Here is a 65,037-nt window from a genome sequence, read left to right as displayed (position 1 = left end):
TTTAAAAAATTATTTAAAACTAATAAATTTAATCAAGTGCAGGGTAATAGAAGGAAAAGAAAGATAAGATGCTACCACTGCAATGAAAAGGGCACGTGAAAGACAATAACCCTAAATTGAAGAGCAAGGACCACTACAAAAAATCTTGCAAATAATGACGGAATCCTCGACTGAATATAATTTAGTCAGTAATTACCGACTGATTTTAATTCAATCAGTATTTTTTGACTGAATTTCTTTCAGTCGATTCCCGACTGAATAACTATTTCAGTCGAGAATTACAAACTGAATAACAATATCAGTCGGGAATCGCCGACTAAAATAAATTCAGTCTGGAATCCCCGACTGAAATAGTTATTCAGTCGGCAAATCGACCCTTTGGATTAATAGGTTTAGGAGTTTAGGGATTGACATGTTTCGATTAATAGATTACCAACGGAATATGAATGTCGTCGGTAACTACCGACGGAATAATAATTCCGTCAGGAATACGACTTTGGGTTTACGGGTTTGGGCGGTGTTATAGTTTACCGATGGAATATAAATTCTATTGGTAGTTACTGAGGAAAGATAAATTCTGTCGGTAGTTACTGACGGAAGATAAATTCTGTCAGTACTTACCAACGGAATTTATCTTCCGTCGGTAACCGCGATTAGAAATTAGGGCACGCGATCTCCCTCTTCTCTCCCCGCGAACTTTCTCGGCGATCTCCTCTTCACATCCAGCAGCCTCATGTCCTCTCCCATTCTCGGTGATCAGCAACCGGTGACTCAAGTATGCTCCTCACCTCCTCCCTTGTCTCTTTCGTTTCACGCGCACGGCGATTGTCACAGGGCTTGCTCGCGGCCAACCAACCGTCGCAGAGGCCTGCTCGCGGCAGGTCGGCCGCCCCAGGCGCCTGCTCGTGGCAGCTCTGCCGTCGCAGGCGCCTGCTCGCGGCTGGCCGCAGGGGCCTGCTCCCAGCCCCCGCAGGGTTCTGCTCGTGGCCAACCGGCCACTGCAGGTGCCTGCTCACGGATGGCTGCAGGGGGTTGCTTGCGATTTGTTGGTTGCTACTCGGAAAACCTATAGGTTCCACTATACAAAAATTTTGTACAAAGGTCTGAACCTTTTCCTAGCTACCATGTGTTCTTTTAAATTAAATTTTGGATCGCCTGCGGAACTTAACACGTTTGATCCAAAACTTAATCTATTTGTTCTTTTAGGTTTTGACTTGGATCTCCTGCGGAACTTAACACGTTCGACCCAAGTCTCCTTAAGTTATTAATTCCATTAAATATTAATTTCCATAAAAGGTTCCCAGTACTGACGTGGCGAGGCACATGACCTTCTTGGATATGGGAGCAACCACCACCGACTAGACAAAATCTTTAATAGAAAGCTAATATTTAATTTCCTAAAATAACTTTAGGTTAACCAAAAAGAACAATCAAATCACAAGGAAAAGAAAGAAACAAAAGAACACAACTTCGAAAAACATATTCGAAATTCTAGAACGTAAGCCTCTTGTATTTGGTATTATTTCCATAAATAACTAGCATGATGCGGAAAAGGAAAAACTACTAGTTATACCTTCTAGAAAGACCTCTTGATCTTCTACCGTATTCCTCTTCTAACCTCGAACGTTGTGTGGGCAACGATCTTCCGAGACGAGAAACCACCAATCACCTTCTTCTCCTCCTAGCTAGGTTCGGCCAACAAAGAGGAAGCTTCACCAAGGAAGAAAATCAAAACACTAACCAAGCTCCAAGAGATGCTAGCTTTTTCTCCTTCTTCTTCTTCTTCTTCTTCTCCGAGTAGTATCCGGCCACCACAAGAGCTCCAAGGGAGAGGGAGAGGTTCGGCCACCACAAGAAGAAGAGAGGGAAGGGTGTTGGCCGGCCACACCAAAGAATAAGAGAGGAAGAGAAATAATAAGGGTTATCCCATGAAGGCACCCTCACCCCTTCTTTTATATTCCTTGGCCTAGGCAAATTAGGAAATTTAATTACAATAAAATTTCCTCAATTTCCTTGACATGATTTAATTTAGAAAAATAAAATAAAATTTTCAAATCAAACTTCAATGGCCGGCCACATCATTGGAGAACAAATTGGACAAGTTTTAATCAACAATTAAAACTTCCTAATTTGTTCCGAAATTTAAAAATAAAATTTCTCTTTAAAATCTCTTCATGGTTGATAAAAGGAAATTTCTATAATTTTAATTTTATCAACATGTGAATAATTTTAAAGAAAAATAATACATCTCTCCAATCTACAAATAAGGAAAGAGATCTAATCTCTTTCTTTAATCTTTTGTAGATCTTTTACAAGAGAGATATTTTATTTTTAATTCTCTTTAAATTATATCTTCCACATAATAATAAAATTAAAATTTAATTTGGCCGGCCCTACTAGTTTGGGTTCAAGCTAGGGCCGGCCACCCAATATACCTAGGCCGGCCCTAGCTTGTTCCCAAGCTAGCTTGGCCGGCCCCTATTGGTGGGTATAGAAGGTGGGTATAGGTGGGTATAGAACTCTATAAATAAGAGGCTACGATAGGGACCGAGAGGAGGAATTGTTTTGGTCTCCCGATAAAATTAAGCATCCCGTGTTCGCCCGAACACACAACTTAATTTTATCAATGATAATTCATTCCACTAGAGAACTATCATTGAACTACCGCACCAATCCCAAATTACATTTTGGGCTCCTTCTTATTATGAGTGTGTTAGTCTCCCTGTGTTTAAGATATCGAATGTCCACTAATTAAGTGAGTTACTGACAACTCATTTAATTAATGTCTAAGTCCAAGAATAGTACCACTCAACCTTATCGTCATGTCGGACTAAGTCCACCTGCAGGGTTTAACATGACAATCCTTATGAGCTCCTCTTGGGGACATTATCAACCTAGTATCTCTAGGACACAGTTTCCTTCTATAATCAACAACACACACTATAAGTGATATCATTTCCCAATTTATCGGGCTTATTGATTCATCGAACTAAATCTCACCCATTGATAAATTAAAGAAATAAATATCAAATATATGTGCTTGTTATTATATTAGGATTAAGAGCACACACTTCCATAATAACCGAGGTCTTTGTTCCTTTATAAAGTCAGTATAAAAGAAACGACCTCAAATGGTCCTACTCAATACACTCTGAGTGTACTAGTGTAATTATATAGTCAAGATAAACTAATACCTAATTACACTACGACCTTCTAATGGTTTGTTCCTTTCCATTCTGGTCGTGAGCTTACTGTTTATAATTTATAAGGTACTGATAACATCATCTTCTGTATGTGACACCACATACTATGTTATCTACAATACAAATTAAATGAACAACTATAAACAAATGTAGATAATTAGACCAAATGTGATTCTTTATTCATAATGAATGTTTACAAAGCTTAGGCTTTCAGTATACACTCCAACAATCTCCCACTTATACTAATAACTAAGCTGCCATATCTTCTACCATACATCTGATTCCCATTCCCTCCACATGCCGATCGAAAGCTTTCGCCGGAAGGGCCTTAGTGAAAGGATCTGCCAGGTTATCCGCTGATGCAATCTTGGCGATGACAACTTCTCCTCGCTTCACGATATCTCGTATCAGGTGGTACTTGCGCTCTATATGTTTACTTGCCTTATGAGCTCGTGGTTCCTTCGAGTTTGCAAGCATCGCTATTATCACAATAAATTGTGATGATTTTGGGCAAACCGGAATCACATCTAAGTCCATTAGAAAGTTCCCGAGCCATACTGCTTCTTTAGCCCTCGGAGGCTTCACATACTCAACTTCCATGGTTGAGTCCGAAACGCTTCTTAACACTCCTCCATGAAATGGCTCCACCTCCTAAAGTAAACACATAGCCGATGTAGACTTACTGTTATCCCTATCGATTGGAAATCCATGTAACCCACAGGGAGCAGATCATCCGCTTGGTAAACTAGCATATAATCTCTAGTCCTTCTCGGTACTTTAATATATGCTTTACATGATCCAACGTCCTTGTCCAGGTTACTCGATGTCTGCGACCATGCCAGCAAAGCGGATATCGGTCTCGTCATAGCATTGCATACATTAGGCTTCCTACAGAAGCATAAGGAACTGCTTTCATGTCCTCTATCTCTTTTGATGTCTTTGGAGACATCTCTTTAGATAAAGCTACTCCATGTCTAAAAGGTAAGAAACCTTTCTTGGAATCCTGCATGCTAAAACGAGCAAGGATTGTATCTATATATGAAGCTTGGGATAGACACAACATTCTTTTCTTACGATCCCTTATAACTTTGATCCCAAGAATGTGTGCACATTCTCCTAAGTCCTTCATATCAAATTGTTTGGACAACCATACCCTTACGTCTGATAATACCTTGACATTGTTGCCAATTAACAAAATATCATCTACGTATAGTACAAGAAATACCACCACGTTTCCGTTACACTTCTTATATACACAAGACTCATCCGGACTTTGAATAAATCCATATGACTGGATTACTTCATTAAACCGGATGTTCCAAGACCTTGAAGCTTGCTTCAGTCCATAAATGGACCGATTGAGCTTGCACACTAGATGCTCTTTGCCTTTTTCAATGAACCCTTCTGGTTGCTTCATATGGATGTTCTCTTCAAGACTTCCATTAAGGAAAGATATCTTGACATTTGCCAAATCTCATAATCCATATGAGCAGCAATGGATAAGAGTATCCGGATAGACTTAAGCATGGCTACCGGTGAAAAGGTCTCCTCATAATCGATTCCCTCTTTTTGAGTGTACCCTTTTGCAACAAGCCTAGCTTTGAAGGTTTCTACCTTCCCGTCTGTCCCTCTTTTCCTTTTGTAGATCCACTTGCATCCAACAGCTTTTACACCATCAGGTGGTTCTACAAGCTCCCAGACCTTATTAGAGTACATAGACTCTATTTCAGAATTCATTGCCTTTTGCCAAGATGCTGCATCTATATCTTGGAGTGCTTCGTCATATGACCGGGGATCAGGTTCATGTTTACCCGGGATCAAGTCCGAAGACTCTCCCAAAAACATGAATCTTTCAGGCTGCCTCACAACCCTCCCACTACGACGAGGCACTGTTTGTGGTTGTGTATCATGTGTGACACGTGTTACAGTCTCTTGTGGTACTTCATCTTGTACTGTTGGTACTAAAGTAGACGTGTCCTCTCTTAGTTCTTCTAAAACAACTTTACTATTGGGCTTGTGATCCATTATATAGTCTTCTTCTAAAAACTGGGCATTGGTGCTAACAATGACCTTCTGGTCTTTAGGACTATAAAATAAACCACCTTTCGTTCCTTTTGGATATCCTACAAACACACGAACTTCTGTACGGGATTCTAACTTATCAGCATCTGGTTTCAGCACATGTGCTGGACTACCCCAAATCCGAATATGTCTTAGACTGGGTTTTCGCCCATTCCACAATTCTATGGGAGTAGAAAAAACTGATTTAGAAGGTACTAAGTTCAGTACATACACCGCTATTTCCAGAGCATATCCCCAAAACGAATTTGGTAATTCTGAATAACTCATCATCGATCTAACCATCTCCATAAGAGTCCTATTCCTTCGTTCTGCTACACCATTCTGTTGGGGTGTTCCAGGTGCAGACAATTGGGATTGAATCCCAGCTTCTGATAAGTAATTCCTAAACTCTCCTAAGAGGTATTCGCCACCACGATCAGATCGTAGTGTCTTGATACTTTTACCTAATCATTTTTTCACATCAGCCTTGTATTCTTTGAACTTATCAAAGCACTTGGACTTGCGGCGCATTAGGTAAATATATCCGTATCTTGAATAATCGTCTATGAAAGAGACAAAATATTCAAAACCTCCTCTTGCCTGGACAGACATAGGACCACACAAATCAGAGTGAACCAATTCTAACACTTCTTTGGCTCTATACCCCTTGGCCTTAAAAGGCCTCTTGGTCATTTTACCTTCCAAGCAAGATTCACAAGTTGGAAAATTTTCCAACTCTAATGAACCCAAAAGTCCATCGGCTATAAGCCTCTGAATCCTACTTAAGTTAATATGACCAAGCCTTAGATGCCAAAGATATGCTTGGTTCATTTCTGAAGGTTCTTTTCTCTTATTTGAGTTAGAAGATGAATTATAAATTTCCATGTTTTGCTTTGTGGAAGAAATTGGATTTAAAGTATACAAATTACCAACTAATGCACCAGAACAGATAATCACTTTATTTCTTTTAATAACTACATCGTTACTGAAAGAAACTGAATATCCATCTAAAAACAGTTTAGAAACTGAAATTAAATTCTTTCTAAAACTGGGTACATAAAGACAATTTCTTAAAACCAAAATTTTATTTCTACTAAAAGATAAGTAGACATCTCCCACTGCAACAGCTGTCACCTTAGTAGCATTGCCCATGTAGACGGTAATCTCCCCTTCAGATAGTCGTCGGGTTTCCTGGAACCCCTGCAAGGAATTGCAGACATGATCAGTGGCTTCCGTATCTACACACCAGGTGCTGGTAGATAACATCGCTAAACATGTTTCAACAACTAGAGCATGAGATATACCTTTGTTTTGGTTCTTACGAGGACAGTCCGCCTTCCAATGCCTTGACTATTTGCAGATGAAGCACTTGCCCTTCGGCTTCTTCACTCCAGCTGAGATTTATTCACTTTCTTTGTTGAACCGACTTGTTTCTTCTTCTTCTTTCCTCTCGGTTTAGAAGTAGAACCATTTTCAGCATAGTGAATTTGAGAATTGTGACGAAATAATCCTTCTGCTGCTTGAAGTTCCCCTAATGAATAAATCCTTTTATTCATATTATAGTTCAGGCGGAACTGCTCAAAACTTCTAGGTAGCGTTTGGAGGATCATATCGATCTGGGTTTCCCCATCAATTTCTCCTCCAAGGATCTGTATCTCGTTCAGATAAGCCATCATGTTTAGGATATGATCCCTTACAGGAGTACCCTCTTGCATGGTGGCTGTCATTATCTTTCTCATAGCTTCTTGTCTAGAAGCCCTATCCTGATGACCAAAGAGTTCCTTGAGATTGTTCATAATATCATAAGCTGTTGGTAAATCTTGATGTTGCAATACATTTGACATTGAAGCCAAAATGTAACACCGCGCCATCTCATCTGCTTTTACCCATTTCCTATGATATTCAATCTCCTCTTGGGTAGATTCACCAGTAGGTGCTTCAGGGCACTGCTCAGTCAGTACAAATTTATAGCTTTCAGCAGTAAGGACAATGTCCAGGTTCCTTTTCCAATCTATGTAATTAGGTCCAGTAAGTCTATTTTGTTGAAGTATGATGGACAGTGGGTTGAAAGTCATCCTAAGAATCACAAATAACTTTTGGTCAGAACTCTAAATTTAGAATAATATTGATTCCTCAAACAATACTATTTTAAATTAACCAACACCTCATAACACCGTGAATTTTGTATGCCACGTTAGTGTGGACGTATACAATTTCAACATTTGTAAAAGGAGGGTTTTAACCCATTAATTTTATTATCTTGTCAACCTAACTTTTTGACAAATAAAATTAATAGTTGGTATTATTTGGTCACACAAATGATAACAGTGACTCCGTTGGGGAGGATACTATTAGATGTGTCTAAGTGTACATCATTACTTGACACTAAGTCCATTAATAAGATTATGCCCCTTCCGTTGGGGAAGATCACACGCTCTTGATTAACTTCCTATAGTCATCCAAAAATGGAAGTCTGTTCTAGTGATTCGCAAACAAGCTCATCCGTTATGGAGGAAGGCACTCAGAGCCAACGCGCAAGCTTGTTTGTATCACTTACAAACCAGTAATGGAGACCATGGGATTTACTTAAAAATCCCTCTCCCACTTAGTTATTTATAAATGAGGAATTTTAACTATGCTAGCCTACTAAACTTGTAAACTAACATACACACACAGCACAATATAAAAGCAATAAATAGAAAATCTAATTTTCAACTATTATGGCTTTTATCTTTAATTGTCTTCCGTGTGTTGTCATCCGAAGCTGCTGCCATATTTGGCCACCGCCACCCTGTCGCATCCATCTTGCTCCTAGTTCCGCTGCGCCTCTGGTCCTTAGAAGGTTCCACGCTTTGCAAGATTCGATCCGCGACATAAATAGAATTTTACATTTTTGATCCTATATTCCATAAAAGGAATGTACATGTATCTAGATCAAAAATAAAATCCTAATAAAACTAAATACAGCTCCTGCTGTATTTTAATACAATCATGCACACACATATAAATGCCCTTGACATGTCCAAGGGTCCAATCACACACATAATAACTAAAAGCCATAATAGTTGGATCCTGCATCCATAGAGTTAGCACATCCTACTATTAACCTGCCTAAATTATGTATGACATGTGCATAATTAAACTAAATACCAAATACACAGAGGCAAAACCCTAGCTCTAATACCAATTATTGGTTGCTACTCGGAAAACCTATAGGTTCCACTGTACAAAAATTTTGTACAAAGGTCTGAACCTTTTCCTAGCTACCATGTGTTCTTTTAAATTAAATTTTGGATCGCCTGCGGAACTTAACACGTTTGATCCAAAACTTAATCTATTTGTTCTTTTAGGTTTTGACTTGGATCTCCTGCGGAACTTAACACGTTCGACCCAAGTCTCCTTAAATTATTAATTCCATTAAATATTAATTTCCATAAAATGTTCCCAGTACTGACGTGGCGAGGCACATGGCCTTCTTGGATATGGGAGCAACCACCACCGACTAGACAAAACCTTTAATAGAAAGCTAATATTTAATTTCCTAAAATAACTTTAGGTTAACCAAAAAGAACAATCAAATCACAAGGAAAAGAAAGAAACAAAAGAACACAACTTCGAAAAACATATTCGAAATTCTAGAACGTAAGCCTCTTGTATTTGGTATTATTTTCATAAATAACTAGCATGATGCGGAAAAGGAAAAACTACTAGTTATACCTTCTAGAAAGACCTCTTGATCTTCTACCGTATTCCTCTTCTAACCTCGAACGTTGTGTGGGCAACGATCTTCCGAGACGAGAAACCACCAATCACCTTCTTCTCCTCCTAGCTAGGTTCGGCCAACAAAGAGGAAGCTTCACCAAGGAAGAAAATCAAAACACTAACCAAGCTCCAAGAGATGCTAGCTTTTTCTCCTTCTTCTTCTTCTTCTTCTTCTCCGAGTAGTATCCGGCCACCACAAGAGCTCCAAGGGAGAGGGAGAGGTTCGGCCACCACAAGAAGAAGAGAGGGAAGGGTGTTGGCCGGCCACACCAAAGAATAAGAGAGGAAGAGAAATAATAAGGGTTATCCCATGAAGGCACCCTCACCCCTTCTTTTATATTCCTTGGCCTAGGCAAATTAGGAAATTTAATTACAATAAAATTTCCTCAATTTCCTTGACATGATTTAATTTAGAAAAATAAAATAAAATTTTCAAATCAAACTTCAATGGCCGGCCACATCATTGGAGAACAAATTGGACAAGTTTTAATCAACAATTAAAACTTCCTAATTTGTTTCCGGAAATTTTAAAAAATAAAATTTCTCTTTAAAATCTCTTCATGGTTGATAAAAGGAAATTTCTATAATTTTAATTTTATCAACATGTGAATAATTTTTAAAGAAAAAATAATACATCTCTCCAATCTACAAATAAGGAAAGAGATCTAATCTCTTTCTTTAATCTTTTGTAGATCTTTTACAAGAGAGATATTTTATTTTTAATTCTCTTTAAATTATATCTTCCACATAATAATAAAAATTAAAATTAAATTTCTTTTTAATTTAATTTGGCCGGCCCTACTAGTTTGGGTTCAAGCTAGGGTCGGCCACCCAATTTTATACCTAGGCCGGCCCTAGCTTGTTCCCAAGCTAGCTTGGCCGGCCCCTTATTAGTGGGTATAGAAGGTGAGTATAGGTGGGTATAGAACTCTATAAATAAGAGGCTACGATAGGGACCGAGAGGAGGAATTGGTTTTGGTCTCCCGATAAAATTAAGCATCCCGTGTTCGCCCCGAACACACAACTTAATTTTATCAATGATAATTCATTCCACTAGAGAACTATCATTGAACTACCGCACCAATCACAAATTACATTTTGGGCTCCTTCTTATTATGAGTGTGTTAGTCTCCGTGTTTAAGATATCGAATGTCCACTAATTAAGTGAGTTCGACAACTCATTTAATTAATGTCTAAGTCCAAGAATAGTACCACTCAACCTTATCGTCATGTCGGACTAAGTCCACCTGCAGGGTTTAACATGACAATCCTTATGAGCTCCTCTTGGGGACATTATCAACCTAGTATCTCTAGGACACAGTTTCCTTCTATAATCAACAACACACACTATAAGTGATATCATTTCCCAATTTATCGGGCTTATTGATTCATCGAACTAAATCTCACCCATTGATAAATTAAAGAAATAAATATCAAATATATGTGCTTGTTATTATATTAGGATTAAGAGCACACACTTCCATAATAACCGAGGTCTTTGTTCCTTTATAAAGTCAGTATAAAAGAAACGACCTCAAATGGTCCTACTCAATACACTCTGAGTGTACTAGTGTAATTATATAGTCAAGATAAACTAATACCTAATTACACTACGACCTTCTAATGGTTTGTTCCTTTCCATTCTGGTCGTGAGCTTACTGTTTATAATTTATAAGGTACTGATAATATCATCTTCTGTATGTGACACCACATACTATGTTATCTACAATATAAATTAAATGAACAACTACAAACAAATGTAGATAATTAGACCAAATGTGATTCTTTATTCATAATGAATGTTTACAAAGTTTAGGCTTTCAGTATACACTCCAACATGATTGGCCACAGGGGGTTGCTTGCGGCCTGCTCTCTGCTGGCCGCAGGGGCCTGTTCACGTCCTATGCCGGCTACTGCAAGAGTTAACTTATGCCCACGACCGACCACCGCAGGGGCTGCGCATGACTAGTTGTAGGTGCTTGCTCAGCCGTAGAGTTCCTTAATTATTTCATTGCATATTTGTGGCTAATATCTATTTGTTTGAACCTATTTAAACTCATACAGAGGATCTCAAATACCTGAGACAAACAAAACTTAGATGTGATGTTCAAGTGGATTTGATAGTTTACATGCCCATTGTTCTATTCATTAGATTTATTTTACTTGCATTATCTTTTGTTTATTAGAGTTAGTTTTATTATATGTATTGTTATTTCATTTAATGATGCTCTAAGCAACAACATTTGTTTATTAGAAAGTTTAAGTTTATAATGATTCCCTAAGCAATACCATTATATTCTAAGTTTATAATTATACCATGATATTCTAAGTTTATCATTCATTTGCTTTAGTGTAGAGGAGATTTTCGGTAATATGATACGAAGATCGTGAGATGAAATTGAGCTCATAATGCTTTATTTAAACTTATTTCAAGTGATACAAGTTTAATAATGTTTCATATTATATTCTTATTAGGTAACAATGTATATGAACAAAGCTTGGATGTATAATCGATTAGAAAATGACTTTATCAGAGATGATTTTATTTCTGAAGTTGAATAGTTTATGAACTTTACTAAAAGTCATCCAGAATGTATGAATGGTGTTGAGTTACGGTGTCCGTGCAATCATAAAAAAAAATATCAAAATAGAGCTTTCCATGATGAGGATACTGTAAAAATGCATATATGTAGAAATAATTTTGTGCCAAATTACTACAATTGGTACTATCATGAAGAGCCTTATTTATATGAATCAATTAGGTCTTCTGGTGATTCATCTTCTGGGACTACTATTACCGCTCGTGAAACATAAAATAATATTGATATTCCAATGCAATCAATGGTTCATGATGCGATGAATGCAGTTGATTATTCCAATATAGATGAAATATCAACAACTATATGAAATGTTAAAGGCTAGTGAAAGAGAAATGTGGGAAGACATTCCTTCTGGTCATTCTCAACTATCAGCTATTGCAAGGTTATTGAATATAAAAGCAGAACATCATTTTTCTGAAAGATGTTACAATGACATCTGTCAATTAATGTCAGAGTTGATGACTGATAGTTTCTATGAAACAAAAAAATTGATCAGAGGTTTAGTTTTACCTGTAGAGAAGATTGATTATTGTATAAACAACTGCATTATGTTTTGAAATGAAGACAATGATCTGAATGAATGTAAAATATGTACTCACCCTCGTTTTAAGCATCGTACTCGCCTACCAGAGAAGAAGAGGAAAAATATTGCTTGGAAAGTGATGTATTATTTTCCGTTAACTGCTAGACTTCAATGCTTGTATGCATCTGCAGCTACAGCTTGCCACATGATGTGACATCATGAGCATGAGCATGTGCACGAAGGAGGTATAATATGTCATCCTTGTGATTCTCCTGCGTGAAAACATCTTGATATTATGTTTCCCTCCTTTGTAATAGAACCACATAATGTGAGATTAGGACTTTTTGCAGATGGATTTCAACCATTTAGTCAGTCAGGACAATAATATTCATCTTGGCCAGTTATATTAACACTGTACAACTTACCGCCATGGATGTGCATGAAATATGAATTTATGTTCCTTACCGTGTTTATTCTTGGTCCAACCAATCCCAAAGATAAGATAGATATTTTCTTGCAACCTCCAATTGTTGAGCTGAATGAATTATGGAATATAGGGTCGGTGACTTATGATGTTACAAGTAAAATTAATTTTACATTGCATGTTGCCTTATTATGGACGATTAGTTATTTTTCAGCATACTCAATGTTGTCGGGATGGAGCACGGCGGGTAAATTAGCATGCCCACATTGCATGACAGAGTCCGATGCATTTTCATTACCTTGCAATGGGAAGGTATCTTGGTTTGATAGCCACCGTAAATTTTTACCAATTGATCACCCTTTTAGGTGAAATAAGAAAATTTTTCTAAAGAATGTTGTAGTCAGAAAACCTCCCCTAATAGTTCATGCTTCAGGTGAAGAAATCATTGAACAAATAGATAGTTGTGGATTTCTCCCAGTATCTCAGCCTAATTCTGATGAGATAAATAAATATCTTGTTAGGATGTGCAAGTGTGGTTGGAAGAAAAGGAGTATTTTTTGGGAGCTGCCTTATTGGAAGTATCTACTCATTAGACATAATATAGATGTGATGCATATTGAGAAAATTTTTTTTGATAATATCTTCAACACTATGATGAATGTACCTGGAAGAACTAAGGACACTGCAAAATCACGTGAGGAATTAAAAGAATTAGTCAACAGACCACCAAAATTGCATCAGAATGAAACAACCAATAAATTTCCAAAAGCTTGTTAGGACAAAGATGGTAAACAAGCTTTATGTAGTTGGTTAAAAGAAATCAAATTCCCAAATGGATATGCTTCGAATATGGCTCGATGTGTTGATATGAACAAGTTAAAGATGTTTGGAATGAAGAGTCATGATTGTCACATGTTCATGCAATGACTTATTCCAATAACTTTTCATGATTTACTTCCTAATAATGTTTGACAAGCACTTACGAAGTTGAGTCATTTTTTTCAGAGATTTGACAGCGAGGTGTATTATGACGGTCGATATGCTTTGGCTAGAAACTAACATTCCTCTCATACTTTGTAAGCTGGAACACATATTTCCACCTAGTTTTTTTAATTTAATGGAGCATCTACCAGCACATTTACCATATGAGGCATGAATAGCTGGTCATGTGCAGTACAGATGGATGTATCCATTTGAACGATTTTTGAGAAAATTAAAGAATAATGTTCATAATATAGCAAGAGTTGAAGGGTCAATATGTAATGTTTTCTGGTTGAGGAAGCATCTTCCTTCTACTCTTATTATTTTGCTGATAATGTTAAAACTAGACATCACAAATGTCATAGAAATTCTGATGATACTTAGAATATAGACCCATCGATGTTTTCTATTTTTAAATTTTCTGGTAAACCAATGGCTGCATTTGTTTCTAGATGGTTAACTCAACAAGAATACCATGCTGTAAGAATATACATACTCTTAAACTATGATGAGGTCAACCCATACATAAAGTAAGTTAACTTCTCTAATTAAATTTTTATTTCGTTGTATTTGTTTGCTTCATATCCTAATTGTCTTTAAATTACCTTCTTTCACAGCTTGTATGAACAACAATTATATCTACAAAATCTATCAATGAGTGCAAGTGAGGTTGTTGAAAAGTTAGAGACCGAATTTGTATTATAGTTTCAAATATATGTAAGTTAGAGAAATTTTCATAATTCTTTATTAAATTAAGTTCGGTCCTAATTTATATCATAACTATTTTGATAGGTGAAAGACCTCAAAATATCAAATGTGCAAGATGATAGAATATTGAATCTTGCATCAGGATCCCTTCGCCAAATAATAGTCTATTATGGTTACTATGTTAATAGTCTCAAATTCCATGTGACACAACGAGATTCACAGAGATTAACTTATAATTCTAGTGTTTGCGTTAAAGAATCTATCGACACCAATAACACTAAGTTTGATTACTATGGTAGACTTGAAGAAATTATAGAGATTGGATATTCTGCATTACCTATAAAAAGGTGTAGTTCAAATGTTCATGGTATGATCCAACCTCAAGAATAGGTATTAGAATACATCTAAATTATAATTTAGTTGAGGTTAATGTAAATAGAAGGTTCAATAAGTTTGAACATTTCATTTTTGCAATATAAGCGGATCAAGTTTTTTATGAATATCCTATGAAGAGAAGAAAAACTAGTGAATGGTTGTCTGTTTGTCGAATGAAGTTTCGTTCGACCATAGAAATGTTGAACACTATTACTGCTCAAAATCATGATGCATTTCAGAATGACAAAGTAAAGAGACATTCGGTTAATTCACAATTACTTGTAGATGTTAATGCCACCGACGAGGAGTTAGATGATGAAGAGATATCTAGCAATGAGGATTTTGCTGAACTAACAGAGTCTAGCAATAATGACTTACAAACTATTAAAGTTGAGTAGAAATGCTTCGAGAGTCTAACATTGATTAAATTTTAGCATTATTGTTCATCAAGTAAGTTATGCTTCAATCATATTTTGTTGCTTATTTATCATGTTAGTAAACTTTATTATGATGTGCTGTAATGTCATTTTGTAGATATCATATATCATGGCAGATCATCCAGCACCACTCCGTGGATCTACAGTCCTTAGGGTTGTTAGAGAGTCGTAAGTATTTTTTTTATTATTAGTAATTCAAGTTCTTTATTTATAACATATATCTTATGTCTTAATATTGTTTATATGTAGGTTTACTCCTAATGGTCATCGAGTATCGACATATATTACCAGGAAATTTTTTAAAAAAAAAAGTTTGTATTTCTGGTACTATATGGAGACGGGTAGACAGTGAGACTAAGGATTTTTATCATAAAGAATTTATGGTAAGTAAATTGAATATGTACAATATATTTATCCTTTAATATACTAAATTTTTAATTACAAAAAAAATATACGTGGGAGGATGGGCATGAGGCAAAATTTGTAGTGACTTAGAATATTTATTGTGCCAAGTTATACAAAGACCTATTATATTATATGAGAAAGGATGGTACAAGGCCTGTTTATGTATCCGACAAGATCTGGGGTGCATGGACGGTCACTTGGTCTGCAGAAAGATGGCAGACAAAGCCTCAAAAAGTTCAAGAAAATAGGAATACAAAGCTAGGTGGCCCGAGTATCGAATCTACTCGGCATACATCAGAATCCCGATCCATTGTTGAGCACACATGGATCTGGTGAATTTAATTTAAAGTTATATAAATCAAATTTTTATTTATTAACAAATTTGTATAATTTTGGTCAAACTTATTTGTGCATGCAGGAGCATTCTTTAGAAAGACAACCCACTTGCCTGGAGATCTTTCTCAAGACTCACTAGAGAAAGGATGACACATATGTTGATCTTCAATCCAAGAACAATGGGGTTTGAATTATTAACTTTATTATATTTAATCTTTAATAATGATTAATTAGCTTTAGTAATTGTGTATAAGATATAAATTGTATATTTTTTCTACACAGGAGGAAATGATAAGTAGAGTTGCTCAGGCATCTCAGCCACCAGTAAAGGGAGGGGACTCACAAGATCTATCCACCCAGCAAATAAATGAAATTTATTATGATGTTATGAGTGGAAGGAAAAATAACTCCTCCCTCTATAGCCTTAGCTCCAAGGCCAAGGTGGTATTTAATTGCTTGAGGACTCCTAGGGGTCGTGCTAGTTCCTCTTCTTCTTCTTTTGAGGTAGAGTGATTAAGAAAAGAAAATCAAGAATTGAAGACTCAAATGACTACGATGAATCAGAGGTGGGAGGAGAGGTGAGCTGCTCAGGAGCTGACATTGGCCTAGATGCGAGCAATCATTGCTAGATGGGACCAATCACAGCAACCCTGGTCACAGCAGCCCCAGTCAGAAGAGACTCAAGACCCATCAGACCCTGTTGATGAGTAGATTTTTCTGAGGTATGTTCAACTATAACTTGATTTTTTTTTTAATTTATCATACATTAATTAAGTTAAATATATTTATTCTATTTGAATATTATTAGATGTTTATCTTAAATTGTATTACATTTTTCAGGAGTCCATATTGATACATTCACCATCACCATTATTATTGGATATCCAAAATATAATCCAGATATTTTTTTTACATGTAAAATTAGTTATATATTATAATTTTTGAGTTATATATTACATTTGTATCGATTCATTCTTATCATAATCTTTTGTATTTGACTTTTACATAATTATATTTGGATATATGTATAGGTGATGTATCATGATAAGTATTTTAGATATTTTGTATTTGTCTTTCACTTATCATTTATTTTTGGATATTTATGATTGTGAGTACTTGATACTTGGATAGTTCTACTTATATTTTGGAGATTTGGGTAATTATAATTATATTTTGTATTGTATTTTGGATAATTTTATGTTGTGAGCTTATTGTATGTTGTGAGTATATTGTATGGATTGTGATTTATGTATGAATTGTGTTTGTGCTGTCATCATTTGTGATGATTTTTATTTATATGGAAATTGTATATAGGATATGTGGAAAATAAAAGCAGATTTTTTTAAATTTTTATTAATTTTAATATTACCGACAGAATAGTGATTCCCTCAATGATCACCGATGGAATACACTATTCCGTCGGTAAAATATCAAATAGCACAGTAGCGATTTTAATATATTGCCGAAAGAATCATTTATTCAGTCGGTAAATCTCCAACGGAATCAGTCATTCCGTCGGTAATCTCCGATGAAATCAGATATTCCCTCGAGAATTACCGACAGAATAAGCTATTCCATCGGCAATTGCCGACGAAATAAGCTATTCCATCGCCAATTGCGGACGGAATAACTGGTTCCGTCGAAGGTTTACCAACTGAATAAATGATTCCGTCAGTAATTACCGACGGAATATCTCATTCCGTCGGAGATTTACCAACTAAATAAAATTTAGTCGGCAACTTCTGTTACCTGTCGCTTAATCTCTACCGACGAGATAAGTGTTCGGTCGTTAAATTATACCGACGGAATACAATGTTTCATCGGTAATTACTGACTGAATTTTATTTCCATCGATAAATTGTAGTGCCGACCAAATTACTCCCGATATCACAAATTCCATCGGTATTCAATCGGTAAACCCAAATATCGACGAAAAATTCAATCATTATTCTCAGCTATTTTTGTAGTGGACAAGAACAAGGACAAGGAGAAGAACAAGAAGCCAACCCGTACCAAGTATAATCTAAAAGCGGCGTGAGACGAAACGTCGTCCGAATCAGAGATAGAAGTCCTCGCCAGACTTGCGCTAGTGGCAAGTCACCAAGAAGACGAAGACGAAGCAAGCTTATACGAAATGAGCATCGAGAGCATCAAAGAAGGGGGAGTGACATTGGAAGAAACAACACTTCAGGGGAAGCTTCATATTACGGGATCGACAAGGTAAGTCAGGTACGGTCTCTTCCTCCTGATAAGTTATTTCAGTTCGTAAAAATATTATCAAAAAATTACTGTAAGTTAAAAATGAAAATAAAGAGTTAAAATCAATTTTAACTATATCTTGTCGATTAGAAGATCTTGACAAAATAAAAATGAAAAATGAAAAATTGAAAACAGAAATAGAATATTTGAAAGAACGTGCATGCTCACATGTTCAAAATATTAGAAGATATAATGGTTTAAATTGGCATTTTAAATACCATAAGACTCAAATTAGGAAAATAACACAGAAATATATTTCTAAGAAATTTTTATTAATCCCGTAGGAAGGAATTTATTTTGGGTTCCAAAATCATATTTAGATTATTATTTTTAGACTTTTAGAGAGAAAATTAAATATTTATTTTCATTAAAAGGCTTTGTCTAGAACTGGTTATTGTTTCAATATCCAAGAAGGTCTAGTATCTCGCCACAGTTTTGAAGTCAATTATTGAAATAAGTATTTAATTGATTAACTGTTAAACATTTAGTTATTATAAAAATACTTTCAATTGTTTGTCAAATATTTTGTTAAAAATTAATTAGAAGTTAATTTTTCTGAGAAAGATAACTTTATCACTTATTTGTTAAAAAAAAATCAAATTTTTATGAATGTTAAAAATTTTTAATTATATTAACAAAAAAAATTTATGTGGAAAAAACTATTTCTGCTTAAAAATAATTTCAACTTCATATGAATTTTTTTTTCTGCCTTATATATGTTTTAAAAAAAAATTATATCCAGATTTTTCGAAGCTTAAACTTTAATATTTTTCTATAATTTTCCCTTAAACTTTTTTTTTTCAAATATCATTTTTAATGTGATCAAAAGGGGGAGTAGTAAAGATTAAATCTAACGGATGGTAGTATAATTTTGTAAAATATTTTTAATCTTTGTACTTGTAAATTTTATAACTGTTATTTTTTAGATTTTACCCTAACTTAACTTAGGTTTGCTCACATCAAAAAAGGGGAGATTGTAAGTACCCGATGGTAGTTTTGATGTGATCAACCAAGTAACGTTAGGTCCTGTTGGTATTTAACCCCTATGTCTAAGTGCAGGAACCTAGGAGCACAGGAAGTCGAACGAAAGACACAGCTAGTGAAATGGATGGCACGGGAGAGAGCCAACAGGCTCAGTGTGTCCGAGGGACGAGGTGCTGTGGAAAAGTACGCAGGCGGATGAGAAGGAGGTGCTCGGCGTTCTCCAAAAGACGAGAAGTCGGAGTGGAAGTTTGCTCGAGAAGGTTGGAAGTTGGGTTCAAGTGAGCTCTATTCCTGATGGCCAACATCACCCGAGCGAGTGGAACCGGAGCAGAAGATCCAGACCAATGCGAGTAGAACCAGAGCAAAAGACCGGGAGAAAAAAAGTCAACACTAGGTTGACTTTCCAGTCCGAGCGCCCGGGCCCCCCGAGACAGCCCGGGGGCACCTTGTTTCAACGGCTTCGTGGAGCAAGTTTAACCCGGTCCGAGCGCCCGGAACTGGTCCAGGCGCTCGGACTAAAAAAGTTATCGACATGACAAGTGCCGCGAGCCGTTGCAATGGGGATAAAAGTTCATACCCCACCAAGCGCCTGGAACCCTTTTAGGTGTTAGGGTCGAAATGTAGCTAGAGGGGGGGTGAATAGCTCATCGCGCTCGTCGTTGCTTGCTTCTTGTAATGATGTGCAGCAGAAATAAACAGGAAACATAATACAACGCTAACACGAGGGATTTACTTGGTATCCACCTCAAGAAGAGGTGACTAATCCAAGGATCCACGCACACGAGCACTCTCCACTATGAAAACACTCCTTTACGGTAACTACAGAAAGCGGAGAAGCCTTGTACAAACTTACACAACGAATACAACTCACACAAGAAGAAAATACAAAAGATATAACCAAAAACTTCTTCTTCTTGCTTACTTATTGCTTGTTGTCGCCTCTCGAACCTTGAAAGTGTGGCTACACTTGTCCCCAAGAGCTTTCAAGATCTGGCTGTGAGTGTGGAGAAGAAACTGTGTTGCTGTCGTGGAAGAAAATAGAAGCTCTTCTGAAGAATAACGCACGCCAACGGCTAAATCTGCGCCAACGGTCGAATCCCAATCGATTGGATTGCTCTCAATCGATTGGGGAGGCTTTAAATCGATCTGTTGATCGATCCAGAGCGCCTCTGTGCTCTCTGGAAATCGCCTGGATCGATTGTCCGATCGATCCAGGGCTTATCGCGCAAATTCCAACCTCTCAATCGATCAGCCGATCAATTGGAGGTTCCCAATCGATCGGTCGATCGATTTGGAAGGCCTTCTGTGTGATCAACGATCTTCCCCAATCGAGCAACCGATCAATTGGGGAGGCTTTTTGCCGCGGGACTCACCCAATCGATCAACCTATCGATTGGGCATGAGCCAATCAATCGGTTGATCGATTCAGCCCACATTTACTTGCCCAAACAAGTCCAACGTCCCCTAAAACCAACATCCAGTCAACCATAACTTGTTGGTACATCATGCCTAGCATCTGGTCACCCTAGACCTGCTAGAACTTACTCACCAAGTGTCTGGTCACTCCCTTTGATCCACTTAGACTTTTCTCCTCGTGCCAAGTGTCCAGTCAATCCCTTTGCCCCACTTGGACTTTTCTCCTCGTGCCAAGTGTCCAGTCAATCCCTTTGACCCACTTAGACTTTTCTCCTCGTGCCAAGTGTCCGGTCAATCCCTTTGCCCCACTTGGACTTTTCTCCTCGTGTCAAGTGTCCGGTCAATCCCTTTGCCCTACTTGGACTTTTCTCCTCGTGTTAAGTGTCCGGTTAACCTTGACCCACTTAGACTTATCGATACCAGGTATCCGGTCAGCCTTGACCCACCTGGATTTTCCCATGCCTGGTTTCACTCACCAGAACTTTAACTTCTGCCTAGCTTCACTCACTAAGACTTCCCATCTGCTTGGCTTTACTCGCCAGGACTTTCACCTAGCTTCACTCATTAGGATTTTCCATCTGCCTGGCTTTACTCGCCAGGACTTTCCTTTGCCTAGCTTCACTCACTAGGTCTTTCACCTGACTTCACTCACTAGGATTTTCCAACTGCCTAGCTTCACTCACCAGGACTTTCACCTAGCTTCACTCACCAGGATTTTTCATCTGCCTGGCTTCACTCACCAGGACTTCTCAGTCAAGTATCCAGTCAGTCTTGACCTACTTGACTCTTCTTCACATGTAGCTGGTCAAGCTTGACCAGAGGAGAATTGTACCAACAATCTCCCCAAATGAACAATTGCACATGCAATCTCCATGTGCTGTCAGTCTCCATGTATTGTCAAACATCGAAATCTAAACATCAAGACTCAAGCTTGAATCAACTCAAGCTCAGTCAACCAGGTCAACCTTGACCTAGGGAATATTACACCAACACCAGGTACCCCGACCAGGGCTATAAATACATCTCTGGTCCCAAAAGGTAAAAACTACACTTGTAATTGATTATTCTTTAGCCTTGTTCTGTAATTGAGTGCTTCAACTATTGTAAGAGACTTATTCTCCTGAAGGAGATTGTTTAGTGAGCTTTTCATCTTCCTTGGATTAACAACATCCCCGGTTGTAACCAAGTAAATTCTTTGAGTCTCTTCTTTCTTTGATTAGTTTTTTTTTGTACAAGTGTTTATGTTAATATAGCTATAAAGTCGAGAATGATTTGTTTTTATTGTGCAAGCTATTCACCCCCCCCCCCCTCTAGATGGTCACCAAGGGAACAACACACCCCTGTTCTAGATCGGTGTCGTTGTTGTGTGCAGGCCTTCGTGTCGATATGGTGTTCCGGCCTGCAAGCCGCAGCCATGTTCTGACCTTGAGTCATTATTATGTTCCCACCTTCATGTCGTTATTGTATTCCGGCATGCGTGTCGTAATTATATCCCAGCCTATGTGCCGCTATTATATTTCGGCCTACGTTCCACCTTTTGGATCCATGTCGAGTCCGGCTTCGTGTCATCGCTGTTGGTGCAACATCCCTCAGGTCAAGGTTGACATGGTTGACCAAGCTGAGTCTTGGTTTGAGTTTAGATGTTTGACAATAAGATATTGATTGAAGAAGAGTCAAGTAGGTCAAGGGAGTGACCGGATACTAGACTGGGAAGTCCTAGTGAGTGAAGCTAGGCAGATGGGAAGTCCTAGTGAGTGAAGCTAGGCAGATGGAAAGTCCTAGTGAGTGAAGCTAGGCAGATGGAAAACCCTAGTGAGTGAAACTAGGTGAAAGTCCTAGTGAGTGAAGCTAGGCAGATGGAAAGTCCTAGTGAGTGAAGCTAGGCAGATGGAAAACCCTAGTGAGTGAAACTAGGTGAAAGTCCTAGTGAGTGAAGCTAGGCAGATGGAAAGTCCTAGTGAGTGAAGCTAGGCAGATGGAAAACCCTAGTGAGTGAAACTAGGTGAAAGTCCTGGTGAGTGAAGCCAGGCAAGGGAAAATTCAGATGGATCAAGGATGATCAGACATCTGGTGTTGGGAAGTCCAAGTAGGTCAAAGGATTGACTGGATACTTGGCATGAGGAAATCCAGATGGGTCAAGGTTGACCAGACATCTGGTGGAAGTCCAAGTAGGTCAAGGGAGTGACCGGATACTTGGCACGACTAGAAAAGTCCAAGTGGGTCAAAGGGATTGACCAGACACTTGGTGGGAAGTCCTAGCAGGTCAAAGGAGTGACCAGATGCTAGGCATGATGTACCAACGGGTCAAGGTTGACCGGATGTTGGTTTGGGAGTCTTGGAACTTGGTTTTGGGCAAAAACCAAGTGCTGGATCGATCAGGGGATCGATCCAGGCTTTTCCCAGCGAACAGAAAGCCTCTGGATCGATCCGTGGATCGATCCAGATGTCCCAATCGATCAGTGGATCGATTGGGACGTGGCTGCTTCGCGCGATAAGCGCTGGATCGATCCGTGGATCGATCCAGGCGTTTTTCCTAGAGCACAGATGCGCTCTGGATCGATCTGTGGATCGATCCAAAGCCTCCCCGATCGATTGGGAACATTTGAATCGATCGGGTTCCGACCGTTGGCGTCGATTTAAGATGCAGGCGTGCGATGGCTGCGGCATCGCTTCTCTGATTCACTCCAGATCTCTCACCAGCTCCTCCACAGCGCTCTTGAAGCTAAGATCGCCAGTTCTTGAAGGATTTTGGAGGTTTTCCAAGTCAAGAGGCGGATCAACAACAAGAAGAGAAGTTAGGGTTAGGGTTTTTACTGCACATCTTGTAAGCTTTTGCTTATCTTGTATTTCCCTTTCTTCTTCTTGTATTAAGAGTGTTGTAAGGCTTCTCCGCCTTTGGTAGTTACCATAAAGGAGTGTTATTCATAGTGGAGGGTGTGTGCGTTGTGTGGATCCTTGGATTAGTCACCTCCTTTGGAGGTGGATACCAAGTAAAATCCTAGTGTTAGCGTTGAGTGTTTTGTTTCTGTATTTTCCGCTGCATATTCTTGAAGAAACAAACAACGCCAAGCAACGTCGAGCAACGAGAGAACGCGACGAGCTATTCACCCCCCCTCTAGCTACTTTTGGTCCTAACAAGTGGTATCAGAGCAAGGCCGCTCTTCACCGGAATCATCACCGGAAGGGTCAAGCATAACAAGAAAAGCTAGAGGGTGAAGAAGTTGAAGCAAATTCATCAAAAGTCAAAGATTTCAAGAAGCTCAACTTCAAGATGCAATTCCAAGATGGACTTGGATTTGATACAAGGGTGGCTCCACCGTACACTTCCACGAGCTTCGATTCTTGGAAATCAAGAATCGAAAACTTTCTTATGATGGAGATAGAGCAATGGTTTGCTCTAATGGAAGGATTTGAAGCTCCAACAAACTCGAAGGGCAAGCTTCTCAAGAAAAGCAAATGGAGCTCGGAGCAAGTCCAAAGGTGCGATGCAAATGACAAAGTGACCAAGCTTTTGGTCAATTTATTGCCAAGCACCATCCTTTGCAAAATTGGAGAATTTGAAGATGCAAAGGAATTATGGAGCAAATTGGCCAAGCTTCATGAAGAGATCCCCTCCACTGTACAAGAGCAAGAAGTATCCAGAGAGGGTGACTCTTTGGAGCAAGACCAAGAGGAGGACTCCGAGGTTGAGAGATGCTCAACCTCCGAAGAAGAGGAAATCCAAGAAGCTTCATCCTCAAGGGAATGCAACGAAGGGAACAAGGAGGGAGCATACTCCTTGTTTCATATTCAAGATGATGAAGCCTCCACCTCTAGGATTGAGGGGGAGCAATCCTTGGTGACGCCGGATCAAGAAGAAGGAGAAGTTTCTACATCCGGGTCAAGAGACAAAGAGGAGGAAGAAGATTCTACCTCCACAAGTCAAGAAAAATCAAATGGAGGAGAATCAAGGTCCGATCAAGAGGAAGCTTCTACCTCCGGATCCAAAGAAAATGCCACCCCTACAAGCAAAGGTATAAATATTTCAATTAATAATAAAAATCATATTATATGCTTTGAGTGTAGGGAACATGGGCACTACAAGAGCAAGTGCCCTAAATTGGCCAAGAAGAAGGGCCAAGTGGCACAAAAGGCAAGGTGAAGCCCAAGGAGATCATCCCCAACACAAAGAAGAGCAAGGAGCATATTATATGCTTCTCTTGCAATCAAAAGGGGCATTACCGAAGTCAATGCCCCAAGGGGAAGAAGATGGTCAAGGCTCAAGGAGGCACTAGTCAAGGGGGAGCCTCCAAGGTAAAGAAGAAGGTATCTTTTATTGAGCCTACCCCTTTACATTATGGTAAAAAGCATGATAGTTCTAATTTTTATCATTTTAATGCAATTTACCATAAGGATAGGAAGCATGAGGGCTTTAAGGAAAAGCATGTGGCCCTACATGCCAAAACTACCCAACCTAAGGTTAGGAATGTAGATGGACACTTGGGCAAGAACACTAAGGATAATAGATACAAGCCCAAAAACAAAAATGCTCATGGGTGTAATGAGAAATCAAAAACTAAGGATTTAATGATAGAAAATCAAGTCTTGAGATCAAGACTTGATAAAATGGAAAAGACCCTAAAAAGGATGGAAAATATCCAAAAAGGGCAAAATGAGCATGACCTAGGTTTAGGGGTACAAAAGCCATCCAATGGCCATAGAGGTTTGGGATACAAACCTAAAGCTAAAAGGGATGTGCCTAGTTATCATAGGGTTCCATATAGCTATGGAACAAACCCTAAGTCTAGAGGTCAAGTCAAAGATACAAGGGAAGATATCCCTAGAAGTCTCTTTGCAACCAAAGTGACTAAGACTTCTAAGAAGTCTAAGAAAGTCACTAACAAGGTCACAAGGGAGGCTATCCCTAGAGTTGACCTAGAAAATGTGACCAAGGCTTCTAAGAAGCCCAACAAGGTCACTAGGAAGGTATCTAGGGAAGTTATCCCTAGTGAGTACCTAGAGCATCCAAGGAGCACCAATAGGTGTTGGGTTCCTAGGAGCATTTTTCTACTCCATAAATGGGTTAGAGAGTGTCAACTCCGATTAGAAGGGTAGTTAACCCAACTTTGAGGAAATTGACACTCAAGGAGCATTTTCAAGGTTTTGTTAACCTTTGAAAATGAAATGGAAGTATTATTTACTCCTTGAAAGAGTAAAATGTGCCTAATGGTGGAAGAATTGATTTTAATCTTAAATGGCACATATTGGGAAATTCATAAGAACTACCAAGTTGGGACTTTGGTATGTTCTTAGAAAATTTAAGGCAATCCGGGCCTTAATTTAAAAGTGCTACTTTTGTGAAAGATGAAATATGCCAACATTTGAGGATATGCTTAATTTCGACTGGCATAAATTAATCAAGGGAATTAGAAATGCCAATTTAGGCTTTGGCATTTTTCTTGAAGCACTTTAGGGCAATCTAGGTTTAAGTTGTAAGTTTAGCTAAGGTTTTAAGGATACTTAGATAGTTAATCTAGGTATATTTTATTTATGCTAAATCTTGCCATGATTGTTTGCCCATCATATGCCATGACATCATGTTTATTTTTGCATTCATGTTTTATTATGAAAAATCCAAAAATACCATGTCATGACATTCATACATCATGTAGTTATAGGATATTTTCTTTTGAAAATTATTTCTATTTTGATGTATGCCATAACATTATCATGCATTAGTTTAATTCCTTGTAATTAAGGACAAATGGCATTTTAGCAACACTTATTAACAAGTGACATCCTAGGTGGATGTCTAATACCTTTAAAATGCCTAGATAGATATGCATGATCCCTAGATTAGGGCAAAACCAAAATCTACATCTCACAAAGACTATAAGGTGACTTGTATGTGGTTTAATGCGCATTAGATACAAGTGAGATGTTAGGATGATGAACAAAGCTCAAGATGTTGATTTAGTGCATTCTTTTGAGTTTTTAGGTTCATCAAAACACATAGTTATGTGTTTTCCCATCATTGGGAAAGCTAATGTACAAGTCATGTGCATTATGCCCAAGGAACATGATGGGATATTGGTTTTGAAAATGTTTTTAAAATGTTTTTGGAAAACCTTGGTGAAGACTATCTTTTGATAGTAATCACCATTGAATAGTTAGACACAAACTTGAAGAAAACGCTAAAGTTTTTGCAAGTTTTCAAGTTTGTGTCAATCTTTGAAAATATGAAGTATTTTCATAGAAAACTATTTTTCCATGATTAAGTATGCCCTAAATAATGTCTACACGAAATTTCATGATTTTTGGATTTTTGTAGAATTTTCTAGGGGTTTCTGAAGTTGGCTGAATTTAAAATTCAGCAACTATCAGAGGCTCCGATCGATCCATGGATCGATTGGAGTGCCTGAATCGATCCGTGGATCGATTCAGAAGGCAACTCTTGCGAGCAGAAGCTCGCTGGATCGATCAGCCGATCGATCCACACATCCTGAATCGATCAGTGGATCGATTCAAATAGGTTGAATCGATTGGAACCCAACTCCAATCGATCCAGGACGCTGATTTTGGCTGGGAATGTCTGATTTCAGCACTCTAAACCTATTTTAGTCTAGGTAACCATTCCAAACCCTTAAAATATATTTGTATACATAAAAAGGGTGTTTTCGTGTTGAAAACAAGGATGGAATGGTTAAGGAAGACTTCATTGAAGTTTAGGTTGAGGTTTGTTTCAAATTTTGAACAATTGAACCTCAAAACTTCTAAATCTGGGTTTCCTAAAGGTTTAGGGATTCCAAGTCATTGTTGGTGCAATGACAGAAGTTACCACCATGTCTTTAGGGGGAGGGACTCTTTAAAGGCATGAAAATTATTTTTCATGAACCTTGGAAGGTGGTTAACCTTCTTTAAAGAAAATGCTCATGGACGAGCTTTTGAACTTGAAATGGGGAGTGGATATCCTCATTATTTCAAGTGGAAACTCAAGTGGTTAGAAAATGCTCAAGGTTGGGTATTTGTCTACATTGAGGGAGAAGTTAGGGATAAATGAAGGGTATGGGACCTTCATTATCGTGTTGATCACAACGAGTGATGTTGTGAACAACGATGCGCAACTCTTCAGGGGGAGAGTCGTCAACAAATGGATTTGTTGATGTGTACCCAAAAATTGGGGCATGGGTTGATGTGTGCCCAAACATGGGTTGATGTGTGCCCAAAGATGGGTTGATGTGTGCCAATAGGGGGAGAATGAAAGGACCTGTGAATGGGTGTAAGTTAGGCTTTCATTACCTAGAGGGAGTGTGCCCTCTTAGGGGGAGAATGAAGAGCTTAATTTATGTGTTCATTGCCTAGTGGCATGAAGATTGAGGCTATAGGATTAGCTTAACTTGCATGTGGTATTGTAAGTGTTATTGTAGTATTGTCAAACATCAAAAAGGGGGAGATTGTTGGTGCAACATCCCTCAGGTCAAGGTTGACCTGGTTGACCAAGCTGAGTCTTTGTTTGAGTTTAGATGTTTGACAATAAGATATTGATTGAAGAAGAGTCAAGTAGGTCAAGGGAGTGACCGGATACTTGACTGGGAAGTCCTAGTGAGTGAAGCTAGGCAGATGGGAAGTCCTAGTGAGTGAAGCTAGGCAGATGGAAAGTCCTAGTGAGTGAAGCTAGGCAGATGGAAAGTCCTAGTGAGTGAAGCTAGGCAGATGGAAAACCCTAGTGAGTGAAACTAGGTGAAAGTCCTAGTGAGTGAAGCTAGGCAGATGGAAAGTCCTAGTGAGTGAAGCTAGGCAGATGGAAAACCCTAGTGAGTGAAACTAGGTGAAAGTCCTGGTGAGTGAAGCCAGGCAAGGGAAAATTCAGATGGATCAAGGATGATCGGACATCTGGTGTTGGGAAGTCCAAGTAGGTCAAAGGATTGACTGGATACTTGGCATGAGGAAATCCAGATGGGTCAAGGTTGACCAGACATCTGGTGGAAGTCCAAGTAGGTCAAGGGAGTGACCGGATACTTGGCACGACTAGAAAAGTCCAAGTGGGTCAAAGGGATTGACCAGACACTTGGTGGGAAGTCCTAGCAGGTCAAAGGAGTGACCAGATGCTAGGCATGATGTACCAACGGGTCAAGGTTGACCGGATGTTGGTTTGGGAGTCTTGGAACTTGGTTTTGGGCAAAAACCAAGTGCTGGATCGATCAGGGGATCGATCCAGGAGCTGGATCGATCAGTGGATCGATCCAGGCTTTTCCCAGCGAATAGAAAGCCTCTGGATCGATCCGTGGATCGATCCAGATGTCCCAATCGATCAGTGGATCGATTGGGACGCGGCTGCTTCGCGCGATAAGCGCTGGATCGATCCGTGGATCGATCCAGGCGTTTTTCCTAGAGCACAGAGGCGCTCTGGATCGATCTGTGGATCGATCCAAAGCCTCCCCGATCGATTGGGAACATTTGAATCGATCGGGTTCCGACCGTTGGCGTCGATTTAAGATGCAGGCGTGCGATGGCTGCGGCATCGCTTCTCTGATTCACTCCAGATCTCTCACCAGCTCCTCCACAGCGCTCTTGAAGCTAAGATCGCCAGTTCTTGAAGGATCTTGGAGGTTTTCCAAGTCAAGAGGCGGATCAACAACAAGAAGAGAAGTTAGGGTTAGGGTTTTTACTGCACATCTTGTAAGCTTTTGCTTATCTTGTATTTCCCTTTCTTCTTCTTGTATTAAGAGTGTTGTAAGGCTTCTCCGCCTTTGGTAGTTACCATAAAGGAGTGTTATTCATAGTGGAGGGTGTGTGCGTTGTGTGGATCCTTGGATTAGTCACCTCCTTTGGAGGTGGATACCAAGTAAAATCCTAGTGTTAGCGTTGAGTGTTTTGTTTCTGTATTTTCCGCTGCATATTCTTGAAGAAACAAACAACGCCAAGCAACGTCGAGCAACGAGAGAACGCGACGAGCTATTCACCCCCCCCCTCTAGCTACTTTTGGTCCTAACAATCGCCCCCAGATCCAGCTCCTCAGTCGGCTCACATTCATCTACCATTCAGGGTCACAACGACTCAATTAACATCACGAATAGCTCACCGGTCTACCAGAGGGCACCCTCTGGGCCAGGATACGTCACCGTACTCACTCTTCATTCATTTGATTATTTAATTATTATCCTGCTCCTTATGCATCCATAGGATCTTCCTTGAGCATCGGAGTATCAAGGACTGGGGAAACTTGGGCCCTGCTTGCAGGTAGCGTTGACCAGACACCTTCTGACGACTTTGTCAACATAGAGGGCAGTGTCATCACACTCCCCCTCCGGGTCATGGTGACTTAGTCAACATTCCAGCCACATCACACCTGCAGGTTCTATCTTCTCAGCTTCCCGACAGGATCACCAGTCAAAATATATATCTGATCTGTTTGAACGTGCACATTTCACTGATAATAGATTCGTTGATACTCCTATAAAGACTAATGCTTGGTATTCTCCATTTGACAACCCACCTTTACCGGATCCTAATTTGTATCGAACTATTGTTAGAAACTTGGTTTATCTCACTGTAACTCATCCAGATATTGCGCATGTTGTTCATGTGATTAGTTTATCACTGCACCAACCACAGTTCATTGTGATAGTATTCTTTGTATTCTCAGGTATCTTTGGGGTATTCAATTTCAAGCCTTTTATTTTCTTCTACGTCATCTCTGGAGCTACGTGCATACTTTAATGCTGATTGGGTCGATGATCATACAGATTACAAATCTACCACTGACTTCTGCATTTTTCTTGGTAATAACCTTATTTCTTGGAAGAACAAGAAACAAGATGTTATTTATAGATACTCCACAAAAACTGAGTATCGTGTCATGACGTCAACTATTTGTGAGATAGTTTGATTGTATTGGTTGTTTGCGGATATAGATATCTCTCTTCATCAACTAACTCTATTATATTGTAATAATCAGAGTGTTATTCAAATTGCACGTAATTAAGTGTTCCATAAGCAAATGAAACATATTGAAATTGATTGACACATTACTCGTTATCATCTTCAGCTTGGCATCATCTCGTTTTCATTTGTTCCTTGTAATCTACAAATTGCTAATATATTTATCAAAGTACATTCCACTTCAGACTTTCATTTTTTATCTAGTAAACTGTCAAAATGTTAAACCGTAGTATCATTAGTTTGAGATGGGATATTAAATTATACTACTATTTTTATTATTAGATTTTTATTTATTAACTATTAAAGATAGATTAGTTTTTTTTTCTTATATGCTTATTCTATAACTTTTTATTATTGATTGATGTACACAGTAACCTAAGACCTATGTTTTTTTCTCTGTTCGATTTCTACATTAATAATATCCTTTCAAAGTAAAATCATATATTTAATTTATAATAAGAGCCTTTTATTTTCCAGGGCAGTCTAACTGAATCTAAAAACACCCAATGAGGCTGGCAGTACTGAGAAGATGTCTTGCGACTGTGAACCTAAAGTGCTTGTATATTTAATAATGAGTGGGCAATACATTATCTACCATTTTAATATTTAGATGTAAGCGTGAGATTAGGGAAGTGGCTTCGAAAAAGAGGAAAGCAAAGCATCCCCTAAGATATTTTTGATAGGTACATTCATTTTACCTACAACTCTACTAGACATCCTTAAAACCTTGTCCTATTTCTTGCTAGGATGTAAATATTTTGAAAAAAAAAAATAATTCATTATTTTAACGACCCTAATACTTGTCCTACAAATATTAAGGGAGATAAATATCAATACACGTTAGACATATGATAAAATAAATTTTAGATCGTCAATTTCTAAGAATCAATTCTGGATCATTAGATAAAAATATTATACTGTCTCCACTAGAGATAGGATGTAAATACTTTGAGTAAGCAGGAAGGAAATCCTCAATAAATTGAAGGATCCATATTGGCATGAGAAGCAGAGAAGAGAATAGGAAAAAAAAAAAAAATTACCTTGAAAAAGTTCTATGGAAAAACAAACAAACAGTAGGTGGTAAGATCGATGGCACACTGTTAATTGTGCTGCACAAGTTCATAATGTGTTCTAACCAATCGTTGCCTTCCTCGTAGTGCGTGTACAAAAATTCAAGAGAAATACAAAGGCAACAGTGCACTCTGTACAAACTTTGACCTCGATAGCTTTTTGCTGTTGCCATTGCTGTTGCTGAAGCTTCCATGAAACTGACACTGGGAATTAATGATCTCAGTTAAGCCACCGCGACACGGTTGCTGCCTCGTCCTGACGTCCTCCGCAGCCGCCGCAGTCGCCGCCTACGGGTTCTCTGGCACGCTCGTTGGGGTACCCTCAGTAGCTATCTGGCAGTTGCTCCGACACCCGCCACACCTTCACCGACTTATCCAAACTGCCGCTGTACACGATCCAGCTTCTGACTGCCCCTCCGCCTTCGACCTCTTTGTCCTGGCCGTTAGCAACTACCGCAAGGCACTTCACCGGCCCCGTGTGGCCGGTGAGCACCAAGAGGCAGCTGTGCGCAGCGCCGTCTCGCTGCCAGACGCAGATGTTCTTGTCGGCGGATCCACTCACCAGGAGAGTCCCTGCCGCCACGAGGCAGAGCACCGCCATCTTGTGACCGCCGAGCACCCCGCCGTGCGCCAGCTCAGCTTCCCCCTCCCAGAAGTTGACGAGTCCGTCGGAGGAGCCGCAGTAAACCACGGGCGAAGAGGAGCTGACCGCGAGAGACGTCACGGCGCATTCCCGCTTCAGCAGCGTCTTCACCGGTGAATGTTTGGTGCTCTTCACTAGCAGCTCCCGCCGCCACACCTTCACGGTGCCGTCGGCGGAGCCGGTGAAGACCAGCCCGCCGAAGGCGGCCACCACGGAATTGACGGCGTCGTCGTGAGCGATGACGGACTCGAGGCACCGGGAATCGGCGATGCGCCATACCTTGAAGGTCTTGTCCCAGGAGCCGGAGTAGAGCAGGCCCTGCTCCTGGTCGAGACTGAGGCAGGAGATGGCGTCGGAGTGGCGGATCCAGAGGGCGCTCCGGTGGCGGCGGACTTCGATGTAATTGGAAGGCTTCAGCGAGCTCCGGAGAACGTCCTTGAGGCGGGGGAGATTACCGATCCGTTTGTGAACGGTCGGATTCTTAGGGGACACCCGCCACACCCGGATCTTTCCGTCCTGGTGTCCAGTAAAGATGCGGTCAGCGGCGGCGACGATGGACTTGACGAGGCCGCTGCTGGACTTGAACCCGGCGAAATCCTTTTGGTTCTTCCAGACGCGGATGTTCTTGCTATCGGAGCCGGTGTACAGGACGTCGCCCACGGCAGCAAGGGAGTAGATGTGGCCCTCCTCCCGGAACAGGGAGGTGATGAGGCCATTGCCGGGAGTATCTCCGGCAAGGTCGGGAGGGTCAGCCGATGCCGACTGGTGCCAAGGGGACATGGCGAAAGGGGAGCCCTCGCTGCTCATGGCCATGGGGTAGTCGCCGGCGGAGCTCGCAGAGGTCGAGGAGCTGCTTTGGCGGAGTAACTCCTCCTCGTCGTCGGCCGAGGGGCGCGTCAGGGTATCGGAGTGCATGTTGCTGCTTCCGCTTCTACCACTGCCGCTGCTGATGCTGTCGCCGTCCTCCCTCATCAACCGGTGTCCTGTTCTTGCAGGTGATTCATTCGAGGAAAATCGAGGAGAAGGTCGAAAGAAGAAAAGTGGTGGCGGAGCGTCAGTCTCTGGCTCCCGGCGAACGCGCGCGGCCGCAATTCCGCGATATCCCCTCCGACCGCTCCGTTATGTAGCCAGTGGCTCATTTTAGCAATCGAACCGGATTGTAATTTAGTTGGGTCAAAGATTCTTCTGGACCGATTCGGTTCCCCAACTCGCGTGGGAACGACTCCGTGGACCACGTTTGTCTGATTAGTTTAATTTCAACTATCATAATTATTATTTTATGACTAATGACAAAAACTTGTCATGTGATAGCCTACTTGATATATTTAGGCTGTCAGATCGGCTTTTTATACTTATATTGTCATGATTTTAAATTTGTACTCTTCCATCCAAATAATCAGGTCATTTATCTTTGATTATTTTTATCTCAAAACTTAAATTAAATTCTTTGAATCTTACTCGTAGCTGATCTAACTTTAAAAATTCATTTGTGAGTACTAATCAACCAGTGTATTATTCGCATGAGAAAAAATAAATTAAACAACAACAACAATAACAAAAAAAAAAAAAAAATCAAGGTAATGGACTTGTAATTACATGGTTGGGAAAAGCTTGAATTGCTCATTATAATTAAATATTTGCAAATCGATCCATGAGCATGAAGACGGAGGCCTCGGAGAAGCCGACGCCATGCTCGAACGACGACATCAACTTCTTCTCTTCCTTCATCCTCAACGCCGGCGCCGCCGCCGGCGTATCATCCTTCGCCTTCTCCTCGCTTCCTCGCCTCCGCAGTGCTGCTGCTGCTGCTGCTGACGAGTTGCGATTGAATTCGGCCTCTTTGGCTCTCAGTCTGACCAACTCCCACGTCCAAATGTCCACCAGGCTCGACATCGATCGATCTGGTCCTTGATTCTCTGCAACTGCAACAACTGATTCTCCAAACCAATAAATTCTGCGAGAAGGAGGAGGAGGAGGAGGAGGGAATATAATAAGTAGGCGGCGGCCGGCTGGAGACTTAATTCAGCGGATGGTGCTATTGGTTTTGGGGATTCAGTGGGTTCATACTTCGCGTTCAATTTTGCAGGGCACACAGAAATTAAGCGGGAGCAGGAGGAAGGCGGCGCCGCTGCATGCCGCTGCATGCTTAATTTTTTAATGGAAATAAGGGGGCGGAGATGAATTGTGGCGAATGGATAAGATAGGAGTGGATCCAGGTGACAGAAAGCGAAGCCCTCGCCCAGCGCCCCAAAACTAAGTCCGTCCATGGGTAAACCTTCATCTGCTAACCACTTCAGTTATGCCGCCCATGGATCTGATACAAAGGGATCCAGGGACGCAATGCAAGGCTACAACCTACAAACGACAAACTTTAATTTTGAGTTTATATTAAAATATTGTAAAAATATTTTAAACATTTTTATATTATTTTTTGAAGTTCTCTCATTAATACGAAAGCGTCTGTTAATATTTTGTTTTGTTTTTAAAATATTTCCTTTTTGACACGGATATAATTGATTTTTAACCTTTAAAATAATTGGAAAAGTTTAAAAAAGCAAAAAAATGTTGGAAGTATTTCATTACCAACAATATAAGCTTTTGGACACTTTTAACCCCGGAGGCCGATCCATAGATTTTTTTTTTAATGGGTAGCGGAAAATGATGGCGGTCAAGTCAATGAAAATTGATACGGTGTATAAAGATGGAGTTTGATAAGATTAGGTAATCAGAAGTCAAGGAAATATGATAGTCAAAGATAGTTCAAAGTTAAGGGGGTGTGGCGATCATAAGTTAAAGGGGTATCACAGTCAACAGTCAGGAGAAAAAATGAGTTAGACCGCCTCATGTGAACAGCCGCATAATTCCTAGTCGGGTATAGACAGAGCAGGGTGCCAGATATGAGACATAAAACGTAGCATGTAGTAGTGTCTGACTTGCCCCTACTGGTCAGACTTCCTCAGTTCAAGCCGCATAGCTAAGCTTGGTACTTTCAATAGGACAACTTCGGTCGGCCCTTCAATGATCCAAGCGTGAAAGATAGGGTCCTCGCCATAGCTCGTCCCCTTCATTGAGACTCAAGTCAGGTGGTACACCCGAACGGTCATCCCGAACTATCCGTAGCTAAATCAGTGGGGACAGAAAGCACTAAGTAACAAACAATGTCAGAGAATTATAACCTCCTATAGAATAATTATTATGTGTCATGGAATATGCTAATGGTTTGCTATCGCCTGCAAATGGAACCTTCCTTCCACTAATAGAAGGCCACCATACACCCTCTCTCACCCCGACAAGCCCTGACACCCGATATTCTCTGACAACATGCAAGTTCTGAAGGTACACAGCGTCATATAAAAAAGGAGGCCCTCTTCCTTAGCCAAGTATGCGTACATTCGCACTCTATCTTCTACAGTTCTTTTTTTCTTCGTACATTGTTCTTCTAGGGGGAAAGTATTTGACTTGAACTTCGGAAGGCTGGTGCCAGGGACTTTTTCCCTGGTTTCTGGTCTCTATTAATGCTCCGTGTGCTTGTCTTAGCGTGCGTAGAACCTAAGTACTGTCTGTTTCGCCATCATTGTCCTTAAGTTTCACGTGGGGGTCCGTTATTTCGGTGCACATATATTAGGTGTATCCAAGTTATCTCTTCATCAACATAGACATTATTTCAGTCGGTCTTCATCTTGTAACGCCCGAAAATTCTCAAAACTATTTTAGAAATATTCTATGATTTTTCTGGAATTTTAGGATATTTTTACAGAATTTTTAGAGTAACGGAAATAGCAAAAATAAATAGAAAACGAAAACGGCCTAAGCGGGAATTGAACCAGAGACCTATGGTTTACGGATAATACTAGTAACCAAGTGAACCCAGCAGGGCCGTGCTGAAAGGAAGGGGAAACATTTATATTTAAGTTTAAGTTGGGCCGAAATACCCACTTAATATAAATAGAGAATTAATGGGTGAAGAGTTATTTTCCCTTAGCGTGATTTTTCCTCACCCTCACCCTAGCCACGCCGACTCCCTCTCCTCCTCCTTCTCTCGGCGCCAACCACAAGAGGGCCTAGGGTTCCTCTCCTAGGACTCCAAGGGCACTTTCCGGCGACGACTTCGACACAAGGACACTCCCCTCCGCGAGAGGAACGCTTAGACGCGAAAAGATCATCGAAAGGATCGTCTCCTCCGGAAAATCTCGCGATTAGAATCGTAAGAAATTACGAATAGGAGGTAAGAAACCTCTCACCTGCAGTATAAGTAGCTTCCGTGTGAATTCCATGTTTTAGTTTAGTAATATGTAGACTTTCAGCACAAGGATGCGAATTAGTGCATACTAAGTGTTCGATTAAATTATTTAGCACAGAAAAATGCAACTTCGGCATTTTAATAGCTCAGTAAATGCAATAGAAGCATTTAAATAGTTTAGTTAGCCTTGCCACAGCATATATGGGACTACGGTCCAATGGGTGGACACCCACAGTCGCCTCTAGGTTCAGATAACCTAGTAGAAGCAAGGTAAATTAATTAGCTATGATTCGGTATTTTATTTTCAGTAGTGGCACTGTACAGGATTAGATATCCATTGGACTGGGCTCCCATAGTCGGTCCCTAGGTTTAGATAACCTAGTAAACCTTACTGATTTGCAACCCCGGGTTTAGTTGAGGATGCGCGCATAGCATGTACAGTTGCCGGGCTCATTAGCAGTATGATTATGTATTTTAATCTATTATATTATAGTTTTTCAAAACTTACAAAGATCAGTTATGTTAGTTGAGTTTGAATTCAGTTCCAGACTAGTTTAATTCATGTTCAGCTCAGTGTTCCTTGTTGTTACACATGATAGTTATGGTTAGCTTTGTATGTCATGTTTTGGTGTTCATGTTCAGCTTTTATTACACATGTTTAGATGATAGTAAGCCATGACTGGCTTTGATTTCTATGTATGATAACATGCCATGTTTCGGTCTAATCAGTGCACTTTCAAACAGCATGTTTTAAAAGCATATTGCATCGAATGCATGTTTTAGTGAGGTAGATGGTTTCTTACTAAGTGAAAGCTTATAGATACTTTCTTTTCCTTATACTGCAGATAAAGGTAAAGGAAAGATGGAGTAGCGGAGGTTGGAGGACAATGCTACGAAGATGTGTGTGGGCAGGAACTTGGGATAAAGATCTAAGGAATTTTAGCAAGCTTGTTTAAGCATTAGAACTTTTCAGTATTTGATTATTTTGCACTTTAGTTGTTAATCACTATGAATTAGTAAATCATGCACCCTATCATGTTTAAAACACTATTTTGGTGATGTTAGAATGTTTTGCATTTAGTTTAGAATTATTATATATAAGTTTGGCACGAACAAGTGCTGAAATCAGGGGTTCTGATTCGAAATCAGAAACCCAGATCGATCTACAGATCGATCAGAATTGGGTTGTGCCACTGGATCGGTCAGTTGACCGATCCAGTCGCGAACAGAGAGTACAGAAGCTCACTGATCGGTCAGCCGACCGATTAGTGAGCCACTGGATCGGTCTACCGACCGATCCAGAGTTTTCTCCGTGCCGGTATCAAGCTGGATCGATCACTGGATCGATCCGACAGCCCAATCGATTCATGGATCGATTGAAATGCCTGATTACAGCTAGCAGGACATCCGAGAGACATAGATTATCTTCCCTAGCATGTGTACAACTCCTAGGTACACCTAGAATATTAAGTTTAGATTTTACAGTAATCAGTTTAGTAAAATTTTAATCAATCCAGATTTCTGCAATAGTAATTTAGCACAGCATAATGTAGCGATCGACCTCACAGCCTAATCAGTAGAAGGCGGGTCGTTACACATCTGACTTAGATTTTAGATGGAATTAAAAATCTTTACGATTCTATTCGACTTTATTTGACCTGATTAATTATTTTTTATATTTTAAGTAATTTTATAAATTACTCTTTTATATGTTTCTGGAATCACTTGAGCTGTTATCTTTGTTATTTCTAGCATGATGAAGGTTTTTTTTTTTCTTAAATTGGTTTTTAGGATAAAACTTGTTGCTTTAAAAAAAAAATGTATTATTCGAGATAATTTAGATGTTTTTTATGATAAAATGAATGATTAAAGTGCTTTTTGAAAGATTTTTTTCTTTTCAACTAATACTCTTCCTGAGCATCTTTATTTTTCTTTTTAGCGTCTCACTTGAATATCGGAGGGACGCCGGGATAAAGTTCTACGTCCGGCGCCCTCTGACTTAGAAATTATTCATTGGAGCCGGAGACGGCCAGGAGTGTTCGACGCAAGTATCCAAATTCTACATATATACACCAAGAAATTTCTAAAGGTTTGATACAAAGATGTGAAATTAGTACACAAGCCGGAGAGCTTCCACTTGAAATATACAGGACAAGGGCCCAATTACTTAAACCGGCCGGCGATCGGCAGAGCATGACCTCTTGCCCGGCTAAGCCTCGGCCACCGCCATCTCATCTCACGGAGTCACGGGCTGAAGCAGTGGAGGAGCATGGAGACGCCGGCGTCAGCGGACGGCGGCACGTGCGCAGACGGACGGCTGAGGCGGCGGCGCTCCATTCGCGTGCCCCGCCGGCTCACCTCAGAGGCGTAACAGAGAGAGAGCTCCTCCGGTTCGGTGGGCAGGGAAAGCGCATCCACCTCCACCGCCGCAATCCTCGTGAGAGCCGCGCGACCCTTCTCCCGCAGCTTCGCCAGCCCCGCCGTCCACACCGCCAAGAACTTGGACATAACTCAGGTTTTCTGGAGATCGATCGAAGGAATAACAAACCACTTCGCTAGTTCGCGAACACAGCGAGCGCACGGCTTTAACCGCCCCGGAGCTTATCCACCCCGAAACCAGGTAGCACTGGAAAGCAGCTGCGCTGTTGGTTGCGTGGTCGTTTTCAGTGGGAGCCCGCAGGTTCGCAGCCTCGCAGTCGCAGGAGTAGACGACAACTCGACAAAGGTGGATAAGATTTTCCAAGATTTAATTATTCACTGTTTTGCCACTGACTCATGATTGGCTATCTCAATTCTCAAGTCAAAACAACTCAATCCGTAACAGGACCCATCTATTAAAGGCCTTTCTGTTGACCTTCAAAACTTCCACAGTCTCTCAAGGGAAAAGAAAATTCAAAACGAAACGTCGGAACCAATCAAAAGTTCTACCCAAGCTTATGGTCTGTCTCAGAAATCTTAGAGTCTGATTCGTCACTAATCGATGACTAGTATGATTGAAATTATCGATCGGCTTGAGTTCGCTCTGAGGATGATGCGGGCGGGGAGAGGCGAGAGCTCGAGTAAAAAATGGTCGCTGACGAAGCTCAGTGGCCGAGCTCTAAAGATGATTCTAGAATCTCTGACTGTGGTTAGGGAGATCATTTGTGCATGCCTAGTGATACTACGTATTAATCCTCGGTTAAGGTTAAAGGAGTTGGGAAATTCGAAAAGTTAGGATACATGGGCCGGATTAAAGGATGGGGCTGGTCAGATTGGACCTAGGCCTAGGAGGAGGAGGATACGGTACTCGACGCTCGACACTGACGTTAGATGGGTGAGAGCTCAGGATCATACTGTGCTCGGGACACTGTGTGCATTGGAATCGTTTGATGTTCGGCAGTTGGATTCGGGCTCGGAAGAGTTAAGAATGTGCACCAGTGAGGGCTTAATCTGAAGGTGATGTATTTTAAAAAAGGGTGCTTAGTAAATAAGACGATCATGTTATGGTCGTTATGAGGAGGTAGTCATGAATGTAGGTTCGGACAGAAACTTATTCTTTGGATCAGGAAACAACAAATTTCACCGTAACACCTACCAAGTTTATTTGTGTTAGGTACATGATACGGTGATGATGAAGAGTCTCATCCTGTTATCATGGTGGAGATTAGAGGAGGTTAAAGTCAAGACGGTCAACGCGTAGATGGCATCGACCGCTCGGGTGAAGCATGTCCCGACCAGGGGAGAAGATCCCGATCCACCGTTACCTTCGACACATGAAGAAGTCAAACGATCAGCGCTTAATAAAGACAATATGCAGAAGCCGTCCGAGCGACTTCCCCACTCGGCAAGACACCAATATTCATCATTGGCAGATGGAACTGCGACCGAGCGGTTACCCCGCTCAGCTAGACAGCCGGCATGACATCAACAGAGTTCAACTTCGGCCGAGCGACTACCTCGCTCGACCTGGCAACAGGTCTTGACAGTGGCAGAGTGGAACTTCGGTCGAGCAGATACGCAAAAGAGTATCGAGATTTTGGCCGATCGGACGGGGCACCAGATCGGCAGAAGATCGGCCGAGCGGCTGATCCGCTCGGCCTTGTAGTACACTTCATCTGATATCCAGCGACATCCTTTTGGGAGTTGATGCCGCCGACACCGAGTATGAATATCTAGAAGATCGTACGACGGAAGCTTCTACTGTCATTTCATAGATATGCTCGGCCTGTTAAAGTACTGTGTCAGAGACACTTTACTGATAAATCTTTTCAAGAAAAAATTTGAAAAACGTATTCGCATTGGGAAGCGTGTACACGCGCTACCAGAGCTCTATATAAAAGAGAAGTCCAAGCATCAGCGGAGGTAAGGTTTGTGCTACAGTCTTCTTGTTGCTCCGCTTTCCACTTCATCATCGGTGACTAACTTGAACGTCAAAGGGTCAACATTGGAATCCTTTTCTTGGCTCGATATTGACATAATTTATATTATAGGTCCGAGTGAAATTAACAAGAGCTCAACATGAGTATTCCGTCTCTTCGATTTTCGGATAGGATCCGTACCAAAGATGATTCTATAATATTATTTTTAAAATGAATTCATTACCAAAGAAAAATTCTCCATTTTGATACATTTTTTATGCTCCTGGTTCGTGTAGAGAAACCTTCTCCGACCTTCTAGACATTACGATTTCAAGGCCACAGTTGGTTGGTCATTTTCGACTGTCACATCAAGTATTATTTTTTCCCCCTTTGAATTGGACTAAAATTTAACTTTATTCAAGGACAGAAGAAAATTGTTTTTTTAATGGCTTCTTCTGCGTAAATGCGAGGTAAATTGTAGGTGCACCCACTTTGATTTAGTTTATATGGATATTTTATATGAACTTCGTTCATCATGTGATTTAGTTACGTGAAAAAAAGGTACATCAAATGGATTAAAATAGAGATACCTGAAGTACCTATAGATAAAGAAAGTGTTCCTCAAAACTCCAAGCGAGAAATGAAACATAACTGATTGTATTTGATTTTTTTTATTCTTTTTCTTTTTCTTTTTCATTTTCAGTTTTAGTATCTGGATAAGGATCCGACTGAGAGACTTAAAGTTTAACTGCGGTGTTCTGTGAATATACACATTAATTTGTAGAAGAAGAAAATATGTCCATTGATTGTTCGGTTTCCAGTCCTCAAGAACTTGAAGAGCGAAAAGGATTTTCTTGGCTATTTTTTTCTTCTTTTTAATGTTATATTATAGGATCGAAATGTGTGAGCTTTGACGAAAAGTTCATCAGATATGAATTCTTCTTTAATTTAACAAGAACATATGTACATTAGCCCTTTAGTTTGATCGTCTCCTGATCTGCGGGAGAGGAAGAGAGTCGTGCTGTTTCATCACTCCCTTTGGCTGCGCGACAGGCTCCGCCAGAATCCGGCGCTTCGGAACTTGCTCAGCATCTCCTTTTCCAGCTCCGCTGTCTCCCGGCACTGCGAGATCGCCGGCCAAGTCGTCCCCTCGCTACTAAGTCCCCAATCACGCCGTCTGAGATCGTCGTCGCCGTCGCGAAATGCGCCGCTTTTCGTCTTCCAAACGCCGGTTCTGGCCCAGCACTTCCTCCGCCGCCGCGTCAGCGCCCGCCGCAATAGCGCCGCCGGAAGCTTCAGCGCGACGGCGAAGAGGAGGCTCAGGAGGGCGCAGGGGCAGCAGCAGCAGAGCGCGGCGCATCCCGCCGCCGCGGTTCCGGCGGCTTCCGCGAGCGCCGGATCATTGGTGCCGCCCCCCGGTCGGCGACGGCTGAGATCGTCGGAAGGTAGTCCCCGTTTCGCTGGGGATGAGGAAGGAGGAGCGGCCTTCCCCTCCCGGCGAACCCGCTTCCGCACCACCGCTCCCCTCATCGCGGATCAAAGCTCGACGGAAGACATGCGATCGTGGAGGAGCGTCAAACTTCGATAAAGATCTCAACTTTACGAAGTTCGATTCCAAACTTCAGAATCGGGCCGCGAGCTCTGGATGGATGCGCAAGGATCGAGGAAGATGGATGGATCCACGGACATCGCAGAGGGCGAAATGGGTCATTTAATAACTGCAATCAAGTGCAGTCGCGATGGAATATTCCTGCGAGACAGCGTGGATAACGTACTCCGAGGCGACCGCTCGTCCACGTGGAATTTTCTTCGGCCCAGAACCATGTGTTTGACTGCTGAAACGAATTTATTCACAACCTGCGTGACGTGGCCGGAACATATGGATATGTAATGTAAGCCGGCAGGAAGTGTAGTATAGATCACGTCTGAAATCCGTGACAATTGAATCATGGATGAGCTGACTGTTGAGTCGATTAGAGCAAGATTTTAAAATAACGATACCCGTAGGATAACGAAAGAGAGAGAAAATAACATTAGTTAGTAGGTCAGAAGATGTACTGATGCTTAAGTCAGTGGAGTTGATGCGGAAGATAAATAATAAGAAGAAACGTAACATGTGTGTGTCTAGTTAAGCCTTTCTGGATGTATGGGAATGAGTTATTTTTATAATATCTTAGAATAATAATTTCTATTAATTAGACATTATATTATAATAAAATAAACAATCAAATCATCATATATTTATTGTATCAATTTCATCGATCATAGTAAAAAAAAAAAATGTCAAATTGTCATATATTTATTGTATCAGTTTCATCGATGATATCTCATATTCGTGATACCATTCTACATATCTCTAACATTTCAGTATTTACTATAGTATTATCCCATGAAACATGAAGTCCATTGGGCTTCCAAGACCTGGTCCACTAAAGGAGTTGAGTAGTGGGGCTCCAATGAGACATTACAAGATATAAGGGAGCAAAACTTTGGTCTCAAGTGACCTAGTTTGATCATATGTGTGTTCATCGGATCGAGGAGAGTCAAGGCCCTGGAAATAGGATAATTGGATCAGAAAGTGATATTAGAGTTAGCTGGTTAGAGCCAGAAGTTAGAGGGAGTCGAGCCCAATAGGGGTTGGGGGAATCCAACCAGAGAATAACTCTGAGTTGATCAAGATGGACACTGAAGCAAAGGAAGCATAGCCTTTCGAGGTGGGGAAGTCCGACCATAGAATAACTCTGAGTTGGCAAAGCAAGGCATTGAAGCGAAGGGAGCATAGCCATTGAGGTCGGGGGAATCTGATTGGTCGGTTGTCTTAAATGACCCAATCAGATAATCGCTCAAGTTGATCCTCTGGACTTCGACCTCCACGCAGTGAAATGATTGACCTTCCGATCTTACGTGGAGGTTCCCGACATTATCCGTATTACAAGTTTTCTCTTCATGTCTAGTAGAAAGAGGTTTGAGCCCGACTGATAGATAATAGTATAGTCTGGTTTACTGACCAACTCAATTCTTAGGGCTTACATCATCTGGATAACCTTGTCGTCGTACAATCAGTGCCTCAAAAATATACGAGTCATGCGTCATAAATGTGGGTGATACGAGTGATGGTGTATGAATAATGATCGGTCTATCACGTCTATTATAAATGTAGGTGTATACGGGAATGTCATGTGTTACCACCATGCCAAGGTTTATCCCTTCTAGAGGACTATTAAGATACGATCAATTTGGCTCATGATCGGACAGTGGTGATTAGCCCTCCTTTTTGTCTTCGGGATTAGACGACTGTGATTCAAGGATTAAGGGGTTTTATAAAGGCGACGAAGGGAGAATGCATTCTTCATCATCCTTCTCCTCTCATAAAGTCTTCGATGATTTCCTCAAGCTCTCTCGATTTTCCTTAACTATGAGTTTCTCTGCCTTACTCCTTCCTTCCCTTTGTATCATTGTCTTTGTGCTTTGCTTTTTGTCTCTCTTTTTCACCTTGCACCCTTCCAATCCATGGCTTCTGACGCCCTTATCCTTTGGCACACTTTGACCTGGTCAGATCTCAATGGCGAAGACATAGATCAAATTAGGTTAACCTTGAAGATTCCTGCTAACCATCGCATAAATCATCCCAAATGCGTTTGATTGGCCACACCTCTTGCCAACCAAATTCATTACCTTTTTCGAAGACCAACTATTGGGAAGCCCTCCAATTCCCAATCTCGAGCTTGTTCTTAGAGATTTCTTAACATTTTCATATTCCCCTTCAACAGTTAACACTCAACTCCTTCTGATTGCTCTGTGAAGTAGTAATTATTGTTTTTCGTTTGTATCATTTCCCGCTCACTCCTCAAATGTTCTATTATTCCTTCTACCTAAAGAAGATGGATGCGATAGTCTTTTTCTTCCTAGTTTGACCAATATGCATCATTTTAGACGAGATATCAACCTCCAATAAAGGTTGAAAATCACACTATATTTTCATTCGACCTCCTACTTCTGTTGTATGGTGTGGTCCACCGGCTACCAAATTGAACTGCCGAAGGCCCCTAGTCTGTGCAACTATCATTTAGAGATTATGTTCATAACAGCATCCGAGAGCTTGGTTGATTTGAATTTTGATTCACTCGTTTGTTTGAGAAGGGCATTCTCTACCAATTTGGGTTGAGTTTGATTGAAGTCAGACTGCAATTTACTTTTGGTGAAAAAAATTATGTTTTGGACTTATATGATAGCTAACTGGGGGTCTCTCTTTTCTTTATTCAGCTCGAATCATGTAGAAGGCTCGATGAATAAGACATTGAAGATGGACAAAGACGATCTGGAAAGGTATGACATGCAGCCGACCGACTCTATAGGAGATGTTCCACCTAGCGACGTAGCTGCTAGCGAAGTGACAAGCAGCGACACAACGGCTAGTACGGGAAAGTTTCCACCGCCACAGCCTTCGATGAAGCCCGTCTAAGTATCTTCGAAGGAGTTGGGAGAATCATTGAGGATTTCTTGAAAGAGACACAGACCAACAACTCCAACCGAGCACACTTCTCTGACTCTAGTTCTAGAGCCCTCACTACCTATTCAAGCGAACTCTCCAACGGTTGCACAAGGCGAACAAATGGAGGGAGTCGAGCGCTCTAGTGATTGATCCCCCTCAATCTCCTGAATGGCCAATCTAAGATCTTCTTGCTCCCTAAGAGCTCCAACCTCGCCGTCTGTTTCCCTAGGTCCCCCGTCTCGAGGTAGGCAGCCAACCACTTCTCAAGGGCAAGATACTCTTCCCAAGACCCGACACACCATAAGGCTGACTGACAATTTGTCAAGAACCTAGAGCCATGTCATTGAGAGATCGAAGCGTCGGTCCTGGCATGGTCTGGTGTATGCCTACACTCAAGATCTTACCTGGTAATATTTATTAATACTCTCTGTTATCAATTTAGTCGGGTCATAAATTTTGACACTTGTCGTAGGCATGGACTGTAGGCATGGATCTATGCCTCTGAGTTAACGATTTTTTTTTCCACCTACCGAACCATGGAGGCGCGCTTGACTGAGTTGGAGGCTCAACAAGCCCCACTGAGCCAGGAGTTGGAAGGGCTCAGGCTAAAGTCACAAATTTAAAAACAGAGGCCTTAGCTCGAGAGGGGCAGTTGGGCCAAGCGAGTAGGGACTTGGACGTAGCAAAGTGGGAGGCAATAACCCAAATAGAATTCCTGGAGAAGCAAAAGTCCGATCTCCAAGTCAGCCTGAAGACAACTAAGTCGAGGCTTTCTTTAGAGCAAAAAAGGAGGCAACGAATGCTAGCAGATCTACATAAGAAGGCTATTGAAGCCTAAGCTCTTACTGTCGACTTGGGAAAGAAAGCTAAGAATCATAAGACAGAGCTGGTAAGGAAAATGATCGAACTAGTGGCCAAAGATGCACAGGTTCATAATAGAGAGACTGAGTTAAGGCCTTAAAGGTTGAACTAGAGAAATTCAAAGCAAGAGAAGCCAAGCACTGAGAGGCCAAAATAGTTGAATATCTATGGTCGGTGGAATTTTGTGACCTTCTCTACGAGTGAACTATGAAAATATTCTCCTATGGAGCTGAAGGGACCATAAAATAACTCTACGAGATAGGGCACCTGACAACCGAGCTCCTAGAAGATTTTATAAGTCTGCAGAAGATTTACACAGATGTTCTGATGATGCCTTTCCTGATTTTACACAGACTTTTGTAATGCTCTTGTGCTCCCTTATCAATTTCAGTGAAATATCCGCTTTCGCTTCCAATATGTTGATCCTACCAACTCAACAGTTTTAGTGAAATAACGAACTTCAATGGTTGATTGGGACAAGAAGAGAGAGTTCGACTAGGTAGGAGATCATTGATAAGTGCTCATAGTTTTTGTGTCAAGCGAGCGATACTAGTTTTTATGTTGAGCGAGTGGCCATAGTCTTTGATAGGAGAGAAGCTAGCCTGAGTTGTCATTGATTAATATAAACATACAAGTAATTAATGTGCCAAAATTACAAGGATATCCTCAGGCCTAATAGGGTTGTAGGTAGTTAGTGCTTCATGATCGGTCTAGCTCCTTTCCGTCTAGATCTTGTAGTTATTAGGCTCCTGAAGCTAACTTCTAAATAACCTTGTAAGGTTTGCTTTATTGAGGTTCCATCTTTGTTAACATCTCCCACGGACTTAATTTTTTTCCATACTGTCACCAACAAGCCCATAAATTACTTAGCACAGGGAGGGTGTTATCTTTATGCTATCACGGGATGCAGTTCAATAAGCCTATAAAATACTTAGTAATTCCTCCACCTAGTACCTTCGACAAGGTCACGCTTGACTTTGAGCCCCTAAACAATCTCCCGATTTACAACTTTTACTTGACCATTACTCTGGGGGCAAGCAATGAAGGTGAAAGCTTGAAGAATACCAAAGTCTCACACCTCGAAGTTTGCTACCCTGAAATTTGTAACCATGATCTAAGATAAAGTTATGGGAGATTCCAAATCGATAAAGGAAAATCTTCCATAAGAATTTAATGATCGTCGCTTTAGTAATTCTGACCAAAACTTCAACTTCTACCCATTTAGAGAAGTAATCTATTATTACTAACATGAATTTTTTTGACTAGGTTCGATTAAAAAAGGGTCCATGATATTATTCCCCATTGATCAAATGGACAAAGACAGTGAATGTCTTCAAAGGCCCAGTCAAATAATAAGGAATATTTTGGTGTCTTTGGCAGCGAAAGCAATTAGCAGTAAATCAGGCTAAATCAGCATGCAGAGTGGGCCAAAAATACCCTACTAATAACACCTTTCAAGTAAGCATTTGGCCACTAATATGGTTCTCGCAATAGCCTTGATGAATCTATTGTAAAACATAATCGATATTTTCATAGCCTAGACACTTGAGTAAAGGATGAGAGAAAATCTTTTTATATAAATGGTCGTCGATCAGAGTGAAACATGTGACTTTCCACCCTTGCTCAGAAGAAAACAGGTAAGAGGGATTTGCCAATTAGCTTGTATATCTTCCCATGCCTATTGGTCAATATGAGTTATTAGAAGAGTTTGTGTAACTAGCTCATCTAGGACCCATATAGTTAACGAGCTAGCTATTTTGGCCAACCCGTCAACCTTTTGATACTTAGCTCAGGGAATTTTTGAAAAATAACTTCTTATCAATTTTATTTTAATATTTCAAAGGTCTCAATATACCATTTTAACCAACCGTTGTTAATTTTAGAATTCTCACTAATATGTTGGGCGACCAATTATGAATTTAAGTAAATTAAGACTCGGAAAACTCCTACGCGCTTTATCGCTTGAAGACCTATAAGCAAAGTTTTATATTTGGCTTCATTATTGGAGGTTCGGAAGTTCAACTGAACAGAGAACTATAGTATGTCCTCTCGAGGAGATATTAAAAGTATCCCGACCTTGTTACCTTGACGAGTGGATGATCTATCTACATAAACTTTTCATGTACTCTCTAGTTCTTGACAGTGTACTTCAGTTAAAAATTGACCCAGATTTAAGCCCTAAGGTCATTCGTATCTGATATTGTATGTCATATTCACTCAGCTTCATGGGTCATTTGACCAACTCTGAATTGGTTAACACACAACCAAGAGCATTGTTGGTGAGAACCATTATTGGATGACAGAGAAAATAAGATCTCAATCGGCGAGCTGTCATAACTAGCCTTAAGGCCAACTTCTCCAGAGTGGTGTATCAGTATTCAATATCTTTTAATAAATGACTTGAAAAATATACATGATGTTACACATTACCCTCTTGTTGAATCAAGATTGATCTGATGGCTATGCATCAGATAATTAATACATCCAGAGTTGCTCTTCTACTAATGGCTTAGAGAGAAGTGGTAACTAGGCTAGGTATTCTTTGAGTTCAGCGAAATCAATGTTGCAATTTTGATCCCACTAAAATTTAAAGGCTTTATAAAGCACCTTGAATAGGGGAAGACTTCGATTGATAGACTGAAAGATGAATCTGAAGAAGGTGGTAATCCAATCGACCAACCCTTGTGCCTCTATGTGCTTTTAGGGAGGAACCATATTTCTGGGCGTTTTGGACTTTCTCTGAGTTGACTTCGATTTTCGACTCGGTCATTATGTAGTCAAGAAATGACCACTCTGACTTTGAAGAGACACTTATTTATAACAACTTAAGACCAAACTGCCTCAACGTGCTACAAGTTTCTTCAACATTAGAAATTAAATTTTTAGCTCGAGTAGTCTTGATCAATATATCATCAACATAAACTTCGATGTTCCTCCCAATCTACTTTTGAAAACTTTATCCATGAGTTATTGGTATATTGCTCTTGCATTTTTTAGTCCAAATGGTATAATATTGTAGTAAAAAGTTCCATCGAATATGATAGTGCTAACCTTTTTTTATCTTCCGGGATGAGAAGGATTTTATTGTAGCCCTAATAGGCATCTAACATATAGATGAACTCGCTCCCAAAAGTAGAGTCTACTAGGCACTAGTAGGTCAATGTGGGGAAAGGGGCAACAATTTTTTGGATAAGGCTTGTTGAGATACCGGAAATCAATACAAACTCGTCATTTGTTCCCCAACTTTAGAACCAACACCACATTAGCAAACTAAGTTGGAAACTGAATTTCCTGAATGTGTCATGCTTCCAATAACTTATTAGCCTCCATTTAAATTATCTTATCTTGGTCAAACCCAAGACCTCTCTTCTTTTACTTGACCAATCAGGCATCTAGATTGGTGTAGAATCGATGCTCTATCACAGTGGGAGATACACCAATTACTTCTTGTAGCGACCAAGCACAAACATCTCGATTACACAATAGGCATGCAATCATATTCTCCTTAAGATCTATGGGGAGATTTGTTGTCACTCGGGTGATTCCTTTTGGTTGGTCAGGATGTATTTGTATTTCTTTTTGTTCTTCGGTGGGCCAAGCTGTGTGTGTCTCTTGTATAGATTGCACCTCTGCTCTCTGAGTCTTGCAGACTTAGAGTGTATCAATTTTGACCATGTCTACGTAACATTTCTAAGCTGCCACTTGGTCTCATTTCACCTCTCCAACTTGGTCTTCCACGGGAAACTTAATTTTCTTCTAGAAAATGGAGATCACCTCTCAGAATTCACTAAGGGCAGGTCTCCCTAGGATGATATTGTAAGCAGAAAGGGTATCCACTACAATGAAGCAAGTGCGTTAAGTCCTTCCTAAGGGCTCCTCCCCTAAAAGATGGCTAGTCAAATTTGACCAAGCGACTACATTTCATACCTAGTTAATCCGAATAAGGAAGTTATCATAGATTGTAGCTCTCCCAGATCAATCTGCAACTAGTCAAAAGTCTTTTTGAAGATAATATTTGTTGGATTGGGTGGACTAACTAGAGAAGAGTGAATAACCTGTAAATTAAAAATTACTACTTCTCTTGCTATCAAAAAAGCAAGGACACACTAATTAAATAAGAAATGACATAAAAGTAAAGGGAACATAGAAATTTACTTGGTTTGCAACTGAAGTGGTTGTCAATCCAAGATAATTAAAAACATTATCAATCTCCTTCTCTGACAAGGTTAGAGGTGGAGTAGTTCCTTACAGCAGTTGGAAGGTCAAAATGAAATTACAGAAGTTAATACTAGTGTGTTATTAAACTAAGAGGACAAGACCTCTATTTATAACATTCTGGTCGAAATGAAGTGGCACATCGGAGGTGCCTCAGTTCCGTCAAAGGCATCTCTAATGGATTGAGGTGCCTCATTCCCATCGAAGGTGCCTAAGTTCTATCGGAGACACCTCAGTTGTACTGAGATTAATCCACACACAATGGCTTTTTGTTGATCTAGCAGCATTCGTGGTGGGCGCCACCGTTCAACTGACGTGGACTCCACTGCTTATCTTTGCGGCAATGGCTCTAAGTCATTGGAGGCACCTCAAGTAATCGAAGGTGCCTCAAGTCTTGCAGTGTTCATCCACGGCAATATCTTTACTGGGCATCTAAGGTGCCTCAAGATATCTAAGGTGCCTCGAGTCTTCAGAACATCTGGGTGCCTCCAGTCAATCGGAGGCACCACGGATGGTCAACTTTAGAGTTAATCATTCACTCATTCATACACTTGGGTGATGAATCTGCTATTCAGAGTTGAGTTCATTTGAACTCCACCTTGACCTTCTCCTCGAGAAGACTTCCTCCCAGCTTTTTATCCCTCGGATGCACCCCATGTATCCTTTGCGTTCAACTAGTGTACTTTTTCGTAGCTCCTTGTCCCTTGGATACACTAAGTCCGTCAGTTCTCTTCCCGTGCTATCCTTCTCATTCGCTGCATCTTTTGTTCGACTTCTTTTGTTCCTAAATCTCTGCACACTCAAACACAAGACATTAAACACACATGATCTAACTTAACTAGGGGTACTTACAATATTTACTAAGCTACCCGTGTCTATAAAACCCTAGACAAGTTGTAGTTAGCAATGGTGGCCTTGACGACTAAAGCATCTTCGTGAGAGACTTCTACTCCCTTTAGATCCTGAGGCCCAAAGCCAATCTGGAGGCCCTCTATCTGCATTCAGTTGGAGTTAACCCTATAACTTTCAAGTCACCAACCATGAGCCTTCCTTGCTCGGTGTGAATCCCCATTGTGGGTCATATTGAGATCCTATGTACATCTCCCGAGCGACATTACTTTGGTTTTCTTCTTAGCGAGAGGGCTTTGGATCTCTTCTAGGTGGAGAGCTACTCGGTGCTCTTGCTAAGAGGAACATTGTTTTGCCCAGCGATTGGAGAGGGTGAATGTCGCGACAAACCAGGTGCCAGATGTCCCTCAACTTGTAAGTGACTTGGGATGACGGCTGATTCTGTGAGCGTTGATCAGCGGCTCGACAAAACTCCTGAGCATATTGTTTACATGCTTGAGTGGAATGAATCTTGGACTTATGGTAAGAGCAAAAAGTGGGTATCCACCGACGAGGTTTGACAAATGACGTCCGAATGACCTCCACCGTTTGCACCACTCTTTCTCCACGCACCAAGTGATGATGGTTCTGATGTTCTATATTGCGCAAGAGAAGTGGGGAGGGACCTTGTGTTCTGACTGAAATGAAGGGGGAAAAACATTAACCTGGCATACTAAGCTTATTTTACATTGGCATATTTGACTGCTCGGCCAACAAACTGTCAAAATTCGTAGGAGGCTTCTTCATCAAAGAAAGGAAGAAGTCTCCATCTATGAATGTCTAAGAGAAGGCACTCACCAACATTTTAGAAGTTGTTGAGGGAACATCCAATGCAACTTGGTTGAACCTTTTGTTGGGAGATCGGTGACCAGCTAGAAGGGGGGTTGAATAGGCGTACCTCTAATTGATCGTTTCCTACGTATTTGTTAGTGCGCAAACGGAAATACAATAATACAAACACAAATATGAATACGAAAGATAATCTAAAGACAAGAAGAGAAATGCAAACCAATACACGTCGATGTAACGTGGTTCGGAGATTAGGGCTTCTATTCCACGGCTGTCCTTGAGGTGGATGATCTCGATCCTTCGGTGGATTAGCCCCAGGCAAACTCCGGCTATCTTAAGTCGCTCCTTATGGGTGGAGAAAACTCACTACAGAACTCACCAAGACCTCTTAGATTACACAAGCACATGAAAATTATTGTGACAACTAATTAGGCTTTAACCAAATCTAATTTCGTCACATTGGCTGGCCATCTCAAGCTCCTTCTTATAGAGCTTGGAAGAAAACAACCCTGCTGTTTTACCATTATTAGTCGACTGGTTTTTGCACCAGTCGACTGATGTCAGTCCAACCACTCTCTCAACGGTTCTCTATCAGTCAATTGCTATAGTGCACCAGTCAACTGCTACAGTGCCCCCTAGATTTTTCCCTAAGTATAATCTCTCATGCACTCGTACCCACACGACTCACTTGACTCTTTTTGTAACATTGACCTCTTGCCTTCAAGCCTACTTCCTTTGTCTCTCGTCCCTCGGATGCATCCAAGACAATAGCTCATCCCTAATGTTATCCTTTGCATATACCTCGAAGTCGCTTCCCTCGACCCCTGCCCTAACTGCCTTGTCCACGGTCACTCTAATGCTCCATCTTTCACCAGACCCGAAGCCATCAAGCTGAGTCATATGTGTATCTTGTAAACCTGCACACTCACATACACATATCAAATAATGAGGATAATCCTAACTTAAACCCTTTGCCCAAACACCAAAATATATGGTCACACGAATCATTGGGATTGCTTCAACACCTTTGAATGTATTCCTTCAATGTTTCCTTTGACCTTTGCAAAAAAAGCAATCTTGAAGTCTTCAAAACATAAGATGGACGATGAAGGGAGTCAGTTGAATCACCTTTGTGCTGAAGAGTGTTGTTAAAAACACTCGGTACTTAACACCATTAGTGTATTGATGCAATAGAATTCCATTTTCAAATTTGTAAAGGTGATCTTCCGGATTGATCATTCTCGTGTATTCTCTAATCTATGGTGGTTGGAAATGGTGAGGTAGCATGTCATCGAGAATCCCCTAAGAGAATGGAGTACTAGGGAAATCCCTTGACCTATCAATTGCAAGGGCTTTACCCTCTGAGTGTCTTGGGGGCGCATCTCCAACGAAGGATTCTTGAGACTGGTCGGATCTCACTAATACTTTCGCGGGTGTCAGGAACTTTCGACGATGAGGGATTTGCTATTCGTTGCTTTTGCATGACTTCTTTTACTTTGGCGGCTACCAATAAATCAAAGTCTTCTTGTGATAGAGTGATGATAGCGGGTCTTTCGATGCTATCCACCTTCACATTTCAGATCAAGCGTAACTTTTCACAAACGGTGCCAAATTTAATCATGTCTGGAATTGGTGACGCTAGGCCACCGGTGAGCTAACTACTAAGTTGACTAGAAAAAGACTTTGAAACAACAACACCTATAGGATCATGAAAGAGAGAGGGAAAAAGGAGTGTTATTAAGTAGGGTAAGGGTGCTCCGACATCACTACTTCAACGCTCAAGTCAGTGTAGTAGATGTGGAAGATGAACAATAGAGTAAATGCAATGTGTGTACCTAGAAAAGCCTCTTTGCGCCCGCGAGAGCGGACTCTTTTTATAATATCTTGGGATAGCAATCTTCCTTCATTAATTAGGCATTATGTCATAGTAAAATAAATGGCAAATCATAGTGTATTTACTGTATTAGCCAATTCTATCGCCCATATCTTGTACCCATGTAGTGATATCGTTCCATGTACCTTTGACATTCCACTCATAACATTTATTATAATGTTAGCCAATGAAATATGGAGCCCATTGGGCTTCTAAAGCCTGACCCGTTGAAAGAAGTTGAGTAACGAGAGCTCCAATGAGACAGTACAAGATGTAAGAGAGCATAGTCCTTGGTTTTGAATGAGCTAGTCTAATTATATGCATGTTCATCTATAAAGGATTGAGGAGAGTCGAGCCTTTGGAATTGGGATAATCCGATCAGAAAGTGATTTTAGAGCTAGCCAGTCGGAGCCAAAAGTTAAAAGAAGTCAAGCCCCTAGGGTCGAGGGAGTCTCACCGGAGAATAACTCTGAGATGACTGAGTGTGGCACTAAAGCGAAGGGAACATAGCCCTCAGATTAAGGGAGTTCAATTGGAAAATAACTCTGAGCTAGCAGAACCGAGCATCGAAGGGAAGAAAGCATAACCCTTTAGGTCAGGAGAGTCCAACCAACCAATTGTCTTAAATGACCCGACTGGATAACCGCTCATGTTGACTCTACGGACTTCGACCTCCGTGCCACCGAACCGGCATTACCCGTCTCAATATACATTAAGGTAATGAAGCAATAAGCATCAAATTAATAATGCTGATAATTAATCTTTTCTACTAATCTAGAACTCTACATCCCCGGTCTTGGTTTCGTAGTCAGGCCAAAGCCGAATGGGAACAATGGATCGTAGTTCTTGTCGCCTACGTTCATGGGGAGTTGGTCCACGGTCCTGAACCAAGTGCGGGGTAGTTTCCCGGTGAAGCCGAAGTCGCCAAAGAGGACGTCGGCGACGCCTTGGCCCTCGGAGCCCGGCAGCCATGCAGCCACAAGTGCATCCATCGCTGGAACGTAAGGCTGGATGACGACCGGCCTGCCGGAGACGATGACTACGACGCATTTCACCACGCCGCAGACGGTCTGGATTGTGCTCGGTCCGGGCTCGGTAATGGTGAGGTTGAGGCTGTCGCCGGCAGTCTCGGCGTAAGGCGGCTCCCCGACGACCACAATGGCGTAGGAGAAGCCGTTGCTCTGCACGAATCCAACGTCGGGGTTCTGGGAGAAGATGATGCTGGTTGCTGGGTCCACAGTGGATCTAATGGCTTCCAGGATTGTGGTGCCTGCAAAGAATGTAAAGACTCAAGTTCACTATCTTTAGCAGTGGAGATGGAATGAGGAGAATTAGTCTATTAATTTGGACTTACCGCCAGTGATTCTTCCAGTGGCTCCTTGCCACTCGATAGTCCAACCACCACACTGGTAGCCCAAATTATCAGCATGACTTCCAGCAACGAGAATTTTGCCAGCTTTCTTAGGGAGAGGGAGCAATGGTTCATTAGCAGATTTGCCATTTTTTAAGAGCACGAGTGATTTCCTAACAGCCTCTCTTGCCAGCTCCCTGTGCTCCTGTATCAGTCAAAGTTGTTAGGGAAAAGAAAAACATTAGTGTTAACTCTAAATTAAGAAGCGTATAATATATCCTACCTTTTTGCCAACTTGATCGACTAAGCTTAAATCAGGGAGAGGGTTTTCAAAGAGACCCATAAGAAATTTGACCCTCAAGATCCTCCTTACAGCATCGTTAATTCGGCTCATGGGGATCACCTTGTTGTTCACTAGAGTTGTCAGGGTGCTTGTGAACCCAGCATAATCAAAAGGAACCATCACCTGTGAAAAATTTGAATCACAAGTATTCAAATGAAATTTCTTCATTCTTTGCAAACTACAAGTTACAACCAGACATAAGAAAACTTACCATATCAATACCGGCATTGACCGACATTTGAACAGAATAGGTGTAATTTGCATCTGGAGGACTGGTAATCCGATCAATGCCTTGCCAATCTGAGATTACAAATCCCTGACCATAATTTTAGGTAGTAAGTAAAGAAAGTAATTCTTCATTGTTGACATAGTAATAAGCAGCAAATTGACAATTGTTGCTGTTTGTATTCTACCTGAAAACCTAGTTTTCTTTTGAGGAAGTTTGTAACAAGGTGCCGGTTGGCGTGCATTTTGACTCCATTCCAACTTGAATAAGAAACCATGACCGTGGACACACCCTTCGTGATGGCATCATAGTAAGCAGGCATATGGATGTTGAGGAGTCCCGCAAGATCAATGATAGTATCGTTCTCATTAATGCCATTTTGTGTCCCACCATCGCCAGCGAAGTGCTTGGCACAAGCTGCTACATTGCTCCTGATACATGTTTCATTATGAGAACACTTGGAGAATCACTGAGTAATTGGAATGTCAATAAGCACAATACATTAGTGAGTGAGTGATTTTTGTGACTTGAAGTTTACATGCTTATCACATTTAAAGATTTTTGCATAAGCAACCGATTCTGCAATCTCTTTATTTATGCTATATGATACCCTTGAAGTTCCACACTGTTCATACTTTGCAAGCAAGTTAATGATGGATATAAAATATGATAAGGCTGTTGGTTAAACTTCGAGTGCTTACTTTCCAGAAACATAAGGATAGTATTTGGTGTAGTTTGCTGGGAGATCTCCCTGTAAACCAGGGATAATTTCGGTCATTGCTTGAACAACCTTGTGGTCCTCACTATAGCTCTCATAGCACCTGCCCCATCTTGGATCTCTACATACCTAAATTAAGAATCCCCATAAAACAATCAGAACAGCAAATTACTACACATCTAGTTCAACAATGATAAATGCAGAAAATTAAAAATCTGAGGTTAAAATTTTAACAGAAACTCTGAAGATGACCTCCAGGAATGCAAAGAAAATATATGCATATATTGGCTTGCTTACCGCAATGCAAGGTGCAAAAATGTAAGGAATGCCTGTTGCTCTGACTTCAAGAGCAGTTGCTGCACCAATTCTTTTGACAAGATCAGGATCCCTGTCGACAATAGTTTAAGTTGATGTCAAACTCACAGAATCAAAGATTCGGATTACTTGTTTGCTTTGCATTGAATCATAATCAGTTTAAGTTGGCCTTAAAGACTTGAAGCTTTCAAATGAAACATAGATTGGACAAATAGAAAAATTACATTAATAAAATCTGTAGTATCTTTGCATACTTTAATTTTAATGCAAGTAAATCTCAAAGTTCCTGTTTATTACAAGTTTGTGTTTCGACTAGACGATACTAAATAACAAAATCACATGTCCAAATCTTCCTGCTAGACAACAAAAAATAACTTATAAGCAAATCACAAGCATGAATGAAACACATATAAACTTTCTTTTGTTTTTTGAAAAAAGCAAACTAATTTGCAACAGTTTGAGTCTTGAATGAAACTATACCAAAAAAACATTTCTAGTGCATACTTGCCTTGTAGCTCCGAGACCAACATTGTGAGGGAATATAGTTGCATTGTATACATTGTTGTGGCCATGAACAGCATCAATTCCATAAATCATCGGAATTCCCAAGCGTGTCGACAGACAAGCGTTCTGATATTGATTTATCATGTTCACCCAATCCCTAGCAGAGGCTTGAGGAGCAGGAACACTACCCCCACCACTAAGAATGCTACCTATAAGACAAGCAATTCATTCAAAGACTTTTTTATATGATTACATATAATAGGCCAAAAAAAAATCTGCTAATACTTACCGACAAAGTACTCCTTCAAGGCTTGATCTGTTGCATTTTTTCGTTCTACTTGTGTCATTTGACCAATCTTTTCTGCAAGAGTCATACGGTTGAGTAGATCATTAACTCGAACCTCCGCAGGCTGATTAGGGTCTTTGTACTGCGTATATTCTGCTCGATTAGTTGATAACCAGAACAGAAGGAACAAGATTGGAAACATTGGTGTTTTCCAACATGCCATCCCCAGACCAATCAATGAACCTTTTTCTCAGCTCCTGTCAATAAATAAACCTGACCTTATAATTGACAATTGGCGTATTTATAGTAAAGGGCATAGCTAAAACATTAATGATATGTATTCAACTTTCTGAATGAGAGGGACAAACTGAGATTATAGTCATGGATATCAGTTGTATCGAAAGCCATGGCTTTCGATTATTAAAATCAGATAGATTGCAAAGACTAACTAGAACTACAATAAAGTACTTGCATGCATATTGCTTTAGGATGCCAAGAAGCAGAGAATAGACAAAGGGTTATAGATCAATATAAAGATCAAAGAACAGATATGCACGATACCAGTAATGTCAGGATAGGCAGATAACCAACCCAGGAAAAACAAAAAATAGGCAACAAGAATCGTAAAGTCTCCGGAGCGATTACACTTTTGTACAGCTTTCTGGATTGGTTGAGAAAGCATACATTCCAAATTCTTTTCTTGAAAAAGAGAAATCATTATTTTGGCAGCGCGCAAATGAATCCCATTGCTTGCCAGTCAATCTGTCAGCAATATACGACTATAGTTGCTTTCAAGTTGAAGGGAAACAAAATTCATTTTGTTTAACACCAAATTAGATGAGCTATCAAGAAACGCACAATCGTTCGAGATTGTTCAATCTTCTAGGAAAACATGAAAAATATTAATCCTTTACCGCAAGGAACCAACTTCAACAAGCATAGAGCACCTAAAATCCCTAAAAAGTCAAAATTTCACCAAAGGAAGCAGAAGAAAGGTGTAGAACGCAAATAATCTCACACGAAATAGAAAACCGCTGTTTTCTCATCCGAACTGCCTACTCACAAAAGACGACAAGAAATGAGAAAAATGTCACTTTTGTTAAGTGACAACGAGGAAAAAAGAACTCACAGGGCGTTGGAGGAAAGCGAAGCTTTTTAGCTGGTAGCGTCTTCTCTCCTCGGGCAGTGAGGGAGTGCATATAAATAGGAGTGAGGAAAGCGGGATCATAACGTTAAAATGGGATATTTGTTTAATTAGGATGCAGGGGGGTTTGGAGGAGGGAAGACAGAGGAGCAAATGGGTGGGCCGCGAGGGTTTTGAATCGGCGCTGAGAGAGGCATTGTTCGGAACTTGACGTTGGTTGTGCATCCAGCGGCTATCGTGCTGGCTGGGATCAGGAATATAGCCGTTAAGGGGTAAATGTGACTGGTATCGCACCTTCTGCACGTTGTCCACGCTGAGCTCCGTTGCGCCGTCTCTGTTGCCATGTGCACGGTCGGCACAGATCAGTGCTGTCTCATTTACGGCGCGCGTCTATTGGCCGAGAACAACTAAAAAAGAAGGTGGGCGAGGGATGAAGTTTGTGGCGGTGGACGGGTGGAGGGAGGACAGATCCTCTGGTCCGTAATTTGTAGATCAGGGGATGATCCATTATTATAGACCTTTGATTTGGATGGACCCTACCAACTTAAAAATGGGCTCCATCCAAATCAATGGTCCTCATACAATGGACCATCCTCTGGTCCACAAATTGCGGACCAGAGAATCTCTACTGGGGTGGAGGAGATAGTAGAGGAAGGGGCGACAATGAAACATAAGAGAACGAACGAGAGGCGATTGGGCAGCGAGGATGAGGAGCTTCCGGGATCATCGAGTTTTAACTTTAATTTCGCCGGAAATAAATTTGTCGACTGCTCACATCTAGGGTAAGTAAAAATTCAAATAAACTGAATAAATGTATCAAATCAATTAAATTTAAAAATTCAATTTAATTTATTTAAAAATTTAGTTTTTTTTAATTAATTCAGTTTTGATTTAATTTTAAAATTTCTTATTCGATTAAGTTAAAACTTAGACTGAATTTTTACCATTTTTTTATTGAAAATATACTTTCTCCCTAAAATTTATAATTTGCACTTTTTTATTTTTCATTTTTAATCCTATGGGCAATAATACGCATAATCGATTGGTTGGAGCTGAATTTGACAAAAAAAAGGAACTCTCTCATCCCATAATTAATTTGATGATGATTATAAATCAAGAATATAATCATTTTTTATTATAATAATAAGCATAATCTAATCTGAATTAATAATAAATATTTTTTAATATTTTTTATTTATCTCGGTCATCTCAAAATTAAACTGCCTCCATAATATCACCTAAAAATTTTAAAAAAAAATCTTAAGTTTTTGCATCTACCAGATGTTTTAATAAATCATAAAGCCATAAAATCTCCAACATATCAATTGTTGTAAAGTTGATAAGGAAAATATGATTTTTATTAATATTTAAATCACCTACTATATTTTTACATTTATCAAATTACATCTCTTTTTAAAAATATTCATTTCGTACACGCGCTATCTAAGCCAAACACATGGGTTTTAAAAGCATTATTTACCTCTCTCTAATGCTCAGTTTCTTTAGGGACGGATTAAAAATTTTGAAAAAATTTCTCCATAAAAAAACTTTTGGCTGTTTATTTTATTTTTTTGTTGGATTAGTTATCCTTCTTATGATTTATTTGATATGAAATAATAGATAGATAGATTTATAAATCAGTCTAATTTTTAAATATTTTTTTATCTATTTAGTCGGAAGTAAAGTCCTCCTCTACTTCCGTCCTCTTTACCCTCTGTTTGGATAGAGTGAGGGAAGGTTCATTAACGGAAGGGGAAGGGAGGGGAAGGAAGGGGAAGTGAGGGGAAGTAAAGTATTTAACTTCTCCTTATTTGGGAGGGATGGAAGGTTCATTAACGTAACATGTGTTACTTTGTTTGGGAGGAAAGGAAGGGGAATGAAGGTTAAATAGATAAAGTTACAAAAATACCCTTATTTTTTAAATTAGAAAATTTTCATAATATTAATATTTATTTTATAAATATAAATTAGAAATTTTTAATAATAAAATTAATTTTTTATATTATCATTTAAATTAACTATTTTTTAATAAAAAATAATTTTTTTATATTATCATTTAAATTAACTATTTTTTTAATAAAAAAATAATTTTTTTATACTATTCAAAATAAAACAATGAATTACCGATAATCAAGTAATTAAATGAGAAATAATGAAAATAATAATTTTATAAATCTTAAATAAAAAAATTTGACAGATAACGCTGATAACGAGAATTCCTATTCTTTAAAAACTTATTAAATTTTGATGAAAAAATTAAAAAATAGTAGATATCATTTTAAATTTTGACGACAAAAATAGTTTTTCCCTTCAATTTAATTAGAAGACGTGTCGGATCTCCTCCTCTAATAATTTGATAGAAGCGAGCTATGAAGAAGACGAGGAAATTGAACTTCGGCGACATAGTAAAATTAGAAATTGAAATATTTCTTAAACTATTAAGAACAAGGATAGAATTGGAATAAAAAATATTTTGTTTTCCCTTCCCCTTCCTTACACCCCAATTCGGGGTGTAAGAAAATCTCTCTTTCCATGGGTAATGAAGGTTAAAGCTTACCCTTCCTTACCTTTCCTACCCTTTCCTCACTCCTTCCCAAACGAGGTTCAAAATTTCCCTTCCCCTTATTTCCCCTTCCTTCCCCTTCCCTCACCTCCTCCCAAACAGACCATTAATCTTCAATTGCGCTTGCTACTAATGTTAAATGTATCACCTCCTCCTCACCATCAACACTGATAAAAATAGATATAAGAAATTGATTTGGTGGTAAGGTGGGACACTTCTTACAGGAGGTCAAAGTGGTCAATGTCTTAGGCAAGCGTCCGAGCGGACAAACTATCTTCCCGATCGGCAAGAAGAATAGTCGGTCTGATATTTCGACAGCTCGGTTAGACACCGAGCTTCTGACGCTCACAAACCTCAATAGGGAGGGACGAAGGCCGACCGGTCTCCCCGCTCAGCTAAGCAGTGGGCGTCGCCTCAACCCGACAGACAGGGCTCCCCCACTCGGTAGGGCGGAGCCAAATAGCAGGACATTGGTCGAGCGAATGCTCGACTCGGCCATTGTATCACCCAGACCTTAAACTGGTCGAGCGGCTCTCCCACTCGGCCCAGTAACAGACAAAATGAGAAGTTGACGATATCTTCCTAGAGATCAGTGTCACCGACGGGCAGCATGGTCGGACAGAGAATCGTACGGTGGAAGCTTCCACTGTCACATCAGGGATATACTCGGGCTGTTCGGGTATGGCGTCAAGCATGCTTTTCTGACACGTCTTTTCCATGTATACTTTGAGAAGTGTGCATGCCTCGGGGAAGCGTGCACGCGCCTCCTGGTAGCCCTATATAAGGACCCCCAAGCTTCATCGGAGGTATGTGGTTCACTACTGTAGCTACAATTACGTTGTTCCTTTCTCTCTATTTCATTCTTCATTCGCTTGCCACCGGTGACTGATTTGAACGTCGGAGGACCATTGCCGGGGAACCCCTCCCTAGTAAAAGAGATAAAACAGAATTATCAAAATTGACCAGATCAAATTATCAAATCAAATCATATTAGTATTTGGATTATTCTAATAATTCTGTTATAATTATTCTCAGAATTATTCTTAGAATAATTCTGTTATTTATTAATTAGTTAATTGACCAAGTAATTTTTTAACATTATATATTGTATTGTCCTTAGGACAAATATCAATGAACAATAGATTTTATTGCTCTCATATTATTTCTTGCTCTCTCTTTCTATTCTTCTTCTTACATGGTATCAGAGTCATCTCTTTTTTATCTTCCCTCAATTTCTTGAGGCGAAGATCGTATAAACGACGAATTTTAAATTTTTCCCTCAAGCATCTTCTTTTCTCCTACGTGTTTTAATTTTCTTATTCTTCTCTATTTTTCAGAACAAACGAAAAATACTTATTTTCTTCCACTGCCAACCCCTTTGTTTCTCTTTCCTCTTCCTTAATCTTTTTTTTTCGTCTCTGTGGTTTTTTTTCTTCACTACCACCGGACAAGTTATTTTTTCCTTTAGATGTGAAATACTCGACGACATCAAAGAGGCCAAAAGCAAAGTTCATACCGATGTTAGATTTGTCACATCGTTGGTCATACTGGAAATATATGTCCTAAAAGACTTTATTGGTCTAGGGTAAAATGTCAAATTTGTCTTGGAATTGGACATTTTGATATTCAATGTCCTAGTCCATTTGATTCAAATTTCATTGGTGGTCCTACAACCTCAAGACAACCATCTATTTCACAAGTATATCCTAAAGTTCTTTCGTCTGTGCCTACTTATGGTAAAATCCCAGAGTTTTCATCTACTGATTGGTATATTGACACTGGAGCAACTCATCATGTCACATCAGATTATAATATCCTTACAGATGTAATACCATATTATGGCTCAGATACGGTGCAAGTAGGCGATGGTTCAGGTTTGCAAATTGCTAATCTTGGAAACACATATGTTCATTTATCTAATCGAACTTTTCACATGCGCAATGTTTTTCATGTTCCATCTATCACTAAAAATTTACTTTCTACACGTCAATTTTGTCTTGATAACAATGTCATTTTTGAGTTTCATCATAATCATTATCTTATAAAGGATAGAGGAACAAATGCTATTGTGTTTTATGGGAGAATAAAAAATGGCCTCTATTGTCTTCAGAGTTCTTCAATCAAAGCTTTTGTTGGTGAATGCACAAATAAATCAGCTTAGCATGCTCGACTTGGTCATCCTTCCCTTTGTATTGTTCAGTCAATCATCAATAGGTATGGTTTACCTACTTCTATTACCTCCTCTCCATCTCATTCATGTAGGGCATGCGTGGAATCTAAAAGTCATAAGCTACCTTTCTTTTCATCTGATCATGTTTCTAATTTTCCACTTGAAATAATCCATTCTGATGTTTGGGACCCTGCACCTATTTTTGTTGGGACCGAAAAGTAGCTAGAGGGGGGGGGGGGTGAATAGCTTCGCGTGTGCTTGTCGTGCTTCGTTACTTGTTTCTTCAAAGTGATGCGCAGCGGAATACAAAGAAACAAACTACAACAATGCTAACAATAGGATTTTACTTGGTATCCACCTCACAAGAGGTGACTAATCCAAGGATCCACGCACACACACACACCTCCACTAATAAACACTCCTTTTCGGTAACTACCGAAGGCGGAGAAGCCCTACAAGACTCTCAATACAAGTAGAAGAAAGGGTAGTAAAGAATAAGCGAAAGCTTACAAGAGATGCAGCAAAAACCCTAGCTTCTTCTTCTTCTCGTTGCAACTCGCCTCTTGACTTGGATGAACCTCCAAAAACCTTCAAGAACTGGCGGTGAGGAGCTTAGAGAGTGCTGGGGAGGAGCTGTGATGATTCTAGAATGAATCGGTGAAGTTGTGCTGAAGGAACCGCACGCCAACAGCTATAAACGACGCCAACGGTCGAATCCCAATCGATTGGATTGCTCCCAATCGATTGGGGAGGCTTTGGATCGATCCACGGATCGATCCAGAGTGCCTCTGTGCTCTGGAAAAACTTCTGGATCGATCCACGGATCGATCCAGTGCTTATCGCGCGAAGTAGCAGCGTCCCAATCGATCCACTGATCGATTGGGACCTCTGGATCGATCCACCGATCGATCCAGAGGGGTTCTGTTCGCGGGGACTCACCGGATCGATCGGCCGATCGATCCAGATCTGCTGGATCGATCCACGGATCAATCCAAACCTGCTAGATCTGTTAGGACCAAAAGTAGCTAGAGGAGGGGTGAATAGCTCGTCGCGTTCGCTCGGTGCGCTTCGTTGCTTGGCGTTGCTTGTTTCTTCTTGGATGTGCAGCGGAAAATATAGAAACAAACACAAAACGCTAACACTAGGATTTTACTTGGTATCCACCTCACAAGAGGTGACTAATCCAAGGATCCACACCAACGCACACACCCTCCACTATGAATAACACTCCTTTATGGTAACTACCAAAGGCGGAGAAGCCCTACAACACTCTCAATACAAGAAGAAGAAAGGGAAATACAAGTTAAGCAAAAGCTTACAAGATGTGCAGTAAAAACCCTAACCCTAACTTCTTCCTCTTGCAATAGATCCGCCTCTTGACTTGGAAAGCCTCCAAGAACCTTCAAGAACTGGCGATCACGTGCTTGTAGAGAGCTGTGGAGGAGCTGGAATGAATCTGAGAAGAGCTCGTGAAGGGATGCCGAAGACCACGCTCGCCTGCGGCTTTAAACCCGACGCAACGGTCGGATCCCGATCGATTCAAATGTTCCGAATCGATCGGGGAGGCTTTGGATCGATCCACGGATCGATCCAGAGCGCCTCTGTGCTCAGGAA

The 65,037-nt window shown here is 40.4% G+C and overlaps 3 protein-coding genes and 1 long non-coding RNA gene across 4 annotated transcripts; 1 reads left to right on the top strand and 3 right to left on the bottom strand.

Moving 5' to 3' along the window:
• Window positions 1–31,473: 31,473 nt before the first annotated feature.
• LOC121985798 (protein JINGUBANG-like) lies at window positions 31,474–33,239 on the bottom strand. Its single transcript, XM_042539446.1, has one exon. It carries the CDS (start codon window positions 33,078–33,080, stop codon window positions 31,788–31,790), a length of 1,293 nt encoding a protein of 430 aa, XP_042395380.1. The 5' UTR covers window positions 33,081–33,239; the 3' UTR covers window positions 31,474–31,787.
• Window positions 33,240–41,606: 8,367 nt separating this feature from the next.
• LOC121987837 lies at window positions 41,607–42,362 on the bottom strand. Its single transcript, XM_042541558.1, has one exon. It carries the CDS (start codon window positions 42,213–42,215, stop codon window positions 41,715–41,717), a length of 501 nt encoding a protein of 166 aa, XP_042397492.1. The 5' UTR covers window positions 42,216–42,362; the 3' UTR covers window positions 41,607–41,714.
• Window positions 42,363–44,789: 2,427 nt separating this feature from the next.
• Window positions 44,790–46,453, top strand: LOC121987836. Its single transcript, XR_006113735.1, has 2 exons — window positions 44,790–45,584; window positions 45,650–46,453. It is a non-coding gene; the product is annotated as an uncharacterized LOC121987836 (long non-coding RNA).
• Window positions 46,454–54,480: 8,027 nt separating this feature from the next.
• LOC121985797 (beta-glucosidase BoGH3B-like) lies at window positions 54,481–58,806 on the bottom strand. Its single transcript, XM_042539445.1, has 10 exons — window positions 58,676–58,806; window positions 57,550–57,803; window positions 57,265–57,469; window positions 56,739–56,829; window positions 56,425–56,570; window positions 55,911–56,154; window positions 55,709–55,813; window positions 55,438–55,620; window positions 55,158–55,359; window positions 54,481–55,073 (listed from the first exon to the last, which is right to left on the bottom strand). Exons 2-10 carry the CDS (start codon window positions 57,767–57,769, stop codon window positions 54,586–54,588), a joined length of 1,884 nt encoding a protein of 627 aa, XP_042395379.1. The 5' UTR covers window positions 57,770–57,803; window positions 58,676–58,806; the 3' UTR covers window positions 54,481–54,585.
• Between the last annotated feature and the right edge of the window lie 6,231 nt (window positions 58,807–65,037).

This window comes from Zingiber officinale, chromosome 5B, assembly GCF_018446385.1.
Source record: "Zingiber officinale cultivar Zhangliang chromosome 5B, Zo_v1.1, whole genome shotgun sequence".
Classification (NCBI taxonomy): Eukaryota; Viridiplantae; Streptophyta; class Magnoliopsida; order Zingiberales; family Zingiberaceae; genus Zingiber; species Zingiber officinale.
The sequence above is the reverse complement of the archived record's forward strand: the minus strand, read 5'-3'. Positions and strand labels throughout refer to the sequence as shown.

Coding starts and splice junctions, on each gene's coding strand:
- LOC121985798 (XM_042539446.1), bottom strand. CDS start 33,080: ATGAGGGAGGACGGCGACAGCATCAGCAGCGGCAGTGGTAGAAGCGGA.
- LOC121987837 (XM_042541558.1), bottom strand. CDS start 42,215: ATGAGGGGAGCGGTGGTGCGGAAGCGGGTTCGCCGGGAGGGGAAGGCC.
- LOC121985797 (XM_042539445.1), bottom strand. CDS start 57,769: ATGGCATGTTGGAAAACACCAATGTTTCCAATCTTGTTCCTTCTGTTC. Junction 56,830..57,264: donor GTTGGTCTCGGAGCTACAAG/GCAAGTATGCAC, acceptor TATTGTCGACAG/GGATCCTGATCTTGTCAAAA. Junction 56,155..56,424: donor TATCCTTATGTTTCTGGAAA/GTAAGCACTCGA, acceptor AACATGTATCAG/GAGCAATGTAGCAGCTTGTG.